Here is a 72,089-nt window from a genome sequence, read left to right on the forward strand (position 1 = left end):
CGGACCAAATGCGGACGTCCTCCGAACGTCCCCCGGCGAACGTTATGAACCGGACCAAATGCGGACGTCCTCGGAATGTCCCCCAGCGAACGTTATGAACCGGACCAAATGCAGACGTCCTCGGAATGTCCCCCAGCGAACGTTATAAACCGGACCAAATGCGGACGTCCTCCGAACGTCCCCCAGCGAACGTTATGAACCGGACCAAATGTGGACATCCTCCGAACGTCCCCCAGCGAACATTATAAACCGGATCAAATGCGGACGTCCTCCGAACGTCCCCCAGCGAACGTTATGAACCGGACCAAATGTGGACGTCCTCCGAACGTCCCCCGGCGAACGTTATAAACCGGACCAAATGCGGACGTCCTCCGAACGTCCCCCAGCGAACGTTATGAACCGGACCAGATCCGGACCTAATTAGACGTCCGCAACGTCCGGAGGACGTCCCCTGTTTGCTGGGAATCTATTGAGTACTCCTGCCCTGAGAGCAGCACGTAGTACACTAACATAACAGCGATTTGAATTTATTGAGTAGGCTACTCCTGCCCCAAGAGCAGCAAGTAATACACTAAAATAACAGTGATTTGAACTCCTGCCCTGAGAACAGCACATAGTACACTAAAATAGCAGAGATTTGAATCTATTGAGCACTCCTGCCGAGAGCAGCGGTGGGTAGTACACTAAAATAACTGCGATTAGTACTCTGCCCTTAGAGCAGCATGTAGTACACTAGTATAACAGCGATTTGAATCTATTGAGTACTCCTGCCCTGAGAGCAGCGCGTAGTACACTAACATAACAGCGATTTTAATTTATTGAGTACTCCTGCCCCAAGAGCAGCAAGTAACCTAGATAGCAAACTGACATTGAATCAACGTGGAAATATGACATTGAAACAATGTTGATCTGACATTGTTTTGCTCATCGAATTAACGTTGAACCAACGTCAGACGCGTCATTCTTTCAAAACTAACGGAAAATCAACTTGAAATCAACGCGTTGTTTTAACGTTATGAAAGCAAACCAATTTTCGATTTTCATTTAGCTTTGAAGAATGCCACGTCTGACGTTGGTTCAACGTTAATTCGATGAGCAAAATCAACGTTGTTTCAATGTCATGAGAGACGTCGTTTCCACGTTGCGAAATAACACCGATTTGTACTCCTGCCCTGAGAGCAGCGAGTAATACACTAAAATAACAGCGATTTGGATCTATTGAGTACTCCTTCCCTGAGAGCAGCGCGTAGTACACTAACATAACAGAGATTTGCATCTATTGAGTACTCCTGCCCTGAGAGCAGCACATACCACACTAAAATAACAGTGATTTGTATTCCTGCCCTGAGAGCTGTACGTTGTACACTAAACAGCGATTTGAATCTATTGAGTACTCCTGCCCTGAGAGTAGCAAGTAAAACACAAAAATAACAGCGATTTGTACTCCTGCCCTGAGAGCAGCAAGTAATAAACTAAAATAACAGTGATTGGTACTCCTGCCCTGAGAACAGTGAGAAATACACTAAAATAACAGCGATTTGGATCTATAGGTTGATCAAGCCTGGGTGTGTGTCCCGCGGTTAGCTGTTCACCTTAGCAGCCCAGGTGGTGTCGCTTCTCTTCAGCCACAGCCAATGGCTCGTCCTCTCTGCAGTGTTGGCCAGTTCTTTGATGGCTTGTCTATAACTCTGCCCCCTGACTCCAATTTCCCTAAGAAGCTTCGCTGTTGTGCTGGCTACAAAGCCCCTACACCCCACCTCCACCGAACGCACCCTTATCTTCCAGACTCTGTCGTCTGCCTAAGCTGCTAAGTTGGAATAGTGCAGCTTAGCACTGTTATTGTCTTGCGCTCATACGCTTCTTCGATGGAATCCTCCCAGGAAACTGTCAATTCTATGATAAAGGCGAGCCGGCAGGACTTAGACCAGGGAACGAGGTCTGGTCGCAGGTTGGTTGTTGCAATCTCCGGAGGGAAAATTAGCTTCTGACTTAGGTCGACTTGCATCTGCCAGTCCCTGGCTACATTCAGTGGGGTGAGATCAGGGTTTGAGCGGCTAGCCCTCACCTTTTCCCTCTCTCGAACGAACAAAGGTGGGTGTTGGCGCACATCCTGGTTGTTAAAGGGTTGGGCATTGATGGATGCCCTCTTACACTCAAGCTTGTCGGCTAGACACCTGAGGACCTGGTTATGTCTCCATGTGTATCTGCCTTGAGTGAGGCTGGTCCTACAGCCAACCAGGATGTGCTTTAGTGTTGCAGCGAGCACAAGTGATACTGTGGCTGCCGGTCAGTTGCGGAGTGGCTATCCGGAGAGTCAGGACTTTTCCCGGTGGGCTGGTAGTGTTTCGAGGCCACAAGGGCCGGTCTGTCTGATAGTTATACATTGCAAGTTCTTAGCAACAACATCCGGCGGCCTGGTGTGCAGAATAGAGAGTATAGAGTCTTCGCAACGGTGATAAATTGAAGCACCATGAAAGCGCCCAAGTGAAGATGGTGCACGAGCCGCAGAAGACACTAAATCCATGCGAACAAGAGCGCTCCGCTTGATTTAAAAAAAACCAACAGATTTTAGATCTCTTATTTAATAGCAAATTAAATGAATAGTTTAGAGACGTAGTTAGTTACCTGGAGATGTTTTATTTATTTTTGTATTTGGTGCACAACTTTAACCCCTACTTTCATAGAGTTTCATCACAATGATTTATTTAAATTAGGTACAGCATTTAAAGAGCACAGACCTATGCAAAGAAGGTGTATGTGAAACGCCTTGTAAAAAATACTTTTCCTTTTCGGGAAAAGTATCATAAAAGTATCGAAATCGCAATTTTTGACTTGGTATTGGTATCGAAACAATAATGGTATTGTAGACAACACTATCACAAACTATGCTCTGTCACTTTAATTCAGCACCTGCAGCACAGCATATATAGACTCGGTGCGTAAACGATCGTTTTTAAAAAAAGTGTGAAAGCTCTAACATGTTAACATGAGTACAGAAAAAAATACGCACAGCATACGAACTGCAGATCGAGTATATGTGAAACGGGCATGAACCTTGTCAGGATCCATAAGCACTACCTCAGACGAGACGATGTATCCTAGAAAAGAAACAGACTGTGCTTGAAAACCGTATTTCTCCGCCTTGACAGAAAGCCCATTCTCTAGCAACCTAATAAGTACTCATCGGACATCCTGCACGTGTTCCTGGATAGAAGATGAAAAAAAATCAGTATGTCGGCCCGGTAGACATATATGAACTGATCTACAATATCTCGCAGCATGTTGTTGACGAGTGCCTGGAAGACCGCTGGGGAGTTGGACAGCCCAAATGGCATGACCAAATATTCAAAATGCCCCATATTCTTCCATTCCTACCCCTTCCTAATGCGAATCAAATGATAGGCATTACGTAAATTTAGTTTTGTGCATACTGATGCTCCCTGCAACCTCTCGAAAGCTGAAGACATCAACAGTAAAGGATAAGTATTCTTTACCGTGATGTTATTCAACCCTTGTAATCAATAAAAGGTTGCAGAGTACCATCCTTCACCAGAGGTGAGTCCATGATGAGAAATTACTGGGTTTCGGTATGATTGGCAGATGTGGTAAGTATTATGGGTCCAGTAGTGAGTGCAATATTGGGGAGCCTTTAGCCAATAAGGGTGTTGACATATGCTATGAGTCAGTGGGGTGATGGGGATGTTAAGTTCATAAGTGAGCTTACGGTCCATAAAATTCCCCTCTGCTCCCGAGTCCAGTAAGGCATGGCAGTCGTGAGTACTGGCTACCGATCTCAGTTTAATCGGGAGGAGTGTGGACGACGATGATGATGATGATGATGATGAGGTCTTCTCGATGGAGATCCCCCCCGATAGTAGATCTCTCTTTGGACACGGTCAGTCAGCCCACACATGTCCCACTGCATCTCCACTTCCATTGCCCAGTGTGCGGAATTCTATGGAATAGTCTGATACAGATCGATCTCCTTGTCACAGGTCAGCGAGAACTCTGTCGCTTCTCACCTCTACCTGCTATCGACTGGTCAAAGACACTCTTCATCTCTGAGGCGAGTGCATGGAACGAGTCACGGCATGGATCCTGGTTCTCCTACACCGCCATTACCCTTAGATCTTTCATTGCTGAAGGTTCGAGGTTGAAGCGAAAAGTGCATGGAACATCTATTCAAGAATGCTCTGCAGAACTTGGGTTCTCCGGAATACGCTTCCGGGACTGGAAGACGAGGCTGTGACTGGGGAGTCGCCTCAGGAAGTCTTGTTTGAATGGGCAGTGTGGGTGTCGCATTGGGACATCTCAGATGTTGGAATTGCTGGGTGAGCTCGGACACCTGCACCACTAAAGCTTGTACTGCCTGCCCCGTGTTGGAGATGCTGATTGTGGAACCACGGAGTACAGTTTATTGGAATAAACAGAGTTGGTCAGGTTCACACAAACACCACACACAGGGCGGGAGAGTGACGCAAGACCTGCAATGGGCAACCGGGTTGTTGTTGGATGACTGATGAGGTCAAATCCGTGAGTCTGAAGTGCTATTCTGGTGACAGGAAAATGAAGACACGACGAGACACATTCAACAGGAATGAGGACCACAGGAAAATGCCGAACAGGAACACAACCGTGAACATACCACAACGATCTGACAAAGGCCACGTTTACACAAAGCCGGGTATTTAGCAAAATTACTATTTGGTAACACTTTATTTGAAGAGGTGTGCATAAGACTGACATGACACTGTCATAAACATGACATAACACCTGTCATGAACATGAAGGAGTCTTTATGAATGTTCATGACTGTTGTCATTAAGTGTCATTCAGTAAATTATGACAGTTTTAATGCAAAGTTGACATTGTTTAAAAATGTCTTTGTTATGACAACTTGACGTTAACAAAGACAAAAATGTCTTGATTATGACAACTTGACATTAACAAAGACAGAAATATCTTTGTTATGACAACTTGACATTAACCAAGAAATCATAACTAGTCCAACGTGTTCCGCTTTACTTGAGATAAAGGGACATATTAATGACACTGTTGTTAAAGCATTTGACAGTGTAATAACCCTTAATGACATTTTTATAACTAGACAATGTGTTCCACTTTATTTGAGGACAAGTAAAATATTCATGTCACAGTTATAATGGTGTCATGACAACCAAAGATAAAACCAACCATAACATATGACAAGGTGATGTAATGTTAACACAAAGCTAAATAACTTCTTTAAGTTTGATAATTAGACCTGTTATGACATATTTGTGACAGGTTGACAGGTTATAATTTCTTGGTTAATTTAATGTCAAGTTGTCATAACAAAGACATTTTTTGTCTTGATTAATGTCAAGTTGTCATAACAAAGACATTTTTGTCTTTGTTAATATCAAGTTATTATAACAAAGAAATTTTAAACAATGTCAACTTTGCATTAAAAGTGTCATAATTTACCAAATGACATTTAATGACAACAGTCATAAACATTCATAAAGACTCCTTCATGTTCATGACAGGTGTTATGTCATGTTTGTGACCCTGTCATGTCAGTCTTATGCACACCCCTTCAAATAAAGTGTTACCGAATATTTTCCCCCTCTCCGTTTTCAAAAATAACATTGTTTACACACCTGCATAAATACGCTGTCGAGCGCCATTATAACTATGCCAAATCTATTGGTGGCAGTGTAGGGAGAAGGATAAAGCCATGCAAGCCAACCAGAATCCTCAGAATCGACAAGATAGAACCTAAAACCCTGTTTCTCCCAGTTCATACGACAACACATGACCGGCGTTTTCAGAAATCTCCACTTTGGCCGGAGTTTTTAGAAATAATCATTTTCTGTGATAAAAACAGGGAAATATCTGCATTTTCCCTTTCGTGTAAACAGGGCCAAAGACAAGATGAAACTGTGAGCATATATAGGCACAGCTGATCAGAAGCAGCTGGCACCGCTGATTAGTGGTATTGATCGGTGACCACGTCCACACACACACACACACACACACACACACACACACAATAACAATGACACGAGACAAGGAAGATACTGCGAATTCAGGAATCGAAAAGCGACTGTGAAGATCGAGAGAGGAACAGGCCTGAACTTATGTTGTGTTTTGTTTTATTATTTGTGACAGCAGTCGTCCATGAGGGGCTTCTGTCTTTTACTTTCATTTTGTATTTGTTTTATTTTATGTTATTAAACTTGTTGATTGTTCGCCGGCTCCCACCTCCTCCGTCCAACTACAACGAACCTCGTTACAGACACCTTTGCCATAAATATGTTTATAAGCAACTAAAAAAGCACAAATGTCAGAACATCTCAAAGACAACAAAACACATGTTGGACCCCTAAGGGTTAGTTATATTAATTTATTGGAATTGATAGTTATATTAATAGGTAATATTTGACAAAAGGCTGTTTGGACCAAAAAGAGGCATCATTTATTAGATAGGTATCACAGTATGATTTCACAGCAATGACTGATTATTTAAATAGTCAGACTAAACCAGGCTCTATCATAAAAATGTTACTCTATTCTGCCTCTGCTTGACATGCACATGTCCTTACCCAATGAGGTCATTGGCTACATTGACAATCAATCATCCATATTAATTATGTGTATAAAAGTGCACATATTGAATTAAGCCAGTTGCATTTGGCCACTGTTGAACTCAGACTTTGGGATGTCTGTCTTTCTTTGCATACTCTTGCTTAACTTTCAACTTCATGCAAAGGCAGAAAAGTCTCTTTGCCAAATGATGGGGGACCCAAAATACCCGTTGCTTTCAAAGGATGGAGACGTAACTATTGGAGCACTTTTTCCAATCCACAGCATAGAGACATTACCTTTATATAAGTTTCAGCAAAAACCTCAGCTTTTATCATGCTCAAGGTTTTTTACTTCAAAATCTATTTTGCTCTTAAAAATCCATGCAAATAATGCAGTTTGTTTAACCTTCTGGTTTTATTTCTGTACAGTGTGAGCCTGAGAGATTTCCGAATGGCTCAAATCATGATCTTTGCCATAGAGGAGATTAACAGAAGTGAAAATCTGCTCCCAAATGTTTCTATTGGCTACCGAATTTATGATACCTGTGGTTCAAGCCTATCTTCTATGGGTGCAAATATGGCATTAATCAATGGTGAACAGTTTGCATCAGGGGACAGATGTAATGGACAATCTCCTATTCATGCAATCATAGGAGAAACCGAGTCATCCAACACAGTTATTCTGTCCAGAACTACAGGACCTTTTAAAATTCCAGTGGTAAGAAGCAAAAACACACTAATGTTTGACATAAATATTGATGACTGTTTCACTGTTTTCTTATGCCTTATTTCAGATAAGTCCCTCAGCCTCATGTGAATGTCTCAGTAATAGAAAAGATTACCCCTATTTCTTCAGAACTATCGCTAGTGATTACCACCAGAGCAGAGCACTAGCATTCCTAATCAAATACTTTGGCTGGTCTTGGGTTGGAGCTGTGAACAGTGACAACGATTATGGAAACTATGGAATGGCAATATTTCTGAATACAGCTGAGAAGGAGGGGATTTGTGTGGAGTACTCTGTAAAATTCCAGAGAACAGAGACTGAAAAACTTAAAAATGTGGTAGACACAATGCAAAAAGGCACTGCAAAAGTCATTGTTGCATTTCTTACCAATTTTGAAATGAACAATCTACTTGATTATTTAATTATTCAGAACATTACAGGCCTCCAAGTAATTGGTGTGGAGGCATGGATAACAGCCGACAGTATGGTCACTCCTAACAGTTTTCATGTGCTGGGAGGATCATTGGGGTTTGCTGTGAAAAAAAACAATATTGAAGGTTTTGCAGATTATGTTATAAAATCATTCTGGGACACAGCTTTTCCATGCTCACAGACTAAGGGGAATTCTTCTCAATATCAATTAATTTGCAACGCATATCAAGATCTCCTTGTGTTGAAAAGCAACAATGAAGATGTATCTGAACAAAGATACGCAAGCAATGTATACAAATCAGTTTATGCAGTGGCTCATTCACTACACAATCTACTAAAGTGCAAAGAAAAAGAGGGTTGTGAAACAGACCTGAAAATACAACCACAGCAGGTAATAACATAAAAAATATAGACAGAGTTATAGACTGAAAGGGAGAGAACAAGAGGATTCACCAATTTGTGCCTCAAAATGATTTTTTCTCAATAGGTGGTTAAGGCTCTGAAAAAGGTAAATTTCACAATGAAGATGGGAGATCACGTGTGGTTTGACAGTACTGGTGCAGTTGTAGCCCAATATGAAGTTGTGAATTGGCAGCAGGACTCTAATGGATCAATCAAGTTTAAACCAGTAGGATACTATGATGCTTCACTGGCCCCTGACCAACGATTTGTGCTCAACACTGACAACATAATCTGGGCTGGAGGACAGCTGGAGGTAAATGGCTGTAACATGTTTATCATACATAGCTTGATATGATATGACATTAGAAAGGTATTTTTAACAAAACCCTCCACCTTTGCTCAAGGCTTTGCACTAGTTCAAATTCAGAACAGAAAATTTGGTTTCCCCGCCACAAAACTGTTTACATAAGTATGCTGTATAATTTTAAGAATTTGTGAAAGTAAAATAATGACAAATGTATTCGAAACAAAACAGCTTGTTGAATTTCACTATTTAAAAAAAATGTACTGCTTGCATTTCAATGCATTGTATTTTTAGGACTTGCATTTTTATGGTCTAAAATTCGATATGGTCTGATATTTAAGCTGTGAATGTTTCAATTCAAAACATTTCACAAATTCACACACATTCTTAAAAAATCAATCCTGGAGAATCCTGGAGTTTGACATATGGAAACCCTAATACTGCAGCACAGTGCCACAATATAAAGTTAAGGAAACTTAACCGAGAGACTCAGATGTAATGTTTGATCTATACATCAGCATCAGGAGAATGTTATAATCTTGTTCATGGTAGAAAAAGCTGCTTACATGTACACGGGGAAAGTAACCACGGAGACTTAAACGTAAATGCATTATGAAAAATTTGAATATTTTGTAAAAGTTCATTTATTTCAGTAAATCTGCTGCAAGTCGTCCTCACCAGCTGGTGGTTCAACCGGGTGTTGATGTAGACCAGAGAGAGTCCATTCAAAAAGTGGAATTACAGAAATGGAGTAAACAGTAAGTACAGGTGAAACAAGATCAAAAGTGAAAATGGTGAAAATCATGCAAAAGTTAATTTCAGTAATTCAACTTAACTCTCAGGTGCTCTTCGTTTCGTAGTCACACTTGTTATCTTCCCGGACACCTGACCGGACACCTAAAAATTAAACTTTCTCCATCCCAGTAAAACCAATGCAATTTATGTTCTGTTTAATTAATTTTTAATTATATTATAATATTTAATTATAATTAATATTATAATATAATATTTAATTATGTTTAATTTTTGTTCTATAATGTTCATTTTTTTAATTTAGTATTTTGAGACAATTTAATTGAATTTATTAATATTTATGCAATATTTATGGTTTATTTTTGCCATGGAAATATATATATTTTTCTATATATATATATATTATTTTTTCAAAAAAATATTAATGCAGTATTTTAGTTTAATATAGAGTCTAGGCCTTCAGAAAAAAAAAAAATGTTGAAGAAAATTAGCACCATCTGGTTACAGTATAGAGAAAAGGCGTAGAATCATGGTGTAACCACTAGATGGCATGTACAGCTCTCTGTGGAGAGGCATGTGAGTTCCCCAGCTGTTTCTGAACACATTTTTTTTTTTTTTTGGTGGATTTGAATATATAGTTGAAACAATCTCAAAAACTATTTCTTATAAAAAAAATTGACAAAAAACAAAAATTCACAATTTTTTTTCCCGTTTTTTTTTTTTTTTTTTTTTTTTACAATTTCCCATTCATTTCCTAGGGGGTCATTTTTGACCAAAGACCACAAGTGTGACTATTTTTTTAAGACCACTTAGCATGCTCAGATCATGACCTCAACTTTTTTGTGTGTTCACATACATAATGCCATAAAAGTCACCAAGTTTCGTAACATTCCGATGAAGCTGTGATTTTTGTGTGTAGGGGTGGGTATGTCTGTTTTGCACTCTTGATGTTTTAGAGTGTCACCCCTTCAATGCTGAGCACTTTTTTTCTGCATTGTGGCCGATTTGTAGATTGTACACAGCAATTCTCTAAGTTTTTGTGTTTTTATCAATTTCCCATTCATTTCCTATGGTCAGTCATTTTTGACCGAAGAGCACAAGTGTGACTATTTTTTTTACGACCACTTAGTCTGCTCGGATCATGACCTCAATTTTTTTTGTGTTCACATACCCAATGCCATAAAAGTCACCAAGTTTCGTAACATTCCGATGAAGCTGTGATTTTTAAAATTTCAAACCCGAAAATGTTTAGGTCAGAAATGACCGAAGAGCACCTGAGGGTTAAAAGGTCAAATTATTATATTATATAGACTCATTACATGCACATTGAGATATTTCAAGCATTTATTTGTTACATTTTTGATGATTATGGCTTACAGCTTATAAAAAACTTTTCACAATATTCTAATTTTGACTTTGGGGTTTTCATAAGGTGTAAGCCATAATCATCAACACAATATTCTAATTTTGACTTTGGGGTTTTCATAAGGTGTAAGCCATAATCATCAACATTGTAACAAATAAAGGCTTGAAATGTCTCACTTTGCATGTAATTGGTCTATATAATATATTATTTTCACCTTTTAAGTTGAATTACTGAAATTAACTTTTGCATGATTTTCACTGTATTTACTTTTGATCGAGTTTCACCTGTACTTACTGCTTACTCCATTTCTACAATTCCGCTTTTTGAATGTACTCTCTCTAGTCTATATCAACACCCGCTTGCACCACCAGCTGGTGAGGACGACTTGCAGCAGATAGAGATTATGCACCAATAGTCTACTGCAATTCCTGCAGTTTCCAATGAAGAATGATTTTAATATTCTGTTGAATTTGAACCACTGAATTTATGTTAACTGGACCCTTGAAGTAGACTTAAAAATTGCCTGTCGAATACTATAGGTTGTATTTTTTAAAGAGCACCTATCATGTATTTTTGAAAATGACTGTTCATGTAGTGTGGATAGCTCTAAGGGAATGAAAACACCCTGCAAAGATTTATATCTGAAAGTCCACCGTATATAAAGTTATTGTCTTTCAAAAGTGAGAGTCGACTCCGAGTCTATGAAATTAATTGTTTTTGAAAAGAGTCATTAGCAGTTTCGTCGTGACGTAGATAGAAAACATTAGCTCATTGGCAGCTCCCAACAACTGCGCGCACAGACAGAAGTGTAAACTTGAAGTCTAGAACACATTCAAATACTTCAGCTGAATAGCATCATTTCAAGAAGATGCTGTGTTCTACATTGCAAAGACAGTTCAGCCACTTGTTTTCATTGTCCAGGGATGAGCATGTGAAGAATCAGTGGTTAGAGTTCATATTTGCAACGATACCACAACAGTATAGCCCGAACCTTGTGTTCTTGTCATCATTCATTTTAATGACGAATCATTCAAAAACATATGAATTCAAATGTGGGTTCGCAAGCCGGTTATTCCTGAAGGAGGGCTCAGTATCCAGTGTATATGGATCAGGTTCGTACTCCTCCGAATCACAATCTGTAAGTATTGTTAATAATATTTGCTGTTATGTTTTCTGTAGCATGCACAATATAGTTATATTGTGGTGTGTGTGTTGTGTACACTCTGCGCAGCTTCTAAGCGGGGTAAAGTTAGTTTTGTTTTTGATATTCACCAGACATTCATTGAAAAATGGCAATTACCTCCTAAACGACTTAGCCAAATATGACTTCGCTCTATATAATAAGCACTGCCCCTCAAAAGTCGCCGCAATGTGAGTTTCGCTGGGAAAGCTTGCTCTTGACGGAGACGTGAGTAAGGGACCGTGTGGAGAGTGCACATTTTCTGACACATTTGTTCAAACACTATACAATTTTCAACACTTGACAAGCTATAATCCTGGTTATAGGCGTTCCGTTTCTGACAATCTCTGCCTACGGTTTACCAATAACAACTGACTGGGTCAACTGACCAATCGCCACAGATTCGCGTCACTCATAGGAAGTGTTTGGGAAAATGAATCGTCGAACGAATCATTTAGGAGTCGTTGAGCAAATCAGTTAAAAATAAATGCATATTATAAGACAAATAAAGTGTTTTTTATCCTTGCATGCACGTTAAACTGTTTTTGGGAACTCCCAAAACAAAAAAAAGGGACATTTCAAATGCTATGATAGGGGCTCTTTGGAAGTGACATGTGACTGGATTATTAAATAAATGAAAATGTGTGTGAAAGGTTTTGAATTGAAATATTCACAGCTTAAAGGTGGGGTAAGCATTAGGGGTATATGACTGCGCAGGAGAGAGAACGAGCAAGAGGGAGATTTTAAGAAAGACTGCAGAAATCGAGATGAGATACAATACAAAAAAGAAAAGGTTGCTTTGATTCTGCTCCACCTGTGAGTAACACTGGGTTTGAGTGTCATTGTTTGTCTGAAGTTGCTGTGCTGCCTGTTGGCAACTAACAATGAACTCTTGTTTGTAATTACTAATTGTGAACTGTAAATTATTTTTTTTGTGCTTGTCATTCGTTAATTATCTGCACTTTATTTGTTGTGAAGCATAATTTTCTTGTGCTTCTGTTGTGATAAACAGTCATCCACTCTTGGATTGTGTGCTTAACGGAGGCCAGCTAGTGAGAGTCGTGCTGACAACAGCTAGAGATTATTGTTATGAGCACGTAAATCACCACTTGAACCCACGACTCACGGCTTTGTAGCGTTCCAGGCCCGTCACGCCAAACTACCTGAGCGCAAGGAATTGTGGTTGCTACTGTAGATGCAAACAAACCATTGTTGCTTTGTATGGTTTCGCGGGCTATATGACGTCAGAGCTCGAAACTGGGAGTACATCGATCTAATTCGAGTTCACGGGTGGGAAGTCATGGATTTAACTGCAGTTCCATTGCACTTTAATGGGTATAAGGTTGTAAAAACAGGTTACAGGTTGCCTGGAACGCGGCATTAGTTCACTCAGGAACGGACGGGGTTTGATAACGACTTGGAGCAAGGCGGTTAGGTTTGGAAGGTGAGTTTTGGAGGCAGAGCAATGAAGAGAGGGGTGTGTTTGTGTTGTTTTCAAATATCAACAATGTATATAACCAACAATGACTATAACCAAGACCGAGGTTATAGTCTTTGGGCCCCCTGACAACTATGATAGCAACAACATTGATCTGGACTATCTTGATCCAAAGTCATCTTGCATTAAGAACCTTGGTGTTCTCTGGGATCAAAACCTCAAATTCGAAAAACAAATTAATACAGTGATTAGTGCTTGCTTTTTCCAGTTACGTCTCCTCTCGAAAATTAAATCTTCCCTTTCTGAGAAAACATTAGAGATTGCTATCCATGCGCTCATTACATCGCGGTTAGACTATTGCAACTCTCTCTACTTTGGCATACCCAAACATTCCATTGCTCGTCTCCAATTGGCACAGAACGCTGCTGCAAAGTTCCTCAAAAGAAAACGCAGATTTGATCATGTTTCACCTATCTTAAAATCTCTGCACTGGCTAAATCGAGTTTAAAATTCTTTTATTTGTTTTTAAATCTGTAAATAACCTTGCACCAAGCTATCTGTCTGAGCTACTCTCCCCACACAACCCCACACGAAACCTGAGGTCTGGTGATCAGAGACTTCTGTCTGTCCCCCGATCACGGCTAAAGAACAGAGGGGACAGAGCCTTTGCTGTGTCCCCTCTCATAACCAGGAAGGCCTGGTGAAGCCTGTAACCCAGCGTCCACAGCATGTGGGAGCTCATAACCAGGAAGGCCTGGTGAGCCCTGTAACCCGGTGACCACAATCAGTGGGAGCTCATAACCAGGAAGGCCTGGTGAGGCCTGTAACCTGGCAACCACAGTATGTGGGAGCTCCCACAGATGTCTTTCCGTGGCCACCATAGCACCGACAGAACAGCAGATTGCTTGGTGGCCCGGAGTCCCGCAGCAGATCGGTCTGGTAGGCCTGAAGACCACAAGGGCATGCAGAACCGCACCTGCCTGACCTGCTGCCGTGTACGCTCTTTCATTCAAGCATGAAGATGACAGGGTCAGAGCTCTTAGTGAAGAGGACCAACCAGAGACGAGATAGTTAGCCAACGTCTCGTCCACTGGCGGCCTCGACACTTATCCGTTCTCCACGGCTCCCTCCACAGCAGCAAAACTAGCCCGCTGATGCAGATAGAGACGTGAGGAGAACGGATTCTTCCATACCCTCTCGATCCCAGCGTGGAGATCGGAAAGGAATGGAAGGCTCATCCGGGCTGGTGGCTTATGGGTGGGGAGGAACCAGCCATCCAAAATACCATGAGCGGGTTCCTCCCAGACGCGCCTCCACTGCAACAGCAATCTGTCTGAAGCGCGCCCCATAATGTCAACCAGCTCAGCGTACACTGGGCAGGAGGGCTGAAATGGTTCGGTCTCAACCAAACTGACATCCTTTTCTATATGAAGAGTTCAGATGCAAAAGCCTCTAAGTGCCATTTGAAATTTTCTTCTTTAATGATCATTTTTATCAAGCTTGCATATTTAAGTTTAGTGATTTCACTTAAATGGCAATGATAATTACCTATTAATTGTTATTTAAGTGAAATTACTGAACTTAAATATACAAGTTTTATAAAAATCATCATTAAAGAAGAAAATTTCAAATGGCATTTAGAGGCTTTTGCATCTGAACTCTTCATATATATATATATATATTAGGGGTGGCACGGTACATGAAAAACACCCGAACTGTTCGGTTCGCTTGTCTCGGTTCGGAGCGTGTGTGCGTCTCACGGTTCGACGCATGCGCCTCGTGCCCGTATGTGACGTGTGTTTTCTTTCGCGCGACATAAGCTTGTTCGACTTGGACCGGCGCTGCACAGAGCGACCGGTGAATAACATCAAACTAGCCCGAGAGCGACGGCTCCGTCACTCACTTTTGCGGTATTTGATGTCATTACCGATCGCTCTGTGCAGAGCCGGTTCAAGTTAATAAACAAGCCAGTAAAAGTGGAGTATGGAGCGCTGCAGGTCACGGCACGCGGAGAAATGGCAAGTGGGAGAGATGAGGGAGTTGGGGGATGCGCCAGCGTCGTATAAGCCTATGGTATAAGTCCGGTGTGTGGGAACATTTTGGATTTCATGTTATGATATTTTAATATAACGCTACAGTGGCACTTTATGTATAGATAAGAGCTTCAGTCATACGTTTCCAAATCCTGCACTTTAATTTTAAGTGGAAAAAAAAGTACCCTCACTCTCTGGGAATAGAAGCATTGTTGATACTGTCTTTTGTGTTGAGGTTGAACTTATGTTTCACTTTATGTTTATGGCCTTTGCTATTGCTATAGCCTAACTAATTATAGGCAATGAGGTTTCATGTATATTGACTTATTCATAAAAGACAGTGTTTTAATAGTTCCTCTTTTTTTCTTTTAAAAGATAGAATTTTTGTAAGAGCTACAAAAGTTGGCAGTTAATAAATGCAAGTTAATTTCTTGTGTAAATAAGATTTGTGTGATAAAAATGCACAAGTTCTTGTAGATATAGTGATACACATTCTCTTTTTTTTTGCCAAATAAACAAAAAGCATGTCAATCTCTCTTGCTGTATCAAAATCTCACCTATAGCTTTCCTCTGAGATAGTCCCTAAAATGTGCTTAAAGTCAAAGAGTCAAATTCAGTTTGTGCATGATTGCATGAATATCATTTTTTTTATACTGTATCCTAAAGTGTGGATAATTAAGCTATAGATCACATCCTGAAGTACATTTCTGGAGTGTTAAAGATTAAAAGAAAAAAATAACAAGAACCGTACAGAACCGAAAACCGTGACCCTAAAACCGTGATACAAACCGAACCGTCGGTTTCGTGAACCGTGCCACCCCTAATATATATATATATATATATATATATTACAGCCAACTCCTGCCCTGCCCGAAGAGAACAGTTACAGATTCACCAAAGAGAGAGAGCGCTCATTTTCTCTCTTCTTAGATGTTCAGAGTTAATCTGTAACTCACCATCGTCAGCTGGTAGATCATCCCCGAGGTTAACGCCCCTCTCCCGATAATCTGCCAGCTCCATCTGAAAGCTCCACGAGCTCAACCGCCACTGAGCCTCAGCCCGAGCGGGAACCGGAACCGCGGGGTTCAGATGCCGCGCCCACTTCCCTCGAGAAGTGGGTCAGACGAGAGCAGAGAGTTCTGAAAGGAAAACTCTCAGTTCGCGCAAAAAACTCCCTCGAGAGCTTCCCGCACATGCTCTTCTTTCAGGCAGAACACGCACAGATCGTGTGAATCCTTCGGTGTCAAATATCTGGACACAAGTCGGCACACTCGCGCAAAGTGTTTCTCCACGTCTCTGCGCGCTTAATCGTTAATACTATCACACAGACAAACAGTCCCTGAAGACGAAAAGATGTTGTCACGGTTTCAAGGCGCCCTTCTTATACATCCAGATTGACGCGCTCATCATTCAAGCTGATGATGCACGGGCTGTCGCCGGTCAACCTGATTACTGAGTTGATATTTGATTTCAGACACCTGTCACGCCTGAGGCGTTCCCCATTGCGTCATTCGACGTATTGTTGAGTTCCCTTCGAAAGGGAAAAATAGGTTTTAAGAGAGGATTTAAAAACAGCTAAAGATTGAGCAGCTCTGATATAAACTGGAAGGCTGTTCCACAGCCTAGGACTAGCAACAGCAAAGCCTCTGTCCCCTCTGTTCTTTAGCCATGATCGGGGGACAGACAGAAGTCTCTGATCACCAGACCTCAGGTTTCGTGTGGGGTTGTGTGGGGAGAGTAGCTCAGACAGATAGCTTGGTGCAAGGTTATTTACAGATTTAAAAACAAATAAAAGAATTTTAAACTCGATTTAGCCAGTGCAGAGATTTTAAGATAGGTGAAACATGATCAAATCTGCGTTTTCTTTTGAGGAACTTTGCAGCAGCGTTCTGTGCCAATTGGAGACGAGCAATGGAATGTTTGGGTATGCCAAAGTAGAGAGAGTTGCAATAGTCTAACCGCGATGTAATGAGCGCATGGATAGCAATCTCTAATGTTTTCTCAGAAAGGGAAGATTTAATTTTCGAGAGGAGATGTTACTGGAAAAAGCAAGCAATCACTGTATTAATTTGTTTTTCGAATTTGAGGTTTTGATCCCAGAGAACACCAAGGTTCTTAATGCAAGATGACTTTGGATCAAGATAGTACAGATCAATGTAACCTCCCACATACTGTGGTCGCCAGGTTACAGGCCTCACCAGGCCTTCCTGGTTATGAGCTCCCACAGATTGTGGTCACCGGGTTACAGGCCTCACCAGGCCTTCCTGGTTATGAGCTCCCACATGCTGTGGTCGCTGGGTTACAGGCTTCACCAGGCCTTCCTGGTTATGAGCTCCCACATACTGTGGTTGCCAGGTTACAGGCCTCACTAGTCCTTCCTGGTTATGAGCTCCCACACATTGTGGTCGCTACGTTACAGGCCTCAAAGGGGCCTTCCTGGTTATAGTTCCCACATACTGTGGTTGCCGGGTTACAGGCCTCACCAGGCCTTCCTGGTTATGAGCTCCAACTTATTGTGGTCGCCAGTTTACAGGCCTCTCCAGGGCTTCCTGGTTATGAGCTCCCACATGCTGTGGTCGCTGGGTTACAGGCTTCACCAGGCCTTCCTGGTTATGAGCTCCCACATACTGTGGTCACCAGGATACGAGCTCTCACATACTGTGGTCGCCAGGTTAAAGGCCTCACCAGGCCTTCCTGGTTATGAGCTCCCACACATTGTGGTCGCCAGGTTACAGGCCTCACCAGGCCTTCCTGGTTATGAGCTCCCACATACTGTGGTCGCCAGGTTACAGGCCTCACCAGGCCTTCCTGGTTATGAGCTCCCACACATTGTGGTCGCTAGGTTAAAGGCCTCAAAGGGGCCTTCCTTGTTATGAGTTCCCACATACTGTGGTGGTCAGGTTATAGGCCTCACCAGGCCTTCCTGGTGATGAGCTCCCACACATTGTGGTTGCTAGGTTACAGGCCTCAAAGGGGCCTTCCTGGTTATGAGTTCCCACATACTGTGGTAGTCAGTTTACAGGCCTCACCCAGCCTTCCTGAATGTGGGCTCCCACATGATGCGGTAGCCAGACTACAGCCTCACCACCTTCCCTGAGCACTTTGCTCCCACTCTGTGGTCACCAGGCTTCAGGCTTCATTGGCCTTCCTGGTTGTGAGTTGTCACATGTCAGGTTGCAGGCTTCACCAGGCCTTCCTGAATGTGAAACCCCCACTTTTCGTGGTCGCTAAGTTGTAGTGGTGAGTCTTCACATGTCAGGCTGCAGGCCTCAGCGGCCTTCCTGAATGTGAGCTCCCCATGCATTGGGACTATCGGGTGTTAGGCCTTGTCAGGCCTTCCTGATTATGGGTTCCCACTTGTTGTGGCTGGTTACAGGCCTCAAGTTCGGCCTTCCTGAATTCAGAGTGAAGTACACTAACCCCTACTTCACCTATTATTGTGGTAAATCACATGACGGGATGTCTTGTGTACTTTCTAAAATCCATTTTGTATGGTAAGGGTCACGCGTGGTATGCTTCGGTCCCTTCTTATGTGGCTCAGACCCCGGTCTTCCCTTGGGTCCCACTTTAAGAGGCGTCCTGTCACTGGCTACAGGGACGCCCTTCTCTGGCTAACTTCTGGAAGAAGTAGCTTCCACTTGGTGGAGTAAGCTCCCACAGGTTGTGGTCACCAGGCTGGGTCTCACTGACCTTCCTGAGTACGAGCTCCCACCCAATGTGGTCGCCAGGTTACAGGCCTTACCAGGCCTTCCTGGTCATGAGCTCCCACACACTGTGGTCGCCAGGTTACAGGCCTCAACAGGCCTTCCTGGTTATGAGCTCCCACATATTGTGGTTGCTGGGTTACAGGCCTCACCAGGCCTTCCTGAATTCAGAGTGAAGTACACAAACCCATACTTCACCTATTATTGTGGTAAGTCACCCGACGAGATGTCTTGTGCACTTTTTTTTAAAATCCATTTCTTATGGTGAGGGTCACGCGCAGTATGCTTCGGTCCCTTCTTATGTGGCTCAGACCCCGGTCTTTCCTCGGGTCCCACTTTAAGAGTTCTTAAGAGCTAACTTCTGGAAGTAGCTCCCACTTGGTGTGGTTTTTCAGGTACACCAGGCTGGGTCTCACTGACCTTCCTGAGTACGAGCTCCCACCGGATGTGGTCGCCAGGTTACAGGCCTCACTAGGCCTTCCTGGTTATGAGCTCCCACATACTGTGATCGCCAGGTTACGAGCTCCCGCATACTGTGGTCGCCAGGTTACAGGCCTTCCTGGCCATGAGCTCCCACACACTGTGGACGCCAGGTTACAGGCCTCAACAGGCCTTCCTGAATTCAGAGTGAAGTACACAAACCCATACTTCACCTATTATTGTGGTAAGTCACCCGACGAGATGTCTTGTGCAGTTTTTAAAATCCATTTCATATTGTGAGGGTCACGCGCGGTATGCTTCTGTCCCTTCTTATGTGGTTCAGACTCCGGTTCTTCACTTTGGGTCCCACTGTAGATGTGTCTTTGTCGCAATACATTACGACAGGCACTTCCCTTGTTCAAGATATCTCCCACAACTGTGGTTTTAGGTCTGATTAGACCTTTTTCGAGGTAGCCCCACATTGTGGGTCTGTCAGGTTTTTAGCCTCTGGCTTTCCTGAAGGATGAGCTTCCACATGCTGTGGTCATTGGGTTTCAGGCCGCACCTGACATGAGCCCTCATGTTTCAGAGCTCCCTACACAGAGGGTCATCAGGTCTTAGGTCTCATTGACCCTCCTGATTTTGATCCCTCTCTTACTTCCTCAGTGCTCAAAAGCGAGTACTGGGTGGAAACTCGTGGATTGAGTGTACGATTCCCGTTGTTTTGAGGTTGAGTCACACTCTCCGGAGGATCCCGTCTCTGTGATCCGAAACTCGATGGTTTCTGCCAGCTTCGCGGGCCTTCAGTTTTTGGATGCCTTTCCTAGGCAATTTCCAGAGGCTCTGTCTTGGACGGACAGGCTATGGCCAGACTGTGTGTCTTAGTACAGATCACCAGGCCAGCCTAGGGGCATTTCAGGAGGAGTGTTCTCCTGAATAGTGACTGGCTGGGGGTCCCTTGGTCCCCTAGCCACACTCCCTAGAAGGGACCCCTTCTATTTTGAAGTTGTGGTCCTAAAGCCTTTGAGCTGGCCCCGATTTACCCACGTTATTACGTTCTGGTTTTTCTTGGTTCATTAGCTTGGGCTATGACCGGTAGGGAGTGCTTTCACTGACAGCCCGATGTAACATAGGGTGAGTGGTTTCAGTGTTCCTTGGAATTACTGGTTCTGAGAGTTGTCACTGCCTTTTCGGCATGCACTCCCCTCAGCATGGCGGAGTGGGTATTTCGTTCCCCATTGCGTCATTCGACGTATTGTTGAGTTCCCTTCGAAAGGGAACGTCTCAGGTTACGACTGTAACCTATGTTCCCTGAGAACAGGGAACGAGACAATACGTCTCGTTGCTATGCCTCGGGGCCTGCCTGCAACAGTCCCTTCAGACGATAGGATGTTGTCACGGTTTCAAGGCGCCCTTCTTATACATCCAGATTGATGCGCTCATCATTCAAGCTGATGATGCACGGGCTGTCGCCGGTCAACCTGATTACTGTGAGTTGATATTTGATTTCAGACACCTGTCACGCCTGAGGCGTTCCCCATTGCGTCATTCGACGTATTGTCTCGTTCCCTGTTCTCAGGGAACATAGGTTACAGTCGTAACCTAAGACGTTTTTCTTTAGCTTTTAACTCATTGTGAGTTTCTGTCATGAATGTGTAGTTTGTCCTTGTCTTTTCTTTTGTTTTTCTCATCATGTGTATTGTTCAGCACTTTGGTCAGCCTTGTTGCTGTTTTTAAATGCTATATAAATAAACACAAACTTGAAACTTGAAACAATTTCCAACAACGTTTTTGAAATTTCGAATATACAATTGCAAGTGAACAAGCTTTTTTGTTTCAAATACATTTGTCATTATTATACTTCAATCACATTGGTTTCAAAGAAGATAATATGATTCACATTACCAAGAATTAACTGAATATTAGAAAATGAAAATTGCATTCATTCTTGGTGTACAAGGAAAATAGTTGTGGTCTAAAATGTATACAGTGTATTAATATTGCTTACTGACACTGGAAATTCAGAGAAAAGGTCAAGTGACAATGAGGTTTGATCATATGTACAAAAGCAACAGCAGAGGGAATTACTGAACAAGTTTTGGACAAAATGGCATCACTACAATTGTGTTGAATTTATGTAATAGAACTTTGAATTGAATTTCATTCCAAAAACATTTTCACTGACCATGAGCATGTCTCCCATTGCATATTGGCATCAATTAACATTGCAGGTATGAACGAAAAAATCACAAATATTTTATTTTTCAAAGTAAAATTAGATAATTGTGTACAGTGTATTTTTCTATGTAGAAGCCAAGGTCTGTGTGCAGTGAGAGTTGTCCTCCTGGCACCAGGAAGGCTGCACAGAAAGGAAGACCTGTCTGCTGTTATGACTGTATTCCATGTGCAGAAGGAGAAATCAGTAATGAGACAGGTAATTTTCAGCACATCTCTTAGTTTCGATCCATATATTTGTTTTCTTGTTTTTGTTTTCGAAATGGAAAAATTAAGAAACTGTTCATTTATCACATATTCAACCCTTCTCATGAACATAAATAACAAATCTCGGATAGTGTTTTCATTACACTTTGTTCTAATCCGCTAACTGGAATATAAATAAAAACAAAATGGATAAACAGCTTGAATTTTCGATCTCTACATGGGTGGGAATAAAACCCATTCCTGTGATTGGTCAGCCAAAGATCAAGCTGTGTCATCATATCTTACTCAGCTCTGCGCAACAGAATAATAGTCATCTGATACAGTTGTTTGGATTATTACAGAGTTTATTGCAACCACATTTAATCTCTTTCTCATCAAACATCCAGACTAATAAATGGCTCGACACAAACCGTCCCGGGGTAGAGCCTAGACAGATCTTTCTTCTGTGTAGGCTACACCTAAATTTGCGGGCCGTGAAATACTGATTTGGTGTATTAAATAATAATTTACATGGCATTTGCTCTCACAACTGCCCCTAGTCTAAGTATTTAGCACACCACTTGTTTTGTTTAGCTGACCAAATCTCAAAATCGGTGTTTGTGTGTTCAGACCTCCGCCGGCAAGAGCATTAAAGTGATCAGAAGTCATTAATTTTCAATTCTAGCTTTGCTGACACAAAAGAACACAGAAGCCATACCACACAAATGGCTTTTAATTATTTTGTTATTAAACATGTAACTGTTAAAGGAGTAGTTCATTTTTCAAAAAACTTTTGCTGATAATTTACTCACCCCCATGTCATCCAAGATGTCTTTCTTTCTTCAGTTGAAAAGAAATTAAAAGGGAACCTTGAAAGGGAACCTCAAGCTGCGTTAGAACGCAGTGGGAACGCTCTGCGTGATTGCGTCGTGAAGCCTCTGTAGAATCAGTCCAATGAGAGAGTAGGACGTCATGTGACGTCATAGACCAGGAAACTATAAAGCACCCTTGAAATCAGACCGCAACAGCTTCTGTTGCCTTCAGCAAGCGATCTCTCTTCTCTGTCCTTGTCTATTTATTGTTGTCTGTTAAGCACACTATATATATATATATATATATATATATATATATATATATATATTAAGGGTGTAACAATTCGTTTTAACAACGATACGATTCGTATCACGATTTGTGGTTGTCGATATGATTCAAGGACGATATTGGTTAAAGGAACACTCCGACTTTTTGGGACTTTAGCCTATTCACCTTATCCCCCAGAGTTAGATAAGTCCACACATACCTTTTTCATCTCCGTGCGTGCGATAAGTCTGTTTGACACACCCACCGCTAGCCTAGCTTAGCACAAAGACTGGATGTGAATGGTTGCAGCTGAGTGAGTCCAAATGAGTGACAAAATAACGCAAACGTTTTCCTATTTACATGTTGTGATTTGTATAGTCACAGACTGTACAAATATCAAGGCCATATGAGACACAGACATCTTTTAACCGTATAAATACTATATTTTCTGAAGGCGAAGCACTGCTACTTGGGCAGAGTGATAACCATCACCTGAGACGCACCGTGACGAGGAGCAGAGAGTTCGCTCAGTGTTGGAGTAAAGAGTCAGCAATTACTAACGTTTGATAGAAAAGCATAGTTTATCATGGGTGTTTGCTTTATTGAATGAGCTGTGACAATAAACAGGGGAGACCAGGTACAGTACCATGTTTCATTGAATTCCAACCAAAAACGCATCCAGATTTATAAATATCACAGAACATGAATAAATAATAATTATTATTATTACAGGTATCAATATATCAATATATTTTAAATGCAATTTATTAGCTGAACCAAATGTATTCAACAGCATATACAGTATAATTGCATTACTATAATATAGAATAAGGGGAAAGTAATAGCACAAATTGTTTTTGCACAATGAACTCACAGCCTATCGTACCCTTTTGCACGCTCAAGTTCGTTATTTCCATGGTTATTTCAAATTTAGGCTACTAGGCGTGCCGCACGCAGGGTGCAAGTTCAACGCGCTCGTTTTTTTCCAAGCGCGTCCGCGCCGCATCAAGATAAACATATTCATACCCTAATCATATAATAGTGTCACTAATGTTACATTAGATCTGGCTAATGGCACTCTTACAGTAGGTCATCTAAAAACATAACGGAACACTTCCCTCAGCCGCAGGTGATCCTCTTGTCCTGTCTGTGCTATCGATGGGATGGCCGTATCCTTCAGCACATTATGGTCCGTGTGGCAAATTCCATTTTTTCAAAATAGTCGTCCTCATTGAAATGTACCGAGCAAACATAATGTCCCTTGATAATCTTAGGTGTGTTTGGATCAATATCCAGAGTAAGTAAGTCAGCCATTTCTATATCCAGTCAGCGAATTCTGTGAAACATGGTATTACCTCCCCTGTTTACAGTCGCAGCTATTTACAAGCGAAAACCCATGACTGTAAACTACGCTTTTACTATTTGTAATTGCTGACTCTGTTACCCAAACTCTGAGCGAACTCTCCTCACCACGGCGTGTCTCCGGTGATGCGGTTCACTCCGCCAAAGTAGCAGTGCTTCGCCTTCAGAGAATAGTTCCCAGGTTTTATATGGTTAAAAGATGTCTGTGTCTCATTTGACTTTGTTATTTGTACATTCTGTGACTATACAAATCACAACATGTAAATAGGAAAACGTTTGCGTTATTTTGTCACTCATTTGGATTAGTATGAAAGCTGCAACCATTCACATCCAGTCTTTGTGCTAAGCTAGGCTAGCGGTGGGTGCGTCAAACAGACTTATAGCATGCACGGAGTAGGGCTGGGTATCGATTCAATGTTCCAATTCGATTCGATTTCGATTCTCAAGCTCTCAAATCGATTCGATTTCGATTCTCGATTCGATTTCTATTCTCGATTCAATTTCGATTCTCGATTCAAATTTTGATTCTCGATTCAACTCAATGAAAATCGATTTAATGCTTATACAATTAATAAAAAAGAACAGTGAATTTAAGTTTATAAGTGGATAATTAATAAAAAGAAATTAAGAGCCACAAACCTGTATATTAAACTTTTTATTTTATTTTGATACAAGATCAAAAAGTCAGAACAGTCCCATTCCTTGATCAAACAGGATCAGGTTATTTAATTTTTAAGATAATATTACAACATTAGCTGTAAAATGGAGGCTGATGAACAATGTAGGACAACTAATACTGGCTTATTGGTCATAGTTCACCCAAAAATAAAATAATTGTGTCATTATTTATCTATGTATTTATCACATGTATATATATATATATATATATATATATATATATATATAAATTCTGTTAAGCAATAAAAATAAAAAGATTTTAACAAAATGGGTAACCAAACTGTTTTTGGTCTCCATTAACTTTTTTTTTTTCAATACTATATGGAAGTCAACTTTTGTGTCAACAGAAGAAAGAAATTCATAGATGAATACATCCATAAATTACACTTTCACATAAAACTAACACTTGGACTCTACCAATAGTAGGCTCAAAGTACAGTAACACTGCCTCATTGGAAAATGTAATTTTTTTTTGCAAGAAAAGGAGTTGGTCAACGTGCTCTGGCAGAAGGCAACTTCTTTGAGCTGTAATAATGTCTCTCTCTGTGGAGAAAATTCTTTCAGCAGGGACACTGGTCCCGGGAACACAAAGGTAGCGTTTTGCCTGGAGGGACAAAAGTGGGTACACTCCTTCATGCTTACACCACCACTTAAGTGGATCATCTGAGAGAGGTATAGGTGTAACTTCTCTGTATTTGCCAACTTCTTCTCGTGCTCTGTCAGCAACTGTAGCACAGACTACTGAAGCTACTGGTGCATATGCTGCCCCAAGCAGATCCAACAGAGCACAGGATTCTTTTGACCTCTTTGGTGGGGCTGGGGAGGGGTCACTATCACCTTCACTAAGGGATTTTTGCTCCTGGACAGGTGCACTGCCTCCATTACCAGCACTATCAGATCCTTGCTGCTGATAGTTAGAAAAAATTAAAATGTCAATTAAAATTACATTTGAATTTAATTTTGCCCATTTTATTATTTTACTTTAATTATATTTATATGCAAATAGAAATACTAAGTTTTTGTTTGTTTTCATTTTTAAAACTTTATACAGCATATACCTTAACTTGCTCAAGAGTGACAATCTCACTGATCAATGTTGTAAATGTGTCCTCACGTTCCTCATCAGAGATGAAAGGAAGAGTCTTGAAACGAGGGACCAGGGCAGATGCAACATACAGCTTCTCTTTAAGATTTGCATATCTTTAAAGATCAGACAATAACATTGAAATTACCTTATGCCATCAACATAATCAATGTTAAAATTAACAATAATGTAATCTGTTGTAACATCCACACAAATGTTTAAATTTTTTAAAGATAGTACTATCTGTTTTTTTAAACATACCTAAACCTCAAGTTGTCATGTATGGCAGATTTGAGTTCCTTAATGACAGTCGAATCACCGGCAGTCGAGCGCATCTCATCAAGGAGCTGTGCGTGCAATGGTGCAATAATAGAGAGGGTAGCGGAGTTCTCCCCAGACATCACCAGAGTTGCACTCTTCATCGGACGAAGAGCTTTCACGATGTCCTCTGCCACAGTTATATCCGCCTCTGTCAGAGTGCAAAGATCCTTTTCGCTCCGACGTACTTCAGGAGAAAGAAGTGCGGCTGAAATTGCCGGTTGCTGCTCCAAAAATCTGTCGAGCATGTCCAGCGCGCTGTTCCACCTGGTCACCACGTCAATTGTCATTTTGCGACAGGGCAAGTTTAGCAGCCTCTGTTTTTCTTTGAAAACTTTGTGGTGTTTGCGCTCCTGTGAAAGAATGTCACTATGCGCCTAACTCGGCCTAGCAAGCGAGAGATGGCCGGAAGTTTCAGCGCAGCTTGCGATGCTAGATTTATTGTATGAGCAAAGCAGCCAATATGGAGCAGCTCCATCATCTCCACGGCACGTATCATATTGGTAGCGTTGTCGGTCACAATGATCGGGTCTTTCTTAGTAAGCCCCCACTCTTCCAACGCATCTGAAAGCAATGCACATATATTTGCTCCTCTGTGACTATCCTGCATAGCTCTGGTCTGCAACACGTTTGAAATGAGAACCCAGTCATCTAAATAGTGGCAGGTAATTGTGACATATGTGTCATGATGTCTTGACGTCCAACCATCGCATGTGAGAGCTACTCTGTCCGCTGTCTTTAGGGACAGAGTAATCTTTTGCTTCACTTCATTGTACAGTTTTGGGATAATCTCTTCGCTCATCCGTTTGCGACTAGGAATGGAATAACGTGGCTCCAGGACAGTCAACATGTATCAGAATCCGTCGTTTTCGACTACGCTATATGGCCTTATATCTTTGCAAATAAAAAATGCAATTGATTCAGTGATCTTTTGTGCACAAGGAGAATTGTGAGGAATTTTGCTTGTGAATGCATTTGAAATCTTCGGTTGTGTGCTCTGCTGTGGCTGTGGGTGTGTGGGTGTTGCAACCTGCACGTCTGGGTGATGTCTCATCAAATGGTTCCGCAGATTTGTAGTATTACTACAGCATTTCACCTCAGCATTACACATCAGGCATATGGCTTTGTTCTTGTCCACCACACTATCCTCACCGTCTTGCTTGCGAAATCTAAAATGCTTCCATACCTCTGACTTTTTATGTGAAGGAATTAACGTCGACAACGCACCTGAAACCGCCATTTTAAGCACCGATTGAATGAATGAATGAATGACTGACAGGCTGGCTCGCCTCTCGCTCCTCTGTAACAACACGCAAGGCAAATAAGAGGGTGACATCTTGTGGAGAAGACTAGTAATTACATTAACGTTAATCTTCAATGTTTGCGGAAATAAATATGAAAAAATCGATTCTTGGCCTTTGAGAATCGATTTTGAATCGACCAGATTTTAAAAAACGATTAATCGAAAAATCGATTTTTTTTTTGCCCAGCCCTAGCACGGAGATGAAAAAGGTATGTATGGACTTTTCTAACTCTGGGGGATAAGGTGAATAGGCCAAAGTCCCCAAAAGTCGGAGTGTTCCTTTAATTTAGAACGACACAATCCGAAACGATTCAGTGACTTGAAATCGATTCAGTAACTTTTTAACTTAAAATTCAACCAGTGTGACTGAAATAAATACCTGAAATTATTTATCTATTATTAGGTTAGTAATATCATTAACCTGATTAATTTAGAATTTCTCTAAAATGTTCAAATCCATATTCCCGGAGAAAACATCTATGAACCTATGAATGTTTAAGTTTGAACATGCAATACAGATACAGGTTTAACTACTGTGACGTGAAAAAATAGCTAGAAAATAAAACCACTTTTCCTAAAGTAGAACACAGTCTTCTTTTCAATTAATGATAGATGCATTCTTTATAAATACTAATACATCATTCTTTTATTCTTTCAAGCAGACAAATTTAGTTGTATGAATTAAATATAATTAATTCTAATTAAAGCTATTAACAAATATTGAATGCTTTTCTCTTTTTCTTTTGTCGCTTGAATATTAAGGACACAGACCGCATTAGGTTTATTGCCACTGCCACTGTCACATCATGTCCAATGACATGCGGATTGCACTGATGCACATCCGATACACTCACAACTCTTTAATTTAGACATAACCGACATAGTTTACGTGCAAATTCTCCAAAACAGACATTTAGACATAATGTTGTGTGTATTTGTCCATTCAGACACGAAATAACTCAATTCTTTCCTCGCGAGCTGTATAGGTGTCTATGTGCATGGTTGGACGTTTGGGTCAGTCGGGTGTGAGCACACAGCAATCCTTTTTTGCATTGTCACTCTTATTCAGATCTTTATGCATACTCTACTACTCATTCTCCCAGACGTTGACAAGACATATTTTAACGTTTTATGAGACCGCGGGGTAGATCAGCACGTTACAGTACAAATGTCCGCATCTAAGTTACCACAAACGCAGGACATCAGTTCTGACTGATGACAGTTCTCCCAGATCGACACTATCTAACATTTTACATCTAGTGTTATTCATTGACGAAATTGTCAATAGATGTTGGTCATAGTTTTTGTAATTCAAAACTAGGTTTTATTTAGTTATCGTCTCGTTTTCATCTGTGAAAAAATGACGTTGGCGAATAATTTTCATCATCATCTTCGTCAACGAAATTAACACTGCAGTGCAAGTGAAGTTTCCTTTTCGATGGCGGAGAATGGGGGTTTCGCCTAGAAAGCCAATCCTCTTCGAGTATTAAAAAACGAGCCAATGGCAAAGAAATGCCATGGGTCTGCGGAATTTGCATAGCGTATCTCCGCATCACCCCGTGAGTATAGAAGGAGGAAGCGGACGCAAGCGCAGTATGTTTTCGCTTCGGAGCCAAGAGAACTTCTTCACTCCACAAGCTACACAATCTGAGTTTACTACGGTGACTCACCTCTTCGAGACGAGCGAACTCTCTGGTGTTGGTGTAACGGCGGTACCCAGCGAGTTTCATATTGCCTGCGATCTGAGCAGTGGTCTGCCAGTGTGTGTGTCTCTCCCTGGTCACTTCAACATCCACGGAGTTTTCTCCTCTCACTGAAAGAGTGTGCACGCGGCACGTCTTTTTAAAGACGCGTCTTTTTAAAGACGATCTGCCTGTGTATTCCTGAGTGCTGTATTCTGATAGTCAGCTGATGGGCGCGAGTGCTGTTTGACATGTTTGGGCTTTGATGATCATGCTCAGACAGCGCTCGTGGGTGTGTCGCGTTCTCTCAGTGGGGACGTGATCATCGCAATGTATAACGGTTGAGACTCAGTGAGCTCAATAGAGTGAGAGTCCCCTCACCCACAACCCGAACTATTTTCTCCATGTGAGATAATATTTCGGCTGGTGGCCAGAGTGACCAAAAGACGTCAGGTCTGGAACTAAACTGACGAAAATTCCTCGGTCCACACCCCGTCTTTCACGTTGCAACCCAAGTGGTCCAGAGTGAGTGGGCGGGGCCCGCCCGTGGGCCCGCGTTCTCATTCGGTCCCCCAGCTGATGAAATCATGTTTATCGCCGCATCACAAGGTGAGCTGGAGTCCTCCGGAGATGGCTCGTCTGTGCTGCTGTCCTCGGATGTGCTAGCATAGTGAGTTTGATTAAGGATTCACAGCTATGCTTTCCCGGGCTGCCATGAGTGTCGGGTTTGTTTGGAAAATTCTGCCATGTCCCGAGCACTTAAAGGAACACTCCGACTTTTTGGGACTTTAGCCTATTCACCTTACCCCCCAGAGTTAGATAAGTCCATACATACCTTTTTCATCTCCGTGCGTGCTATAAGTCAGTTTGACGCACCCACCGCTAGCCTAGCTTAGCACAAAGACTCGATGTGACTGGTTGCAGCTTTCATACTGATCCAAATGAGTGGCAAAATAACGCAAACGTTTTCCTATTTACATGTTGTGATTTGTATAGTCACATAATGTACAAATAACAAAGTCAAATGAGACACAGACATCTTTTAACCGTATAAAACCTGGGAACTATTCTCTTAAGGCGAAGCACTGCTACTTTGACGGCGTAATAACCACATCACCGGAGACACGCCGTGGTGAGGAGCGGAGAGTTCGCTCGGTGTTTGGGTAATAGAGTCAGCAATTTATAAATAGTAAAAGCGTAGTTTACAGTCATGGCCATGGGTTTTCGCTCTATTGTAAATAGCTGCGACTGTAAACAGGGGAGGTAACCATGTTTCACAGAATTCCAACTAAAAACGCTGACTGGATGAAGAAATGGCTAACTTACTCTGGATATTTATCCAAACACACCTAAGATTATCAAGGGACATTATGTTTGCTCGGTACATTTCAATGAGGACGACTATTTTGAAAAAATGGAATTTGCCACACGGACCATAATGTGCTGAAGGATACGGCCATCCCATCGATAGCACAGACAGGACAAGATCACCTGCGGCTGAGGTAAGTGTTCCGTTATGTTTTTAGATGACCTACTGTAACAGTGCCTTTAGCCAGATCTAATGTAACGTTAGTGACACTATTATATGATTAGGGTATGAATATGTTTTTATCTTGATGCGGTGCGGACGCGCTTGGGAAAAAAAAAACGAGCGCGTTCACCGCGTTGAACTTGCACCCTGTGCGCGGCGCGCCTGTAGCCTAAATTTGAAATAACCATGGAAATAACGAACTTGAGCGTGCAAAAGGGTACGATAGGCTGTGAGTTCATTGTGCAAAAACAATTTGTGCTATTACTTTCCCCTTATTCTATCCTATAGTAATGCAATACTGTATATTATATAGGCTACTGTTGAATACATTTGGTTCAGCTAATAAATTGCATTTAAAATATATTGATTCCTGTAATAATTATTATTTATTCATGTGATATTTATAAATCTGGGTGCGTTTTTGGTTGGAAATCAATGAAACATGGTACTGTATTACCTGGTCTCCCCTGTTTATTGTCACAGCTCATACAATAAAGCAAACACCCATGATAAACTATGCTTTTCTATCTAACGTTAGTAATTGCTGACTCTTTATTCCAACGCTGAGCGATGCGAACTCTCTGCTCCTCGTCACGGTGCGTCTCAGGTGATTGTTATCACTCTGCCCAAGTAGCAGTGCTTCCCCTTCAGAAAATATAGTATTTATACGGTCAAAAGATGTCTGTGTCTCATATGGCCTTGATATTTGCACACTCTGTGACTATACAAACCACAACATGTAAATAGGAAAACGTTTGCGTTATTTTGTCACTCATTTGGATTAGTATGAAAGCTGCAACCATTCACATCCAGTCTTTGTGCTAAGCTAGGCTAGCGGTGGGTGCGTCAAACAGACTTATAGCACGCACGGAGATGAAAAAGGTATGTATGGACTTATCTAACTCTGGGGGGTAAGGTGAATAGGCTAAAGTCCCAAAAAGTCGGAGTGTTCCTTTAAGGCTGATGATTGGTTTTTGGGGGTGGCAAACCCAAATCCTTTCTTCCCGGATGTGCATTAAGAGGCCGTGAGATCGTGGAAGTCTCCTTCCGCCTTCCCTGCCCTCGTAGAGGCCGCAGTCTAGGGTACACTGGGGTTCCCCCCTGTGGATAGTTCTGTTGCAACACTTATGTGTCCCCACAGCGCCTCCACCTGGCGTGGCAACCCTAAGCACCCCTCCAATGCCTGTAGGTTAGGTTATGCCGGTAGGAACTCTGCCCGACAGTTCTCGTCCGCCCAGATGTGGACTGTGGCTTTTGTCTGACCCTGCGGCTTTCTGCTGTCAACCAGCCGCGGCTCAGACGCCTCAGTCCGCTTGCCGCCGAATGCGCCCTCCTGCGAGTTCCGCCCCCTCCCGCCCGGCCCCAGCAGCACCGGGCCGTGCCGTGGAGGTGGTCGCAGGGAGGCGCCCCTGCCCGTACCAGCCCTGCAGCCCCGCTGTACACCAGGCTATGCGGCGCTCCCGTTACGGGCAGCTCAGATATGGCTTGCAGTTCTTCAGGGAGTGGTTGCAGGCCCACTCCTTCCCCCGGTGGAGGGCTGGGGAGAATCTTTTCTCCAAAGAGCTTCAATCCATCCCTGAGCACACAGTGTGCGACTCCCCCGTGCCTCGCCACTCTCATCCTCCTCTGCCTCTGAGGGCGCGGATGACAGTGCGTGCCGTCTCCGGACCACACCGCTCTCATCCCCCTCTATCGCCAGACCCCTGGCAGAGCAGACCCCCGTGGAACGCTGGTCCTTCCCTGGTCTCCTCTGTCAGGGTGCGGAGCTTGACGCACACGCGCGGGGTCGCTACGCCACCCTCGCCTGTGCCGATCTCTCTGCCCCACTGCCCCTCCGGGGGGGCGCCTGTGGCTCGGATGATTCAACTGGGAGAAGAGCAAACTTTGGCCCGTGCAGAGGATCTCTTTTCTCGGTATGGAGATAGACTCGGTCGCCATGTCCGCGCAGCTTACGAGCTAGCGTGCACACTCACTGCTGACTTGTCTTCGATAATTCGAGGGCAAGATTACGGTCCCACTGAAACTTTTTGAGAGGCTCCTGGGGCATATGGCATCCACAGCCGCGGCAACGCCACTTGGATTGCTTCACTCATGTTTTAGTAACAGTTTCTTGTTGAATCCGGTGTTGAATTTGTGGAGATTCTGGAAGATGTCTCTCGTAAATGTGCAGCACAGAGAGCTGAATTACGATCGTCATTTTGAGGAACATAATCACCCAGACAGCAAACTGACATTGAATCAACGTGGAAACGACGTCTCTCATGACATTGAAACAACGTTGATTTTGCTCATCGAATTAACGTTGAACCAACGTCAGACGCGGCATTCTTCAAAGGTAAATGAAAATCGAAAATTGGTTTGCTTTCATAACGTTGAAACAACGCGTTGATTTCAAGTTGATTTTCCGTTAGTTTTGAAAGAATGGCGCGTCTGACGTTGGTTCAACGTTAATTCGATGAGCAAAACAATGTCAGATCACCGTTGTTTCGATGTCATATTTCCACGTTGATTCAATGTCAGTTTGCTATCTGGGCAAACATAAATTGTATCCATTGTTGACGAAGTACAGCGTCCGTGGGAAGCCTGAATACAGAAGACCTGACAGCTGGGTGAACACAACACGCTCGACCAGCCGCAGAAATATGCGCATGCCCTTTTTTGCATTTTCCGGAGGGAGGGGTTGAGGCAAATGTGTGGGTTAGTGACGTCTAAAACCCAGCTGTAGTACCAATCTAGTCATTTTTGTAGGCAAAGTACTTCCTGATTTTTAAAAGACGATATCTCTGCTTACACTGAACTTTCAGCGCTGCAACTTTGCAGATACTGTTCATGCACCAACAGCAACATTACACAATATTTAAAATGAAAAAAGTGAAATCGCAATCAACCCTCCCCCCCACCCCCCTTAAAATGTTCACCTCCACTCCATTTATTTTCCTAAATTAGATGCATCTGTTTGAGGTCGTTAGCTACATAAATACAACTGTACACCCCATACAATCAGTAAGAATCCAATTACTAACATGGCCAAGACCAAAGAGCAGTCCAAAGACACTAGAGACAAAATTGTACATCTCCTCAAGGCTAGAAAGGGCTACGGGGGAATTGCCAAGCAGCTTGGTGAAAAAAGGTCCGCTGTTGGAGCAATCATTAGATCACTGCTACATAGGCTCCTAAGGGATTGAAACTTGATTGAAACAGCCCAGAAAGTCATTGAAGAAAATGTTTAAATATTCCATGTGACTACAGTGGCTCAACTACAAGTTTATCAAGCGATGAGAATAATTTTTGTGCGAAAATAAACAAAAATAATCACTTTATTTGACTATTCATTTTCTTCCTTCTTGGCCTGAGACGAGAGTTCAAGAGATTTCCACAACACATGTGTGAGAATTGCGCAAGAAGTAGTAGAATAAGTATGATAAACTTATAGTTGAGCCACTGTAGTCACATGAAATATTTAAACATTTTCTTCAATGACTTTCTGGGCTGTCAAGTTTCAAACCCTTAGAAACCAATGTAGCAGTGATCCACCTCTCAAATTTAATCAAAAATATCTTCATTTGTGTCCCGAAGTTGAACAAAAGTCTTACGGGGTTGGTACAGCATGGGGGTGAGTAATTAATGACTTAATATTCATTTTTGGGTGAACTATCCCTTTAAGGAGAGGATGACCGGCGCCATGTATCACAAGATTTTGGGGAACAACCTCCTTCCCTCAGTTAGAGCATTGAAGATGGGTCAAGGCTGGGTCTTCCAACTTGACAATGATGCGAAGCATAGCCAGGATAACCAAGGAGTGGCTCTGTAAGAAGCATATCAAGGTTCTGTCATGGCATAGCCAGTCTCCTTTTAAGGGAGCTCATACTCCGTGTTTCTCAGTGACAGCCCAGAAACCTGACTGATCTAGAGAAGATCTGTGTGGAGGATTGGGTCAAAATCCCTCCTGCAGTGTGTGCCTGGAGGAAAACCTGGAGGAAAAACTACAGGAAACGTTTGACCTCTGTAATTGCAAACAAAGGCTACTGTACCAAATATTAACATTGATTTTTCTCAGGTGTTCAAATACTTATTTGCAGCTTTATCATACAAATAAATAGTTAGTAAAAAATCATACATTGTGATTTCTGGACTCTGACAGTGGACATGCACCTATAATGACAATTTCAGACCTCTCCGTGATTTCTAAGAACTTGCAAAATAGCAGGGTGTTCAAATACTTATTTTCCTCATACAGGTACAGGTACATACATACACATATACATACACACATGTATATATACCTGTGTGTGTGTGTGTGTCTATATATAATAAATGTCTCAAAGTATTTTTTTTAAAGTAGGCCAATACATGTTGTGTAGAGATGACAACACAGAACTGATGACAACACAGCTTGATCGTTGGTTGACCAATCTGTAGTGTTTTTTTCCATTTGGCGGATTAGAACTAAGTGTGATGAAAATTAAACTATTTTTTTTAAATGACGCAAGATTTTTAAATTTATTTTAATGAGAAGGGTCATATACGTAATAAATAATAAACAGTTTCTTTGTTTTGCGTTTAGAATACGAAAACGAGAAAACAAATTATTTGAAGATACACAGTTATTTAAAAAAAGTTATTTCCTTTGTCTTGCAGTTTTGGCATGCAAAGTCTTGGCATAGAGTTCATAAATAAAATTATTTTCCTTTTGTTTGTAACATCACATTTTTCTTTCCAGATTCAAATAACTGCAAGCAGTGTCCAGGGGAATATTGGTCTAACGATGAGAAAAATAAATGTGTGTTAAAGGCTGTAGAATTTCTGTCATTCACAGAAGTTATGGGTATAGTGCTAGTCTTTTTCTCACTGTTTGGAGTTGGATTGACTGTACTGGTGGCCATCCTGTTTTACAGCAAGAAGGACACCCCCATCGTGAAGGCCAACAACTCAGAGCTGAGCTTCCTGCTGCTCTTCTCATTAATTCTGTGTTTTCTCTGTTCACTTACTTTCATTGGTCGGCCCACTGAGTGGTCTTGTATGTTCCGACACACTGCGTTTGGGATCACTTTTGTCCTCTGTATCTCCTGTGTTCTGGGGAAAACAATGGTGGTGTTAATGGCCTTCAAGGCTACACTTCCAGGAAGTAATGTCATGAAATGGTTTGGGCCTTCACAACAACGACTCAGTGTTCTCGCCTTTACACTTATACAGGTTCTTATCTCTGTGTTATGGCTAACAGTATCTCCTCCATTTCCCTACAAAAATATGAAATATTACAAAGAAAAGGTCATTCTTGAGTGTAGTCTGGGTTCCACAATAGGTTTCTCAGCTGCTCTGGGTTATATTGGTCTACTGGCTGTCTTGTGCTTCATGATGGCTTTTTTGGCTCGGACGCTGCCTGATAAATTCAATGAAGCCAAATTCATCACATTCAGTATGCTCATATTCTGTGCTGTATGGATCACATTTATCCCATCTTATGTCAGTTCTCCTGGAAAATTGACTGTAGCCGTGGAGATATTTGCCATTTTAGCTTCAAGCTTTGGTTTACTATTCTGCATTTTTGCACCAAAATGTTATATAATCATGTGTAAGCCTGAACAAAATACAAAGCAGCATATGTTGGGAAAGTTTGACAAATAAACTGATTTAATTAAATGTGGACAAAGTCATAACAATTTGTTCATGTACAAAGTAGCTCTGTAGGATGTGGTTCACGTGTTTGATTCAGTCACCATGTTCTGTATGTTGTAGTTTTTCATGTTGCTAATTACACTAAATCATAGATTAGGCATTATATTCATAATGATTTTATGGTGGTATCTGAATTGGTGTAATATGTGTAAAACAGGGCTGTTACTTGCATGAATGAAATGTTCATCTGTCAGTTTTAGTGTTAATTGGTTATTTTCATTGGAAGAGATTGCAGCAGATGGTAGAAAAACTATATTTATTCCTTGTGTGTACCTCTTTTATCCATCTAAAAGTGCATTTTTTGGATTTGTAGTGAAAAGTTTTATTCAGTGAACTTGCAGTAAAGTTATTGTCACGATCATTTCATTTCATTTCACAAAATATCATTTCATTTGACAAAAGTCCGATATCATTCCATTTGATAAAAGTCTAATACACACACATATAGGAAAGCTAAACGAGATTACTGGAATCAATTTTGCAATAAATTAGGGAGAGAAACGCATATTAGTCAAGTGTGGGGCATGATAAGAAAGATGGGAGGAATTAGGAGGGAGTATACATTGCCAGCTATTAAATATAATAACAAAATATTGATAACAAATAAGGATAAAGCGGAGGCTCTGGTGGAAACATTTGTTAAAGTTCATAACTCTACAAATCTGACACCTGATGCAAGAGAAGGTAGAGAAGAAATAATGAGAGGACACTAACATCTTGGAGGAAAAGGAGGACTTTAATGGAACATTAAATATTTAGTTTTCTTTATTTGAACTGAAAAGAGCATTGGTAGGAATTAAAGCAACGTCCCCTGGTAAAGATGAAATATGTTATAAAATGGTTGAAAACTTAAACCATCAAGCACAGTTGGTGATCCTGAAGTTATATAATAAGGTATGGGAGTTAGGGGTACTGCCATCAGCATGGAAACATTCTGTTGTTATCCCAATTGGGAAACCAGGGAAAGATAAAAGTGTAACAACTAGTTATAGACCTATCGCCTTAACATCTAATTTATGTAAAATAATGGAACGTATGGTCACAGATAGGTTAACTTACATATTAGAGAGTAGGAGTTTGCTAATACCGCATCAGAGTGGTTTCCGTAGAGGGAGGACAACTATGGATCCAGTGATATGTTTGGAGGATGAAATTAGATAAAGCCCATTGAAGATGTTCCTGAGAAATTCCTTACTCTTAAAACCATCTTCCTGCTAGCTATATCTTCATTAAAAAGAATAGGGGATATTCAAGCTTTATCTGTCTCTCCGTTGTGCCTGGAATTTGCACCCAGCATGGTGAAGGCTTTCCTCCTCCCTAGACCGGGGTACGTTCTTAAGGTCCCAACCAATGTGGTCAGGCCTATTGTACTGCAGGCTTTATGTCCTCCTCTATTTCTGATGTCGGACCAAGAGAAACTAAATCTGCTCTTTCCTGTTAGGGCCCTTGATGCATATGTCCACAGAGCTGCCCTGTGGAGAAAGACTGAACAGCTGTTCGTTTGTTTTGGACCCCCTAGGAAGGGCTGTCCTGCATCTAAGCAGAGGTTGAGCACTTGGTGGTCGAGGCCATCTCACTTGCCTACGAGTCTACCGGTCAGCCTTCTCTTTGGCTGTCCGGGCTCATTCAACCAGGAGTATGGCTGCCTCCAAAGCTATTCTATCAGGAGTATCTATCCAAGACGGTTGTGCTGCGGCAGGATGGTCATCACCGCACATATTCGTGAAGTTTTATCTTCTTGACTTCAGCTCCACTCCAGGGGCACAGGTGCTTTCGTCTGAATGTGCGCTTTGACTTCACACGATGACACTTGCTCGTATGGCGACGTTGGTATTAGCGTTCCCACAGTGTTTACACGAAGCTCGAAGTTCCCTGATAGGGAACGAGACGCTGCGTGTCTATGCCATACTCCCAGCATGCCCGTGAGCACTTGCTTCAGTCTTATCAGACGCGCTTGTGTTTTTGGGGTGCTTTATAGTTTCCTGGTCGATACGTCACCCCGCCTATGATGTTCCGTCTCACCATTGGACTGATTTCATACGTGTTTCATGACGCACTCACGCAGGAGCGTTTCCACAGCATTCACACGCAGTGTCTCGTTCCCATCGGGAACTAAGGTTACATACGTAACCAGAGACGTTCACTATTCAAAGCACTGGCTGTAGAACTATCTTCCTCTTCTGTCTAGTGGGGCCTCCTCTGTACCACAGCGTACCATGTTCTCTAAGGCTGGGGAAGTACTGTCTAAGAGAAGATATAGACTCCAACACTGTGAAACAGCTTTTATTTCTTTATAAAAATAATTAAAAACTTGATCACCTTTCTGTCATTCTTACAGTTACATAAGCACTTCCAATGCCAAGTGTCATAAGCACATTTAATAACAGATGATCCTATCACACAATATACTTATTTACTCTCTCTCTCTCTCTCTCTCTCTCTCTCTGTGTGTGTGTGTGTGTGTGGAGAGAGAGAGAGAGAGAGAGAGATGCTTTTTATTTGTTCACATAACATTGAAACTATGGAGTGTGCTGTGGTTGCTTCATCTGAGCTTCTTACACAGGCTTCTGGCTGCTTTATTTTAAATAAGCACCAGATGGTGCTGTTCTTGACACTCACAAAGCTTTGAATCTTTTCTGGGAACAGTCAGGGGAATGCCTCATTGCTTCATGAGGCTTCATTTCCCCATCCCTACTAGCTACCATCTTTTGAAGGTGTAGATGTGCTGCATCCACAACACACGATCAAGCAAAGGAAGTGAAAGAGCAAACAAACCTCACTACTTCCTTATATAGCGCTGGGGGTGATGGGATCAGCTTTTCAAGTTTTTTTTTTGTATTTAATGCCAGGTGTCTTTTAAGATGTCAAGAGACACCTGTAATCTGTTTCTCTTCCACAGGTGTTCAACTCTCTTGCACTCTCATCTGACAGCACGAGTAGTATCATTCAACCATGGTTCACTTTTTGGCTTAGAACTCATTACTTTAAAAGGTCCAACAATGTCTAACACACTTTGGCAGGTAGAATCAAACAGTGATGATAAAATCCAAATCCAGGGACATAAAATCCATTCTTTGGAAAACAGTTTCATCCACACTTTGAAAAACAGTAGAAAACTGAGTAGCAGTGGAAGAATTAAACATGAAAAATTGCCAAACATTTTTTCAAATGTGAAAATAAAATAAAAAAAACGCTTCACAAGCTTCTAGATTACAAATTTGTGAATCAACAACACGTAAAACAAGATCTAATGTACTGTATGTCCATGCCAGTGGTGACTGGTGAAAAATATCTTAGGTGGGACTGTATCATATTTAGCATTTTCAATAGTCCAGTAACCATGGGACTCAGGTCTTTTAGCATTGTGGCATGCTCTTCCTCAAGACATATGTCAAGCATCCACCCTTCTCTCCATCAAAAACCTCTTAAAACACTTAAAAAAAAATCTGAATATTACCCTTCGACTCACAATCTTTAAAGGTTCCATGACATGCTTATTTTTGTACGCTTTGATGTAGGCCTCTGCCTTGTTATGGATATTGTAAGAGATTATTGTAAGTAACCTCTGAATCTTACTTTCTGCCATCTTTTTTTTTTATTTAACAATCAGACATACATACAAACAGGCCTACAAACATAGTGCAGTAGTGAGTAATCTTGTAAATCCATAATTCCAGTAGTGACAAGAGTGATTTGAGTGTTTGATCTAAGTGTGTATGTGAGTGGGTGTGAGTGTGGGTATGTGTATGTGTATGTGTAAACAAAGTAACCATTTATTATTTATTTTTATTACCATCGTCATTACCATCACCATCACCATCCCACTCCCCACTACCACCATGATCATTATGTTTGTAGCATGATCCAGGGGATTAAAACGTCCAAAATATATTTCAGGCCTAGTGGAGTTGGTAACTAATAATAGTAGTAAAAGTGTAAAGTTGCATACAATGGAAATACTCACTAATGCAAGAAAAAACTACCTCAAAAAACGTCTCGGTTACGTATGTAACCCTCGTTCCCTGAGTAGGGAACGGAGACGTTACGTCAGAAGTGACGGAGATTGGGGGATTTCGCATAGAAAGCCAATCCTCTTCGAGTATTTAAACACGAGCCAATGGCATGCAATGCCTTGGGGCTGCGGAAATTTGCATAGCGTACTCCGCCCTACTCCGTGAGTATAAAAGGAGGAAGTGAACGCAACCGCAGTATGTCTTCGCTGAGGAGCCAAGACTGAACTCGGCATCTACCCAGCGATACAGCAGAAGTGGCAGGGAGACGTAACGTCTCCGTTCCCTACTCAGGGAACGAGGGTTACATACGTAACCGAGACGTTCCCTTTCGTAGTCACTTCGAGTTACGTCAGAAGTGACGGAGATTGGGGGTCTGTGCCATCACGCCACTTCAAGCTGTCTTCCAGTGCCCTGCGAAAGACTGAACCCCCGAGCCTTACCTCTTTTTTTTTTTTTTTTTGGGGATCCGACTTTGACACAGGATTACCAAGGTACACTGGGAAACATATCCCGAAGGGGACATGCTACCAGCTGCCTACCGAAGGGAGGACTTACGAATACACATATGGCCACATAGGATCACATTCGGAATCACTGGAGCACCAACCGCAGGTGGCTACTAATTTCAGCTCCAGGGGTGGCAGATGGCTTGCCAAGGGAAGACACATGCTCCAAGAGGCTTACAGTGGATAATACACATGAGACGGTTACCATGGGGGAACCGTACGCATGGAGGCACCTAGCCAGCATCCAGAGCCACAGCAGTGGTGCCCGCATCGTCGGTGCTGGAGGACTCAAGACTTCAATGGAAGAACTGAGGAAATATCGCACTTATCCAGTCCGGGGAGTGGAGTGGCGAGCAAGCGAAGACACCTGAGCGGATCCAGAACTGGCCGAAACGAGAATGTGAGAGGATACCGGCTCAATTCGCAGATTATAGAATCTGGCGAAGGTGTTGGGTGTCGCCCAGCCTGCAGCTCTGCAAATGTCTGTTAGCGAGGCGCCGTGCGCTAAAGCCCAAGAGGAGGCCACACTCCGAGTGGAATGGGCCGTCACACCAAGGGGGCACGGAAGGCCTTGCTGCTGGTAAGACAAAGCAATGGCATCCACAATCCAGTGGGACAGCCGTTGCTTTGAGAGAGCCCTTCCCTTCTGGCTCCCTCCATGACAGACAAAGAGCTGGTCTGAGGTCCTGAAACACTGCGTTCTGTCGACATAGGTGCGGAGAGCACGTACCGGACAGAGCAGTGCCAAGGCTGGGTCTGCCTCCTCCGGGGGCAGCGCTTGCAGGTTCACCACCTGGTCCCGGAAGGGAGTGGTGGGAACCTTGGGCACATATCCAGGCCGGGGTCTCAGGATCACGTGAGAGTAAGCCGGCCCGAACTCCAGGCACGCTTCGTCAACGGAGAATGCGTGCAGGTCCCCCACCCTCTTGATGGAGGCCAATGCAACCAGGAGTGCTGTCTTCATGGACAGAAACTTTAACTCTACCGATTGCAAAGGCTCAAAGGGATGCCTCTGCAGAGCACTTAAAACTACCGAGAGGTCCCAAGAGGGTACGAGGGGAGGACGAGGCGGATGCAGCCTCCTCGCTCCCCTCAGGAACCTGATGACCAGGTCGTGCTTCCCTAAGGACTTACCTTCCACTGCTTCATGAGAAGCGGCAATGGCCGCGACGTAAACCTTAAGGGTGGAGGGCGACAGCCTGCGCTCCAACCCTTCTTGCAGGAAGGAAAGCACGACACTGATCGAACATCTCCGGGGGTCTTCTCCGCGAGAAGAACACCAATTGACGAAGAGGTTCCACTTCAACGCATAAAGGTGTCTAGTGGACGACGCTCTTGCGGAAGTGCAAACCTGCCTCATCCCGTCCAGGAGCCACACGTGCAGCCTCCAAAGATCGGGACGAGGGTGCCACAGAGTGCCCCGTCTCTGAGAGAGTAGGTCCGGTCTCAGAGGAATAGGCCAAGGAGGTGCTGTCGCGAGGAGCATGAGTTCGGAGAACCACGTCTTGGTGGGCCAATAGGGGGCTACCAGCAAGACCTGCTCCTCGTCCTCCTTGATCTTGCACAACACCCGTGCAAGGAGGCTCACTGGGGGAAACGCATACTTGCATAGGCCCCGTGGCCAGCTGTGCGCCAGCGCATCCGAGCCGAGAGTGCCGCGGGTCAGAGAATAAAACTGGGCGCAGTGGGACGAGTCCCGAGAGGCGAACAGGTCTACCTGTGCCTCCCCGAACTGGTCCCAAATCAGCTGGACCGACTGGGGATGGAGTCGCCACTCGCCGGAGATGGGACGGGCCCGGGACAGCTCGTCGGCTGCCCAGTTCCGGTCTCCAGGAATGTAAACTGCACGAAGGGACCTCAGGTGCTTCTGACTCCATATCAAGAGGTGGCGGGCGAGCTGCGACAACTGGCGCGAGCGTAGACCCCCCTGGTGGTTGATGTACGCTACTGCCGTAGTGTTGTCTGAGCGGACAAGCACATGCTGGCCCTTGAGCAACGCTCGGAAGCGGTGCAGGGCGAGCCGTACTGCCAACAGCTCGAGGCAATTGATGTGCATGAGGCGCTGGGCTCCCGTCCAGGAACCGGTGCCGGAGCACCAGGTCTCTGTGTTCGCAAACCTGAGCTCGAGAGTGTGCTAGTATCAGCCAGTCGTCGAGATAATTCAGGATGCGAACCCCGTGTTCGCGAAGGGGAACAAGGGCTGCCTCGACGATCTTCGTGAAGACGCGAGGGGACAGAGCTAACCCGAATGGGAGAACGGCGTACTGGTATGCCTGGCCCTCGAAGGCAAACCGAAGAAACGGTCTGTGTCGAGGGAGAATGGAGACATGGAAGTACGCGTCCTTCAGGTCGATCGCTGCAAACCAATCCTGATACCGAAAAAACATTCGAAAATGCGTTTGGCCGTGAGCATTTTGAACGGTAGTCGATGGAGAGAACGGTTCAAAATGCGCAGGTCCAGGATCGGTCGTAACCCACCGGTCTTTTTGGGGACAATGAAGTAGGGGCTGTAAACCCCGGACCTCACCTCGGCTGGAGGGACCGTCTCGATTGCACCCTTCGCCAGCAGGGTCGCAATCTCCGCTCTCAAGACTGGGGCATTGCCACCGACCATCGTGGAGCGAACTCCCGTGAAGCGGGGAGGAGACCGTGCGAACTGAATCGCGTAGCCGAATCTGATCGTTCTGATGACCCAGCGGGATACCCCGGGAAGCGCTAGCCAGGCTTCCAGGAAATGAGCCAATGGGGTCATGCGAACCACAGACGTCCCCCCGGAGGGGCAACGATGCGGGTCGACTGGCACGCGTGCAGGAGTTACCCCGCTCGGATGCGTCGAAGCCCGCTCCCCGACAGAAGGGACCAGGGAAAGCGGAGCGTTCCACGGGGGTCTGTTCTGCCGGGGGTCTGGCGACAGAGGGGGAAGGGATTGGTGTAGCCCGGGGACGACACACGCACCCTTCCGCGCCCTCAGAGACAGAGGAGTGTGTGGGCTGACGCACGGGGGCATCGAGCGCACCCACTCCAGTCTGTGAGCTCAGTGAGGATGTCAAGTCTGTCTTTAACCAGTTCAGGGTGCTGCCCACCCGTGGGTGAGCAGCAGGGAGCTGAGAACAAAAGATTCTCCCCCGGCCCTCCACCGGGGGAAGGAGGGGGCCTGCTACCGCCTCCTGAGAAAGACTCGAGATCGTCACTGAGCGGCCCGTGTCAGGATCTTCGCTTGGCCTGGCGTTTAGCGGGGCGAGCGGCCTGAGGGGGCTGTGACGCCGGCCTGCGGCCTCCTCGACGCCGGGGCCCGGTTGAAGGCTGCTGCTGGGGCCGGGCGGGAGGGAGGGGAGCCGCAGGGGGGCGTCCTCGGCGGCGAGCAGAGGGAGGCACCTGCGCCGATGACTGGGTGGAGGCAGCAGCTGGTCGCCGGGGCAGGATGTGTTTAATGGCCTCCGTCTGCTTCTGGGCGGTGGAGAACTGCTGGGCGAAGTCCTCGACCGCACCGCCGAAAAGGCCAACCTGGGAGAGCGGAGCGTCGAGCAGACGGGTCCGCTCAGCGCTCCGCATATCTGCCAGGTTGAGCCAGAGATGGCGCTCCTGAACCACCGAAGTGGCCATCACCTGACCGACGGCGCGAGCGGCCACTTTCGTTGCCCGGAGAGCAAGGTCAGTGGCGGACCGCAAATCTTTAAATGCCGTCGAGTCAGTCCCGCCCTCGTGCATGTCTCTGGGCATCTTCGCTTGGAAGACCTGCAAAGTGCTCATCGCATGCAAAGCGGAGGCCGCCTGTCCCGCCGCTCTATAGGATCGCGCCGCCATAGCAGACGAGAACCCACAGGCTTTGGATGGGTGCTTATGAGGACCACGGGTGGAGGCGCTCTGTGGACACAGCTGCATCGCAACAGAGCGCTTCACCGGGGGCATCCCAGTGTACCCACGGGCGGCCCCACCGTCGAGGGGGGGAAAGGCGGGGGAGAGATCGCGCTCTCGAGTGGACAAAGGAGCCCCCCAAGAGCGCGATAACTCCGCATGCAGCTCGGGGAAAAAAGGTATTGGAGTTGGCCGTGGCCTTGCGGCGGCAGCTTTGTCCAGATACCAATTATCCATCCGCGAGAGATCCGGGCAGGATGGAGGTTTCCATTCTAGCCCGATACTCCCAGCGGCTCGAGACAGCATGGCCGTCAGCTCGGGATCTGACACGGGCAACGCTGGCACTCCCGAAGGAGGCAACGCAGCCGGATCTTCCTCTCCCGAGGACTCAAGCCCGCCTAGTGATGCTGTGATAGACATCGCATCATCATCTGGAGCGCTGCTCGAAGCAGCCGGTGCCGCCGAAGAGACAACCGACCGAGTCGAGCTAGCGCTCGCTGGCTCACGCACTGAGGCGGGAGGTGTGGCCCGAGGAATCGTCGGGGCTTTATCCCACACCGTCACCGTTAGATCGCCGGGTCCCCGGGTCAACGGGCCCCCTTTCGTGAAGGAAGCCGATCGAGTAGGGGGGACCGGGGCTCTCACTCTAGTGAGATCATTGAGCCTCGACCTCAGTGTGGAGATGGTCATGCTCCCACAGAAGGAACATGAGTCATCCATGAACGCTGCTGCTGCATGCTGAATGCCCAGGCATACAAAGCAGCGTTCGTGACCATCAGATGATGACAGAAATCTACCACATCCAGAAGGGCACGGGCGAACCATCTTTAAAAAGACGTGCCGCGTGCAGCTCTTTCACTTTCACTTTTATGAGAAAGGAGAAATTCACTCTTTCAGCGCTGAGGCTACCAGGGAGAAGTGCAAAGTCTGGCAGACCACTGCTCAGATCGCAGGCAATGCAGAATCTCGCTGGGTACCGCCGTCACACCAACACTGAAGAGGACGCTCGTTCTCGAAGAGTCTTGAATCAGCTTTTAGGAGTGAAGAGGTTCTCTTGGCTCCGAAGCGAAAACATACTGCGGTTGCGTTCACTTCCTCCTTTTATACTCACGGAGTAGGGCGGAGTACGCTATGCAAATTTCCGCAGCCCCAAGGCATTGCATGCCATTGGCTCGTGTTTAAATACTCGAAGAGGATTGGCTTTCTATCCGAAATCCCCCAATCTCCGTCACTTCTGACGTAACTCGAAGTGACTACGAAAGGGAACTGTTATCTGTGCTGTTGTCCAATAACTCCAGTTGGAATTTTCACCCCGATATGGCTGCCGCGCTACCGACGCGCCATCTAGTGGCTGTTACCAAAAAAGCATCAGATTTTCGCCTCTTGTTCTTCTATACTCTTTGGTACAGTGCGAGAGTGTCTTAAAGGAACACTCCGACTTTTTGGGACTTTAGCCTATTCACCATATCCCCCAGAGTTAGATAAGTCCATACATACCTTTTTCATCTCCGTGCGTGCTATAAGTCTGTTTGACGCACCCACCGCTAGCCTAGCTTAGCACAAAGACTGGATGTGAATGGTTGCACTTTCATACTAATCCAAATGAGTGACAAAATAACGCAATTGTTTTCCTATTTACATGTTGTGATTTGTATAGTCACAGAGTGTACAAATATCAAGGCCATATGAGACACAGACATCTTTTAACCGTATAAAACCTGGAAACTATTCTCTGAAGGCGAAGCACTGCTACTTTGGCGGAGTGATAACCGCATCACCTGAGACACGCCGTGGTGAGGAGCGGAGAGTTCGCTTAGAGTTTGGGTAACAGAGTCAGCAATTTATAAATAGTAAAAGCGTAGTTTACAGTCATGGGTTTTCGCTCTATTGTAAATAGCTGCGACAGTAAACAGGGGAGGTAATACCATGTTTCACAGAATTCCAACTAAAAACGCTGACTGGATGAAGAAATGGCTAATTTACTTACTCGGGATATTTATCCAAACACACCTAAATAGATTATCAAGGGACATTATGTTTGCTCGTTACATTTCAATGAGGACGATTATTTTGAAAAAAATGGAATTTTTGAAAATGTGCTGAAGGATACGGCCATCCCATCGATAGCACAGACAGGACAAGTGGATCACCTGCGGCTGAGGTAAGTGTTATGTTTTTAGAGGACCTACTGTAACAGTGCCATTAGCCAGATCTAATGTAACGTTAGTGACACTTATTATATGATTAGGGTATGAATATGTTTTTTATCTTGATGCGGCGCGGACGCGCTTGGAAAAAAACGAGCGCGTTGAAATTGCACCCTGCGCGCGGCGCGCCTAGCCTAAATTTGAAATAACCATGGAAATAACAAACTTGAGCGTGCAAAAGGGTACGATAGGCTGTGAGTTCATTGTGCAAAAACAATTTGTGCTATTACTTTCCCCTTATTCTAACATATAGTAATGCAATTATACTGTATATGCTGCTGAATACATTTGGTTCAGCTAATAATTACATTTAAAATATAGTGATTCCTGTAATAATAATTGTTTATTCATGTTCTGTGATATTTATAAATCTGGATGCATTTTTGGTTGGAATTCAATGAAACATGGTACCTGGTCTCCCCTGTTTATTGTCACAGCTCATACAATAAAGCAAACACCCATGATAAACTATGCTTTTCTAACGTTAGTAATTGCTGACTCTTTATTCCAACACTGAGCGAACTCTCTGCTCCTCGTCACGGTGCGTCTCAGGTGATGGTTATCACTCTGCCCATGTATCAGTGCTTTGCCTTCAGAAAATATAGTATTTATACGATTAAAAGATGTCTGTGTCTCATATGGCCTTGATATTTGTACAGTCTGTGACTATACAAACCACAACATGTAAATAAGAAAACATTTGCGTTATTTTGTCACTCATTTGGATTAGTATGAAAGCTGCAACCATTCACATCCAGTCTTTGTGCTAAGCTAGGCTAGCAGTGGGTGCGTCAAACAGACTTATAGCACGCACAGAGATGAAAAAGGTATGTATGGACTTATCTAACTCTGGGGGATATGGTGAATAGGCTAAAGTCCCAAAAAGTCAGAGTGTTCCTTTAAATTGGTCCAGGGATGCTGTCCCGTTGAAACCACTTCTCGCCTGTCTTGCCTGCCTTGGTGTTTGTGGGGTTTTTCCATATATACTTATTTCTTTCTTTCTTTCTTTTTTTTTCCCCCCCTATTCTATGTTGTGGTGCATTAAAAACCCATGAAGAGATAAGGGGGAAGTTATTGCAATAGTGATGATAATGACACTTAATTCTAGTTCTGCATTCTAATTCTACAGCATTGACAATGGCAATATTGATGATAATAATAATAATAATAATAATAAATGACAATGATGATGGCAGTGGTGATCACAACGGTGAAAGCAAAAGACCACGACAACAGCAATTACAACAATGAAACAACAACAAAAAATAAATAAATAAAAGTGAAAATAGTAATCATAGCAGTGACAGTAAAGATAGTAATAACAATGATGACAGAAACAAGTTCAAACAACTAAAATGAATATTCGTGGGTTGATTAAGAAGGTGGGGGGAGTCGGAGTTAAGAACAGAGAAAGGATTCATAACTGTAAGAGGTCAGAAAGTGTTGGACGGTAGAGGTCAGTTTCAGATGTAATTATGAAGGGGAGATGCGAATTCCATTGCAATGAAGTCTGTTATAAGATTTTTCCAAATGTTAATGTGTAATTTATTTCTGGTTTTCCAGTTCATGAGGATAGTTTTCTTGGCGATGGTTAGAGCTATGAGTATTTTAGAGTTTATAGTTTTATCAGTGATTATTGTGAGGTCCCCCAGCAAGCAAAGGGAAGGCGACAGTGGGATGTGGCAGCCAGCTATAGTGGATAGTGATTGTGTGACCTCTTCCCAAAAGTGTTTGATTGGAGTGCAGTGCCAGGTTGCATGGATGTATGTATCTATAGAATTTTGATTGCAATGTGTGCAAACTTCTGATGTGAAACCCATTTTAGCTAATCTGTTGCCCATGTAATGTGTTCTGTGAAGTATTTTGTATTGTATTAACTGAAGATTCGCATTTTTGGACATGAGATAGATATTTTTACAGATTTGGGTCCAGAAATTGGCATCAGGGGCTATTGAAAGATCGCTTTCCCATTTTATTGTTGGTAAGTATATGGTCTGAAGTTGGTTTGAGATCATTTTGCATATTTTAGAGAGAAGTTTCTTTGGAGAGGAAATGTTGACCAAGTCTGATATTACCGGTGGAAGTTATAAATTTATATCTCTGATGTTTATTTTTGTCAGGACAGAAGATTTGATTTGTAGGTATTTTAAAAATTCGTTGTTCCCGATGCCATACTCCTGGGCCAGTTGTGGAAATGGTTTAAATGTGTTGGATTTGAAAATATGCTTAATGTGGGTGATACTGTGAAAATTCAATGTTTTTTTATTGCTTATAAAGTCACGGTTGTTCCATAGTGGGGTGAGGTTAGATGGAGCTAGTGTAGAATTTGTGATTTGGTGAAATTTCCACCAGGCTGTCAGAGTGGTGGCTATAGTTACCGCATTAAAACATGTGTGTTGTTTGATTGATTTGGTGAGGAACGGTATGTCAGCTATATTTAATTCTTTGCATAGTGATTGTTCTATATCTAGCCATATAATATCAGATTGGGTGGGGTGAATCCATTTGTATATGTATTGCAGTTGGTTAGCCATTGAGTAATATTGGAAATTTGGTGCTTCTAGTCCTCCTTGAACCTTACTTTTTTGTAGTGTAGTGAGTTTTATCCTTGCCGTTTTATTTTTCCAGTAGAATCGAGTTATAATGGAGTCTAGTGATTTAAACCAGGTGAGTGTGGGGTGGGTTGGAATCATTGAGAATAGGTAATTCATTTTCGGTAAAATCGTCATTTTTATTGCTGCTATCCTGCCGATTATGGAGATTGGGAGGTTGAGCCACCTGAGCAAATCGTCTTCTATTTTTTTTAGCAGTGGTGTGAAGTTGAGTGTTACCAACTCTGACAGTCTGGAGGAAATCTTAATGCCTAAGTAAGTGATGTGATCTTGACAAATAGGTATTGGTGATTGATGGGGTGCCACATCCCATTTGGTTTTATGTAAAGGGAGGATGGAAGATTTATTTCAGTTTATTGCATAATCGGATATTTTTGAGAAGTACTGGATTGTTTTAATTATTTCTTGAGTAGATGCTAGGGGTTCTTGTATAGTAGGATATCATCAGCATAAAGTGAGATTTTATGTGTTTGTTGTGGTGTTACAATACCTTTGATTGCTGGGTTTTGACGGATAGCTGCTGCTAAAGGTTCAATAAAAATCGTGAATAGGGATGGAGAGAGTGGACATCCCTGCCTCGTCCCCCTGTGCAGTGGGAAGCTTTGTGATGTTAGTCCGTTTGTTGCGACTGTGGCCGATGGTGATGTGTATAAAATCTTGATCCAGTTAATAAATGACTCTCCAAAGCCGAATTTTTGTAACGTGGTGATTAAAAATTTCCAGTTGACCCTATCAAAAGCTTTTTCGGCGTCTAATGTGGCAATGAGAGTATCTTTCTGTTGTATTGATGAGTAGTGCATTAAATTGTATAATCTGCGGGTATTATTAGATGCATGTCTACCTTTTATGAAGCCAGTCTGATCAGGATGGATTATATATGGTATAATTTGTTCAATTCTATGAGCTAATGCTTTGCTAATAATTTTATGTCGACATTTATAAGTGAGATAGGACGATAGTTGGATGTGAAGGTGTGGTCTTTGTTAGGTTTAGGAATGAGTGTTATAAGTGCTGTATTCATGTGGGAGGGGAACTTTGCATTGTGTTTTATTTCTGTTATTGTTCTGCTAAATAGTGGGTATAAGGTTGACCAAAAATGTTTGTAGAACTCAGCAGGGAAGCCATCCGGACCTGGTGCTTTATTATTTTGCATGCTTTTCAATGCAGAGTTAAGTTCTTTTTCTGTGATTGGTAATTCTAGTGTGTTTATTTGTTTCATGTTGAGTTTTGGTAGAATGGTGTTATTGAGGAATTGGGTTATGTCTTCTTGGTTTGGGTCAAGATCGGATGAGTATAATTTAGTATAGTAATCTTGAAATATCTTGTTTATCTTAACTGGTGAATTGGTTAGCTTCCCTGCCGAGTTTCTGATAGAGGTTATAGCTGTTCTTTCTTTATTTCTTTTAATTTGACTGGTTAAATATTTTCCGGATTTATTGCTATAGTGAAAAGTTTCTTGACGGAGCCTGTGAATCAGAAATTGGTTTCTTTTGTTTATATTTCATTAAGCAAAAATTAGTTTTCTCTAATTTCTTTATAGATGCTTTCTGATTGATTATTTGCATGTAAAATTTCTCATTATTTTATTCTTTCTTCCAATTGGGCTTCTTTTTCTCTGTCCTTTTTCTTTTTATATACTGAATATGATATAATTTTCCCCCGTAAAACTACTTTCCATGTTTCCCAGAGCAGTGATGCTGATGACTTTGGAGAGTCATTTATTTCAAGGAAGGATGTCCACTCTCTTTTGAAGTAGCTGTCAAATTCTGGATCTTTCAAGAGTGATGTATTAAAACGCCATCTGGTGGGGTGCTTTGGTATTGCAGATGGGTTCCACGTGAGGGTTACCGGAGAGTGGTCACTGATAATGATCAGATGTATTTTGGTTTCTAAAATATTTGGTATGATTGAATTACTGGTTAGAAAGAAATCAATGCGGGAGTAGGTTTGGTGAACATTAGAATAAAAGGTGTATTCTCTGGCGAGTGGGTGTTGTAGCCTCCAACCATCGCAAAGACCAAAATCACTCATGAACTGTTTTGTTGTTTTGGAGGACTGCCAAGATTTTCCTGTATGTTTTGACCTGTCGAGTGATTGATTACAGTATTATAGTCTCCCCCTATAATTATTGGACCGTTGGAAATGTTTGAAAGAGAAGAGAAGAAATTTGCAAAGAAGGAGGAATCATCAGAGTTTGGTCCATAGATGTTGCCAATTGTAATCGGATTATTATTGATTGAAATGTTAATAATGATAAAACGGCCTTCAGGATCTGAAATGGTTGTATGGTGGTTAAACTGTATTTTTTTGTTTCTTAAGTTGCATACTCCTCTTTGTTTTGAATTATAGTTGGAGGAAAAACAGTGTTTGAAATGTGTAGTTTTTAAGCTATTTTGTGTATATTGTGAGAGGTGTGTTTCCTGTATTAGACATATATCTGCTGTATTATTTAGGTAATTTAAAACTTTTTTTTTTTGTTAGTGAACCAACTCCACGAATATTCCAAGTTATGAATTTCAATTGCATGGACCTATAATGTACATTTCATCGTTACCTTGTGTGAGTATAAATCTGTGTGTGTGTGGATGTGAATGTGGTTGAGTGTGTGTGTGCGTGTGTGTGTGTAAATTTATAACAACACATGACAAATAAAACAGGGAAAACATAGATACCTATAACCAACAACAGAACATATAAACAGTGAGCAAGGTTATTTAAGTGCATTTAGAATACAATGTGTGTGCGTGGTTCAAGTGGTATAATGAAAGAATATAAGGATTATGAATTGAGTATAAATTGAGTATAAACGGATTGGAAATGTTACATTGCTATTTTCAATAATTAGTAAAGCCAGGGAGTAGTGTCTTTGTCTCTAAACAATTTTCCATCAATATATAATTTGTCCACTGTGATGATTGCTTTTTTACCTTGGTTGATCATTGTCTTGCGAATGGGGAAAAGTAGCTTACGTCTGCGGATGATCTCTTGTGGATATTGGTCGTTGAGTCCATAGTGAGTCCCTTTGAGCTGTCGTCCTTGTCGCTGAACCAGTACTTTTTGCTTGAAATGTTCAAATTTGGCGATGATGGGGCGGGAACGGGTGGAGTTGACGAGTTTCTGTCCTAAACGGTGAACGCGGTGGAAGGTGATGTGCTCTACAGTCTCCAGTGTAAGTTTGAGCTGATTAACCAGGAAGTCTTTAACGGATTTTTCGGGGTCTACGGTGGATGATTCGGGAATGCCGGAGAAGATTAGATTGTCTCTCATACTGCATGACTGTATATCCAGGATGGTTTCTTGCATGGCTTTGTTCTCGTCGATGACGGAGGTGAGTTGAGTGTTTACAGTTGAAAGTTTTGCAGTGAGTGTGTCCACAGAGCTTTTCAGTGATTTATTTTCTTCTGTGAGTGAATCGACTTGCTGTTGACTGTATTCCAGGCTATGGCGGAGGTTTTGGAATTCTTTGTGCAGTATTTCGATTAGTGAAAGTCTCGAGTCCAGGTTAGATAAGCGCTCGTCTTGGGATCCATGAGCTCAATTTCAAATTCTTTAATAGAATATATCTTACGCCGATGCGTATTAAGAAGATGTTTACCAACGCTACAGGCTTGTGTTTCAAGTGCAATAAGGATAAAGGTACATTCATGCATTGTTTTTGGCACTGTGACATAATTTTGTCATACTGGAAGAAAGTACATAGTGTAATGGAAGACCTTCTTGGACTACATTTCGATATGACCCCAGCTTTGTATCTATTAAATCTCAATGTGAATATTCTGTTTAAAAAAGTTGCAGTAACACTATTTGTGATACTGGTATACTTTGCTAAAAAATGCATTTTGTTACTTTGGTCTGCATCGCAGGCTCCATCCTTCAAAATGTGGATATTACAAATCGCTGCATGGTTACCACTTGAAAAGCTCACTTACGATAAACATAAAAAATCTGACAGATTTTGGTCCATATGGTCCTCCCTTTGGGATTATATAAAGGAACTCCCTTAACTTCCAATCTAAAGGATGCTAAGTCAATGTGACCTTGTGTCACGGATCCATCGGCGTCAGCACCAGATACCCTCACTCCACCTACTCGTTCCGGTTCCCCTGACTACTAATCATCACCACCTGCCGTCGCCACCTGCCATCACTTATCCGGACTATCATCCACTCCATATATACTCACCTCATTCAGTCACTCACTGTCTGGTCTCGTCTTTACCTCGACTACAGACTCCCTATCGCTATTCAACGGTCCTGCTACTACTTACCTGCATTGATTCTCCAGCCCGTTAGCCTGCCGTCAGTTCCCGTCCTTGGTCCCCGTCTGTTTCCAGTCCGATCCTGTCTCCAGCTCCGATCCTCTCTCCGTTGCTCCCGTCAGCTCTCCGACCTCCCGCTCCTATTCAGATAAGAGAACCATCATCAGACTGTTTACATCCATCTCCAACTTCACTACCACGCTACTTACCATTGTTATCCTAACTCAATAAACTCTGTTCAAACTCACCTGTCTGTTCCCTTCTGTTCTGTGACACCTTGTTTATGTGTGGTAGTTATTTGAATTTTTTTTCAATTTTTACTGTCTTTTATGTTGTGTACACCTTGTAATACAAATAGAACTTTGTTGTGATTCTGTAAATGTAAATTATTTTCTATTGTGGGCAAACAATAAAAAAAAAAAAAAAAAAAAAGATAATCGTTCGTTGATTGATAAGAGTGTCGGAACAGCAGTTTGTTTTGATCGGAGTGGATGATGGTGATGATGGTGACGGCGGTGAATCGGTTGATAAGGGGGAGTCCGAAATGCCTTTTTTTGGCTTTGCGTGATCGGCCCATTGTAACGTTGCAGAGTCTGTTGAAGTGATGATCGATGTAATCCTCCAGTTGGTCCAGGTCCGAGTTGCAATCCAGGTTTTAAGTTAGGGTTAAAGCGGGTGATGTTGTAGCGGAAAAAAACGAGAGATGGGGAAAAAAAATACAAAGTTTGTTGTCTTTTTCTAGCAGCGGCTCGCTGCCATGTTGAATTAGCACCCAACGCGCACACACACACTACGTCAATACGTCATCACGCCCACACACCACCTCATCACGCCCACACACCACTTTCTGCCATCTTTGATGTTGAGGTTTTTTAGGGGCCAAGCACCAAAGGTGCTGAGGCACCTATTTTATCTGTTGGTTTTCTTCTTATTATTATTACGTAAATGGAAGTCTATGCCAGCCCTATGAACCGTAAGTAGGAAAATGATGAAATTTGGCACTAGGACCAACTCTATAGCGCCACCACCAGTTCAAAAATTCAACATTGAAATGGTTATAACTTTTGAACCCTTTGCTCTAGAGACATGAAACTAAGTACACCTGATTCCTCTCATCATGCTGATCACAACCAATACTGTACATTAAGACCCCGCCCATTACAGTAGTGGCCATTTTGAAATGTACAGTTCTCAGTTTTTTCGCTAATCCTTCAAATTTTGTCCAATTTATAATTACAACATGCACTAAAATGATCTTCAGACTGAGCCACATAAAAGTATGGTGTCGCAAACTTAACGAGGTCCACCTAAAATTGGCTAAGAGGCTGTATCTCGGCCAAAGTTTGATCAATTGAAACAAAAATTGGTACAGAATCATGTTTTGAGGTTCCATGCCAAACAGCGCCACCTAAGGGTCATGAGACATGTAAAATGACTATTTTTGCTCATAACTTCTGAACAGTTTATCCAAAAATCACAAACATGGTCTTGTTCATGGCGTCATGCCGAGTCGACCGATATCCAATTTTCCCAGACCGGCCATTTTGGCTGTTGGCCATTTTGAATTATGTGCTAAAATGCTGTATTTTTTGAACGCATGAACGAATTGTTACGAAACTCGGTATGGGTCATCAGTACAATGCTCTGAAAGAGCCTGAGAAGTTTCAAAACAGTGCCACCTAGAGGTAAAATAAAATTTTCAAATGCTTATAACTGTGGCTGTGGTTGACTAATTTTCACGGGAGTCATCTCCTTGAGTTCGGCCATTTTGAATTATGTGCTAAAATGCTGTATATTTTTGAACGCATGAACTCGGTATGGGTCATCAGTACAATGCTCTGAAGGAGCCTGAGAAGTTTCGAAACAGCTCCACCTAGTGGTAAAATAAAATTTTTTAAATGCTTATAACTCTGGCTGTGGTTGACTTATTTTCACGGGAGTCATCTCCTTGAGTTCCTGAATCCTTGCCGAGTCCAACGATACCACATATGCTGGATTTTGTCTTACGCTTTGTATAGCATTGCGATTTAGCGCGAAAAAAAACATTTGGCGATTTCTTCGAAACAGCTTTTCCGATCGAGACGAAATCACCGTCAGAAAATTGGAAACATAGGTCGCTGGCTAATCACTAATGCCCAATGCAAAAATATTGAAGGGGTAGTATAGTAAAATAAGTAAGTAAAAAAAAATAAGTCAAAAAAATATTGAAGGGTAGTATAGTATAGTAAGGGGTAGTAAAACTCAATCAAAGTCACGTGTAAGTCATTTTTTATGTGTTTTTTCACATAAATGTCTATAACTCCAGAACGAATTGAGATATTTCCAGATGAATGGGCTCACTCTGAGGACACGTAAAAAAAAATTGTGTGACTGAGCCTCTTGGTGGCGCTATAACAGAACATAACTTGCTATACTTTACAAATGCATTGGTGTAACATTACGGAACTTCAGTTTGTGCCATCAGCACCATCCCCTGAAGGTACAAAAAAGATTTCAAGACAGTGCCACCTTTTGGTCAAAGTTATAACAACATTTCTAATAATGCTTATAACTTTTGAATAAGTCTGCGTATTTTAATGCGACTGGTCTGAAGGTTTTTTCATCGTCACCAAACTCTGACCACATCACATCGATTTTGTAACTACGCCACCTATTGGTCTAAAGTGATAATCCATTTAATCACATTTTTAGTTAATTGTATGTGATTTTTCAGCCATTTTGCCTAAATTCATCTTTAAATGTCTTCAATTGCTCCTTGCTGCAGTTGGTCTGACACATGTTGGCATGTCTTGTCGTCTGATTGTGCTTGGCCCCGGTAATTGCTGCTTGCAGCTATATTTTTTTATTTTATTTCTTAACCTATATTGTAAAGCGACCTAGGGTGTTGGAAAGGCTTCATAATTAACAATTCTTATTGTAATAAATAACCACCCAAATACAATTTAAGCATTCCAGTGCTCTGTGAATAAGTAATTATTTAATGCCAATATTAAAAGGTTGGGGCATTCTTGCACAAAACAAACGTATTGCATAAACTTTCCATTTGAAATTGAACTCAAGCATAAACTTTCCATTTGAAATTGAACTCAAACATTATACTTATTGATTACTTAATTAGCTATTGTAAAGACACAAGGCGGGTCTGATCAAGGGGGAATTTGCATATCGTAATTAATAATTGATAATTAATAATTATTCATACAGATTTAGATCAGACCGGTCTTACATGTTAATAAATATCCCATTTAGGGATGCTTATTTAAATTTTACTTGTATGCATACATGTACGTCTCTGCAATTAACCACAAATTAATTGTAATCAATTACACAGACCACGTTTTACAAGACAAGCAAAATTAATTAGCTCAATTAATTTATAGAGTAGTGAAAACAAATTCTGTGGCCACAAGAATTTAGTTTTCCCGCTCCATAAACAAATACCCTTCTAGGTATGTTTAGTTAAAGCACGCAGCTTCTTGGACACATTTTATTGACCCATATTATGAGCAAAACAATCAGTTTCGGCGGCCCTTCCCGGCACGTGCATGGACGGTTGCTTCAAGCAACTTGCTTGCGCGTGCATGGCTCCTTTGTTCCGTGGGGAGTCACGTGGCGTTCGTTGGCATTCAGCGCGAGTGTTTGAAAGGCTAAGTCTTTGAGGTGACGTTACCCGAGGAAATAGTTCGGCAAAGTCCACTTCCTTTCCTGGGAGACGAACTTGGTAGTCCATTTGAGGAAAAGACGAAACTTTTAGACGAACAAAAGAAAAAATCCATGGTCAGATCAGATCTCCGTGAGGAGATCTCGAGAGTATTACATGTTTCTCTGAGGAGGTCAGAAGAAGAAGCCAAAGGCGGAGCCGGCGCGCTCCTTTTATTTCCTTGGCGAAATTCATCCCCTTCCTGTTGGCTTGAGCCAATCGGGGAAATGGACGTTGCTCGCGGGAACTCTTGGTTTTTTGTCCTTTGTTCCTCAGTGCGCGCTTCTCGTGGAAGGGGGTGTGTTCAATGAGGGTTTTATAGTAAAACAATTTTGATCTTCATTGGCAGTAAAACAAATAAAAAATACCCTTTACTTTACATCTCAATGCATATTCGAGTGTTTCATTCAATAAGCATTCTAGAGATATCAAGGAACATTATGTTATATCAAAGGAATATACACTTATGTTTAAAATGCAATTAGAAGGTATTTCTAATTTCTATTTACACTGTGACCAAACAAAGTTATTTCACTGTGACATGGGGAAGACACATATACATAAAAACCATTGAAAACATTTTGTTGACTGTCTTTAAACACCAAAAGTCCTTCTCTTTGTTCAGAGACATTCCACACATCCCGATGTGTGGGGGAAGGGAAGGGCTTGTGTGTGTGTGTCCATTTCGGAGGACTGTACATGGCAAATTGGCAAAGTCCCTACACTGTTTAAATAAAAGTATTGGGTCAATATATAATTGTGGGAGATTTTGAGTTTGAATAATTCTGGGAAAAAATATATTTATTTACAAAATATTATTATCTTCCCTGATAAACCATCCCTGAAATATTTTGTTTTTAGTCATTGCCAAGCTCAGGCATAATTGATTTCAGATATTTAGTTTTAAAAACAAGAAGTTTACTCATTTTTTTCGTCAACTATGTTACGGACAAAACCTGTAAGTTTTAACTTTAAGTAAATGGCAGACATTTGAAAAAATCATTACTCTTGGAAGAATATGTGTCTATTTACCTACATTTTCAATTAAAATACCCAGTTAATTAAGAAAATACACATTTTGTTCAATTGAAACCCCAAATTTCGAGTACTGAAGTAACCGGTCTGTATATTTTGTTTCCAAACTGCTTGATTCATGATAATTTTCTTGATGAAATTATGCTGAGGTATATATTTGACAGCTACTCAGTTTCTAAATATTTACTAGGAGATTAGGGAACCATTGAAATACATATATTTTTTAAAAAACATAATGGTAACTTAATTGACAGCCCAGTATCATAGTTGACAAAAGTAACATAGTTGACTGGACATGACAAAGTAGGATGATGTATTTAACAAAAACATTCCTAAACTATATAAATTATTATAGTGTAGCTAATCTTTTATTGCATTTAATCAAGACCTGTTGAATATTTCATGACATAAAGGAGAAATACAGACGCACATCAGTTTACAAGGATCAATCACAACTTTATTAACAAGCACATCCTATAGATCCTATAGAAAACAACAACAAAAGTATCAAAAACTTCACTTACACAAAAATTCCACCATGTAAAATGTGCAAAATAATACAAATAAAATAATAGTAACAGTAACCAAATATTGTTTTATTCAGTTGGTTAACAGAATAAGTGTGCTGCATTGGATCAAAATTTTAATAGTGCAAACAAAATGTATCTCAAAAACATTCATATTGTCACGGATCCATCGGCGTCAGCACCAGATACCGTCACCCCGCCTACTCGTTCCGGTTCCCCCGACTACTAATCATCATCACCTGCCCTCATCACCTGCCATCACTTATCCAGACTATCAGTCACTCCATATATACTCACCTCATTCAGTCACTCACTGTCTGGTCTCGTCTTTACCACGACTACAGACTCCCTATCGCTACGCCTCGTTCCTGTTGCTACTCACCTGCTTTGATACTCCAGCCCGTCAGCTCTCCGCCTGCTCCAGTCCCTGGTCTCCGTCTGTCTCCAGCCCGCTCCTGTCTCCAGCTCCAGTCCCGTCTCCACTGCTCCCGTCTGTCCACCTGCATCCCGCTCCTAATCAGATAAGAGAACCATCATCAGACTGTTTATATCCATCTCCAACTTCCACGCTACTTACCATTATTCTCCTAATTCAATAAACTCTGTTCATACTTACCAGCCTGTGTCCTTCTGTTCTGTGACACATATATCAGAACCCAAGTTAAATATTGGCATAGGCTACCCTACAACTTCCAGGCACCCATGAAACCAGTGGAGACAGAACACACTCAACTATTAACCCAAGAACATGGCCAATTATGGGTTTTTTTTTTCAATGACCTTGAGTGTGTGTGTGTGTGTGTTTGTGTGTGTGTGTGTGTGTGTCTTTATCTGTGCGTGTGTGTGTATCAGAGGTGTATAGTCCAGGTACCAGAAAGTAAAAATCCTGTCCAGCAGCTGTTCCAAACATCACTAAACCAGCTCCTCTACCAGGTAGATGAGCTTGTTAGTGAAAACACCTGTTCTAGATGTAGAGGCAGATCCAAAAACATGGCAGGATTTTTACTTACTGGCACCTGGACTATACACGTCTGGTGTTTATATGTGTGTGTGCTTGACCGTGTGCTTTTGCCACGTGTTTGTTAGCGTGTGTGTGTCCTTAGCCATGAAGATATGATTTGGCAATATCTTCCCACACATCTCTTTTTATTTCAACATGACGTGCTGTCACGTGCTGTGGGGCAGGAATCAACCTGAGCACATCCTCAAATGGATACCAGAGTGCATCCTCTCGCATTGGCCAGTAGTAACGATTGTGTCCCATTCTGTGCATGCACTTAACATGAACATGTGTCTCACTCACTTCAACAATGGTTCCAGGGTAAACCTCATCGTCATATATGATGACACACCACTGACCAACAATGTCATCTCTATCCCACTGTACTTCAAGTTCTGGTTGTTCTTGGTGCAGGAACAGCAGAGTTGACTTTGAAGTCGAAGGCCTGAGCTTGGTAACACTGACAATGCAGGATCTGCTTTGTTGAACACAGGCAGCTCACATCACGGTATGTCAGTTTCCCTGGTGCTTGTGTGATGACCTGGTGAATCCGCATAGTGCATGGTACAGCGGGGAGTCGTTGTGGCATCTTCTGTATGGCCTTTTCCACTGTAGCCTCTTTAATGTAGAAGATCTTGACAGCTGTATTGGTGTTAACCAATGCATTGAAAAGATGTTTAGCAGTGGAAATGTCTTCACCTTGGCTCACCAATCTGTCAGCTGTTCTCTTCAGAAGGCCTCCTACCCCATCGGGGGCACCCTTCCCTTGAATCTCTTTGTGATACTTGCAAGAGTAGTTTTCAGAGAAATCAATGTGTATGAGGCATTCATTACTCTTCATGTTCTTTTTCAATTCCCTGTAGTAGTTAAACTGGGTCTTGATGTTGAACAAGTGCCTTTTGAACTTTTTGAGCTTGGTCTGGAAAGTCTCAATCAGGTCCTCCAAAGAACTCTCCATTTCCCTCTTCACGGTGATGTTCACAGGCAACTTTTCTTTGCTGTCACCACTTTTCTTCTCTCTGAGGACAGTTTCAGTTGCCCACTGCACATAAGAAACTTGGGTTTGACCATCATAGCCAGACTGAATCTTGAGGTCTTGTAGTTTGCAGTTCCGCATACATGCATGGCTTAAATGTTGGATTACAACAAGTTTCCTCAGCAAGAGATTCCAACTCTTTTCTCTCCAGAATTTTAAGTCCATGAAGTTTCTCCACGATAAATTCCAAGTTTTCATGCACCTTACATAGACATGTATCTCTGTCTGCAATGCTTGGACGGACTACCCAGTATGGGCGCATTCGGCAGAAGAGTGTATAGGAAATTTTGCTAGAGACGTTTTCCAGCAGGAATTTCCTATGGAGGTTTTTCATGGAGTCAGTCATAAACCGCTTCTGCTTTTTTACTTTTCCCCTTGTTACGGTCTGCTTTTTACCTCCTGTTGAACGACTTACGTCATCCCTGGTGTAAAAGGCAACAACCTGGTCTTGCAGTTTTGAGTGTGTGGATATGTATTTCTTCCTGGCAAAACAGGCTATTCCGTCCCCATTTGTGTTCACATTCTTGCAGAATTGTTTGGCTGAGACACCCAGTGTGTCATGAATGATTTTCTGGAACCTGTATTTTTTCAAGATTTTTCCAGATACGATTCTGGCGATTAGGTTCCTGGTCTTTTCTTTTGTTGCACATTTAAATTTTTGTTTGAGGCTTTTCACAAGTGCATGATGATAGACCAGAGTTCTCCGCACATCATTACTGACTGGACTTGTTCCGAACATCCTTTTTGTTCTTTTCCTAGGAGAGTCAATACTGCACAGTAGCCGTTCATAGCGCTTACGGTATTTGTCTGATGTTTTTGTTTGAGCTTTAAGCTTTTCCTTGAGTTTGAGATTCTCAATGTATATTTTCTGGTACCGTCTTCTTCTAGTCCTTTTTCCTTGTATTCTCTGTCTGAAATTACATGAAGATATTTTTAAATTATTTTTTTAACATTGCAAGTGTCACTTAAAGCATTTGAAACGAATTGTCACTATGCCACCATGTAATTTTGCATTTTAATCTAACATTATAATCTAACAAGTACTTTTTCATGAGACATTGTTCTGTTTAAGGTACTTTCTACATAGCCTGCCTACATAGTTCTGTTTGAGGTTCTTTCTACATAACCTTCTAACCTTCCTGGTCGTGGAACTGGTTGTTCCTCGCTGTCAGGACTCTGTGGTGGGGTAACAATAGCAGAAGCCTGTTTCTTTCTGCATCTGCTCTGTTCCTGGGCTCTTCTCCAGGCCTTTCTCTTTGCACGTTTTTCCCTCTCACTCTGTTCAGATATGGGCTTATAGTATGCACCTTGCTCCCTCTTTTCTCTCCATTTCTGCCGGCCTTTTGCCAAGTATGCCTCCCTTTTTGCAGGATCAGCATCTCGCCGTGCACGGTAACGGCGCTGCTTTTCTGCTGCAGATAATCGTGGCATTTGCCTGAAAACAAGTTTACTTTTATAATATTTATTGCAAAGTATATTGTAGTTACTGTACAATTAGAATATTAAATGAACTCCTGAAAACTATAAGAACATGTCATGGATGTCAACTATGTTACTCTTGGTCAACTAAGTTACCTTTGCAGAGTAACATAGGTGACTGGTAACCTAGTTGACATTTTCGCTGTTTTTAGGGATAAAATCAAAATGGTGACCTAGCACCAGACACCAAATGGCATTTTACGGAGAGGTTCTTCTGAATATTATATGTACAACAGTACAAATTGAAAAATTCAGTAAAATTGAAATTCAAAGTTATTTATGAATTCATTGTAGTAACATTGTTGACATATGATAAGTACACATTTGCCCCATGCACTACTTTAGGTGAAATAACTGAAAATGTGGAGGGAGAACATACTTTGTAGTCTTGCTAGTTTTCTCTTCAGGAGGAAATGACATCATGTGGAGCAGGTCATGTGATTTGGAAAACACACTCTTCCTTGAGGGGTGTATTTGCTATGGGTAACTTGCATGACAGCGACTTCTCGGACACATATTCCATTTGTCAATTTCTATTGAAAATGTGGCATATTGCCCAAAAAGACACATTGTTCGCACTTAGCTCAACTTAATGTAAATAATGCAATTAAAACTGTTTTTGAATAAGTTTTTAAAATGTTTTTTTAGGTAATGAGATTGTGGTTGTAATTCATTTCGGACGGTTATTTAGTTGACATTTTAGGGATATCTAGTCAATTTTTTATAATAAATAATTATTTCCATTATAATTTACTATGCAATTTGTAAAGACAAGATCATGAAGAACACTGAAGACTTTTAAAATGTTATTTTAATGAAAACTCCCTCAATTATATATTGACCCTATTAGTAATATAATTATTACCAAAGTCCTTTCAGGCAAGTCAAGCCACTCGCCACCATCTTGGCAACGCCTCCGGGCAGCTATTTTGGACTTAACAAGACCAGGCTCCTATCTAAATGAATGGGCAGAGAGTCAGAACTGCACTTTCACTGGTCACCGTGACATAAAAACTGCATGTATAGAAACAGCAGTAAAATATGATAAAAATCGCTGAAAAAGTTTGATGACTTTGCCCCAAAATAAGGTTTAAAACGCCGTTTTCCCACAGGTTGCACTTTTACTGCAAATGCGCAAGGGTTCTTTTGTTCTGTCGCACGCGCGCTGAACAGTTTGAAGCACAGTATGTGCGCGCGCTCTTGCTCGGTTGCTCTAGATTCCGAGAGATTTTAACTAATTTGCGGGCATCAACGAGCCTCTATCAATCTGCGGGAGACACCGGGAACTTCTGGGAGACTTGGGATGTCTGATATTTACACAACGCATTTACACTGCATATCAAATCTGCCGCCTTTTCAAACAGTAACGTATTTAAATGTTTATCAGCTTGACCGTTAAAAGCAGATGATTGGCCGTCCAGCGGGAAGGGCGGGGCATTTGCATACAACCGCCATCTTTGGTGTTATGGGTTTTCCCTATGCATTTGTATTAAGGATTGAGGAAGTGACATGTCTTTCAAGCATGATTTTTCAAGCAAATATTCCACATGTACAGTAAATAAGACTTAACCTGACTTTGGCAGTGGTGCGCATGGGCGCGGGAGCGGCCCCTGGTCCATGCTCATGTGTAGGATCTGTCACAAATTGCACCAAATTAAAAGTCAATAAGATTTCGAAAAGCTTTGACCAGGGGCTTCATATGACAACAAACATGATATTAAAGTCACCAACTATTAAAATCCTGTCATATAGTTTGGCATATTTCATAAGTCATAAAAGTCATTGATGAAATTCTTATTATATTTAGTTGGTCGGTATATCACAGCACACTACATCAGCTGGAATCGTGTCAGTTCGAAAATATTTAGTTCAAAGCTGGAGTAAATGTCTGATGTCAGTTGATGACATTAAAATCTTTCTTTAAAAAATTTTGCTACACCTCCTTCTCATCCAGAAGACCTTGAAGAGTTAAAATATGTGCAATAAATCGGTAAAACTTTCTCTTAGTTCAGTTTCAATAGGTAAAAATTCTCTTAGTTCAGTTTCACTTATAAGTATTAGCCATGTTTCAGTCACACATAAACAATCCAGTGCACGGGAGGTGGAAAAGTCATTAAAATAATGGCTTTGTTAGCCCCTCTTCTCCTTGTTAGACTGAAAGGACAAGATCCTGGAAACAGACGGCCAAAATTAGCTTTCTCCACAGAGGTGGCTGGGCGATCCCTAAGAGAAGCTCGGTCACTCGGGAGGAGTTCAGGGTAGAGTTCTGGATGCCTCCTGGACCTCTTCCCAGGATGGAGTTCCGGGCATGTCCCACCTGGAGGAGACCCTGGGGAAGACCAAGGACACGTTGGAGGGACTATGTCTCCAGCCTGGCCTGGAAAACCTCGGTGTCCTGGAGGGAAGTCTGGGCATTTCTGCCCCCATGACCCGGCCCCGGATAAGCGGAAGAAGATGGATGGATGGATTTTTTAGTTAGTGATCTAGCGTTTACCAGTGCTATTCTGGTTGGAGTCAGACCTTATGCCATCAGGGGTGACTGATCCAGCAGCTGAAGGCTTTGGAGATTTGGGGTGTTGATGGACTTGATCTACTCTATCTGTGTTTTGCTCATTGTTCTGAATCCGTTTTTTTCCCCCTCAAAATATTGTTTTTTTATTAAGTGTTGTTCTTTCCTTTGTCCTTTGATGTGTTGCATGCTCAGATGTTCATAAAACAAATATTCTGGGGGCCATGATTTGTTTTGTGAAAATGATCAAAAACATTTTTAATATAAACACTGGTGGGGAAAGAGTTAAAATGTATTTCTGGGTTAAAGTGACTCTAAAGTGAAAATAATGGAGCATGTCATAATCACAAAATGTATTAAACTAATGTGTTGCTTAATTAGCATACTTTAATTTTAATGTAATAGCTGTCACAGATACAGAAGGAGACAACACAGATAAGTAGACTATCGCTGGTATTTATTTACAGGAACTGGGAGAGATAGCAGGGTAAGTATAAGTATAGCCAATGGTAAGTATACTATGGTCATATAGGTAGAATCACACTTAGCTGGATGATAACAGGTTTCTATTTTGAGAAAATGTCCTTTGTACTTGAGACATTGAGACCTCCTTTATTCTTCTGTTTAAATTGTGATTAAAACGTGTTTCAAGGTCATTCTACTGAATGTGTCAAACATTTATGATGTCTCTGTCTATTTTTATTAGATCTAATGACTTTTATTTAAATCTGTTTGTTGAATAATCAAATTATAATGGTAATATAGACAGGTTATTTTCTCTCAGTATGATTTGGACGAAACCTTTCCCATCATATGCTGTTTTGTATTTTGTTCAGGCTTAAGCAAGATTACATAACATTTAGGGGCAAATATACAGGATAGCAAACCAAAGCTTGAGGCTAAAATGGCAAATATCTCCACAGCTACAGTAAATTTTCCAGGAGAACTAACATAAGAAGGGATAAACGTGATCCATACAGCACAGAATATTATCATGCTGAATGTGATGAATTTAGCCTCATTGAAGTTATCAGGTAATGTGCGAGCAAGAAAAGCTAAAATGAAGCATAAGACTGCCAGTAGGCCAATATAACCCAGGACAGCTGAGAAACCTATTATAGATCCCAGACTGCACTCAAGAATGATCCTTTCTTTATAATATTTCATATTTTTGTAGGGAAATGGAGGAGATATTGTCAGCCATAGCACAGAAATTAGTACCTGTATAAGAGTAAAAGCAAGAACACTGAGACGTTGTTGTGAAGGCCCAAACCATTTCATGACATTACTTCCAGGAAGTGAAGCCTTGAAGGCCATTAGCACCACTATTGTTTTCCCCAGAACACAGGAGATACAGAGGACAAAAGTGATTCCAAACGCTGTGTGACGCAACATACAAGACCACTCAGTGGGCCGACCAATGAAAGTAAGTGAACAGAAGAAACACAGAGCCAATGAGAAGAGCAGCAGGAAGCTCAGCTCTGAATTGTTGGCTTTTACTATGGGGGTGTCCTTCTTGCTGTAAAACAGGATGATCACCAGGACAGTTAATCCAACTCCTAACAGTGAGAAAAAGACTAGAACTATACCCATAACTTCCGTAAATGACAGAAACTCTACAGCCTTTAACACACATTTATTTCTCTCAATATTAGACCAGTATTCCCCTGGACACTGCTTGCAGTTATTTGAATCTGAAAAGGAAGTTGTGATCACTGAAGTTAGAAACGAAAAGAAGGGTATTTATGAAATCCTTTGCTAGAAGTTTGCATGCAGGGAAAAAAACAAAACAACTAAATTTCCTTTGAAACAATGAGAAGGGCTGAAGATTACCTGTCTCATTACTGATTTCTCCTTCTGCACATGGAATACAGTCATAACAGCAGACAGGTCTTCCTTTCTGTGCAGCCTTCCTAGTACCTGGAGGACAACTCTCACTGCACACAGACCTTGGCTTCTACATAGAAAGATAAAAACAACAAAAGTAATTTGAAAGTATTGTTAAAGACATTCAGCCCCAGCACTAGCATGGTACTCTCCCTTTGCTCAAATTATTCTCAGTAATGCTGTCTGCTGTTACTTTTGTCTGCTTGATCAATATTTTTGGACACTGCCTTTTTGCTGAAAAATGTGCTCAAACAGACACGATCAAAGAGAATGTTTAATCAGGTCCATGTAATATTTGTTTTACAATAATGTTCAGTTGATTCTTCGTTATTTAATATTAATTTATTTTACATTTATTGGTAATCATAGAATGTACATACTGAATGTGAAATGTGTTTTGTGTAAGACAAAAGGAGTTTCCCTGAAGAGTGTAGCTCCATCCTTAGACCCAACCTAAGTCTTTAAACAGTTTGAACAGCTTAATTCGAACAGTTTGCACTGTTTATGTCACTGTATGCACTTTGTGTCTAGGACTTTTTCCCTCAGTCTCAACAAACCCTGTAGTATAAACATGTTATTGCAATTTACCTCCAGCTGTCCCCCAGCCCAGATTATGTTTTCAGTGTTAAGCACAAAGCGCTGGTGAGGTGGTAATAAGGCATCATAGTACCCCACTGTTATAAACTGGACTGATCCATCTGAGTCCTGCTGCCAGTTTATGACTTCATATTGAGCTACTGCAGCACCAGTGCTGTCAAACCACACACGATCTCCCATCTTTACAGTGAAATTAACCCTTTTTAGAGCCTCAACAACCTATTGAGAAAAGGACATTTTAAACATCTCTTTGGCCTATAACTCTCTTTTTAAAAATTGTATTACCTGTTCAGGTTGTACTTTAACGTTTTTTTCACAACCTTCCTTTTCTTTACACTTGAGTAGGCTGTGAAGTGAATGAGCCACAGCATAGATTGCTTTGTAGACATTGCTTGCATATCTTTGTTCAGGCACATCTTCAATGCCACTTTTCAACAAAAGCAGATCATGATACATGTTGCAACTTAATGCATATTGAGAAGAATTTCTCTCAACCTGTGAGCATGGAAAATCTATGTCCCAGAATGATTTTATAACATAATCTGAAAAACCTTCAATATCAATTTTTCTCACTGCAAACCCCAGTGACCCTCCCAAAACATGAAAGCTATATGGACTTATCAAACTCTTTGCAGTTATCCATGCCTCTACACCAATCATTTGAAGGTCTGTAATGTTGTTAGTACTTAGCTGCTCAAGCAAATTTTCCATTTCAAAACTAGTAAGAAACGCAACAATGACTTTTGCAGTGCTATTTTTAATTGTGCCCAGCACTTGGCGAAGTTTTTCAGGCTCTGTTCGGTAGAATTTCACAGAGTACTCTACACAAATCCCCTCTTCCTGAGCTGTATTTAGAAATATGGCCATTCCATTGTTTCCATAGTCATTATCACTGTTCACAGCTCCCACCCAAGACCAGCCAAAGTGCTTGATTATGTATGCAAGTGCTCTGCTCTGGTGGTAATCACTAGCAATAGTCCTGAAGAAAGAAGGATAATTTTCCCTGTTGCTGAGACATTCACATGTGGCTGAGTGACTTATCTGAAAAAGAAAGGACAAGAAACAGTGATACCATCATCAGTTTTCAGACCTTCCTTGGAATTGCTGTGTAGGCAGACACTTACCACTGGAATTTTAAAAGGTCCTGTAGTTCTGGAAAGAATCACTGTGGCAGAAGACTCTGTTTCTCCTATGATAGCATGTATAGGCGACTGTCCATTGCATGTGTCCTCATATGCAAATCCTTCACCATTCATCAATGATAAAGTTGCACTCATAGAAGACAGTCTTGAACCACAGGTATCATAAATTCTATAACCAATTGAAACATTTGGAAGCAAACTTGGACTTTTGTTAATCTCGTGAATGGCAAAAGTCATGGTCTGAGCCATCCGAAAATCTCTTAGATTTACGCTGTGAAAACATTTAACAAGTAGGCAAAATACCCAAAAAAAGCACAAAAAAATAAATAAATAATAAACAAATACAAGAGAGTAAAAGTGTAAAGTACATATATATCCTTTTTACATTTGTTTCATACATTAAACTTAACAATCCAGATGTCATGGTAAGTTGATGCTATACATTTATACATTTATAAACATTCATTGCAGCAAAAGTAAATGATCATATTAAACGCATTGTCTTCTGTATTGTTTTTCAAAAAGTTAAATGTAGCAAACCTGGAGCATGATAGAAGCTGAGGTTTTAGTGTAAACTCAAATGAAGGTAGTGTTTCAATGCTTCGGATTGGAAAAAGTGCTCCAATAGTTACATCTCCATCCTTCGAAAACAGTGGGTACTTCGGGTCTCCCATCATTCTGCAAATAGGCTTTTCTGCTTTTACCTTAATTAAAAGCAAAAGTGTGTAAAAAAATAAAAGCATCCTAAGTATTGAGCTCAACTGCGGATGTCAAATGCAATTGACCTAAAATAGTTTTTTATTTTATAGATAAAATTAATTTGGATGATTGATTTTGAAGCCAATGACCTCACAGGATAAGACATGAGGCGGGTCAAATTGGGGTGGAACAGAGTCTAAGTAATATGATGTATGTGTAAGGCAGTATATTGTGTTGTTCACAAGATGTCCCCATAACGCTATTGTATTAAAACAGATTCAAGTGCCTTTAGTGCTGTTTGGGCCTCTTGATGTACCATAGCGTTGATACGCGAGAAGTGTGTCATCTTTTCCTTAGTTCATGTTGTCAATGTTATAGATGCTGTGCTGTGGAATCAAGCCACGATCGCAAACCCCTTTGTGTCTAAGTACCCGCTCTCTACCACCACCCACGAACATATAACAACTAGGGGTGTAACGATTCGTCTACTACATCGATGTATTTATATTCAAATGATCCAACTACATCGATCTGTGCTCTGCCAGTCTGCATATATCGATCTAAAATCATTTTAAAAGTTAATTATTCGATTGTATCGATACTAGGAAATAATTGAAATTGAATTTAAGCACGTCAGACTTTATATGGCTGTTTTTTTCTTTGAACTTTAGTTTTAATGACACACGCGTTAAACGTTACTCGATTCAGTCTGCCTACCTGTGACGTTATCGCAACGCACCAGCAGCAGCGCAAAGAAAATAGGCTATACATAGCATGGCGAATGACAAGGAGAAGCCGACGAGCGAGAAATGATCAGTGTGTGAAAACAAATTGGCTTTTGTTAAGACGGAGATGTTCTAAAGGACATGTAAATGTCAATAACAGGAATCTAGGAAACTTCACCTGCACTCCAGTGTTTATTTCGTTGATGAAGATGATGAAAATTATTCGCTAACGACATTATTTCACAGATGAAAATGAGACTATAACTAAATAAAACCTAGTTTTGAATTACAAAAACTATGACGAAAATCTATTGACATTTTCGTCAACGAATAAACACTAGATGAAAATGTTAGATGTCGATCTGAGAAGCGATCCAGTCAGAACTGTCCTGCGAGTGTGGTAACTTAGATGCGCACTTACTGTAACGTGCTGATCTACCCAGCGGTCTCATAAAACGTTAAAATATGTCACTGTCCGGGAGAATGAGTAGTAGAGTATGCATATAGATCTGAATAAGAATGATGATGCAAAAAAGGATTTCTGTGGATTTCGACCCAAACGTCCAATCATGCACATAGACATCTATACATCTCGCGAGTAACGAATTGAGTTCTCTTTCGTGTCTGAATAGACAAATACACACAACATTATGTCTAAATGTCCGTTTTGGAGAGTATTCATGTAAACTATGTCGGTTATGTCTTAATTAAACAATTGTGAGTGTATCGGATGTGCATCAGTGCAATTGTATCCGCATGTCATTGGACATGATGTGACAGTGGCAATAAACCTAATGCGGTCTGTGTCCTGCACTGATAAAAATAATCTGCTTGATTTACTTAAAAAATATAATGATTTTTTTTGCATTAGAAATTTATTGCGTAGATCCAACAAGACAAGTCTTTGTAGAAACTACTTAATTTTTCTGTTTGTTGAAATAACATTTTCACGTAAAGTTAACTTAATTTTCATTGCTCTAGTAATGTGTATGTGTGTGATGTACATAACTTTAAGAGTTCTAAATGTGTAATTTTGATTGAATCCAACCTATTTTTTTTAATTTCCGTATTACAAATTTACCTTCATTACCTAAATCTAACTTCACCTGCTGAAAATATAGTTCCCAGTATGTATACGGTTAGAAGATGGCAGTGTCTCATATGACTTTGTTATTTGCACACTCTGGGACTATAGAAAATCACAACATGTAGATAGGAAATGTTGGCGTTATTTTGTCACTTATTAGGATTAGTATGCTAGCTGGATCTGTTTACCTCCAGTCTTTGTGCTAAGCTAGGCTAACAGTGGGTGCGTCCGACTGTTACGGAATGCACAGAGATGAGAAGGGTATGTGTGTACTTATCTAACTCTAGTGATATGGTGAATAAGCCAAAGTACCAAAAAGTCCCAACAGAGTTAAACAACGATAACGTCTGTCTCACTTTTAGGCCAATAAGCTGGATTTTGGAGGGGATGTTTTTGTTAACATCCTCCAAAGGTGTATTTTAGTTTATTTGGATCGCTTAGTTCCAAGGCATAAATAATGCCCATAAGGTATAGGTGCAAGCATGTGCTACACTGGGAATTCCAAAAATGACCTCTTCTCCCTCGATGGCTATTCCAGCTTGCTTCTCGAGACCCCCATCCCTGGCTTTGGTGACCAGTGGCGTATCCAGGACATTTTTTGGGGGGTGGCTAAGAAGGGACACAAAGCTAGAGTGGGGTGGCCATAGCATAGCGAAGTTAAATGCGTATACATACGTACGCAGCTGACCATGGTTCAAATCCCGGTCCTTTGCTGCATGTTACATCCTCTCTCTCTCCCATGATTTCCTGTC

The 72,089-nt window shown here is 41.9% G+C and overlaps 3 protein-coding genes across 7 annotated transcripts; 1 reads left to right on the top strand and 2 right to left on the bottom strand.

The window, feature by feature from the left end:
* Window positions 1–6,691: 6,691 nt before the first annotated feature.
* LOC120485918 (extracellular calcium-sensing receptor-like) lies at window positions 6,692–36,412 on the top strand. Of its 4 annotated transcripts, XM_089135419.1 has the most exons (7): window positions 6,692–6,912; window positions 6,999–7,287; window positions 7,364–7,451; window positions 7,737–8,119; window positions 8,216–8,443; window positions 21,639–21,762; window positions 35,508–36,412. In XM_089135419.1, exons 1-7 carry the CDS (start codon window positions 6,704–6,706, stop codon window positions 36,410–36,412), a joined length of 2,226 nt encoding a protein of 741 aa, XP_088991545.1. In that variant the 5' UTR covers window positions 6,692–6,703. The 4 variants fall into 4 exon arrangements, with proteins under 4 accessions (XP_088991545.1, XP_088991542.1, XP_088991543.1 ...); XM_089135416.1 differs by having other exon boundaries at window positions 6,704–6,912; window positions 7,364–8,119; XM_089135417.1 differs by having other exon boundaries at window positions 6,704–6,912; window positions 7,364–8,119; window positions 21,642–21,762.
* A 17,532-nt stretch (window positions 36,413–53,944) lies between these two features.
* Window positions 53,945–62,643, bottom strand: LOC148977351 (uncharacterized). Its single transcript, XM_089116600.1, has 7 exons — window positions 62,348–62,643; window positions 61,934–62,123; window positions 60,595–61,218; window positions 60,338–60,557; window positions 59,793–59,811; window positions 59,559–59,689; window positions 53,945–54,054 (listed from the first exon to the last, which is right to left on the bottom strand). Exons 1-7 carry the CDS (start codon window positions 62,641–62,643, stop codon window positions 53,945–53,947), a joined length of 1,590 nt encoding a protein of 529 aa, XP_088972726.1.
* Window positions 62,644–65,980: 3,337 nt separating this feature from the next.
* On the bottom strand, window positions 65,981–69,584 carry LOC120486007 (extracellular calcium-sensing receptor-like). 2 transcript variants are annotated; one of them, XM_089135420.1, is made up of 7 exons: window positions 69,367–69,584; window positions 68,809–69,097; window positions 68,638–68,725; window positions 67,970–68,352; window positions 67,676–67,903; window positions 67,034–67,157; window positions 65,981–66,894 (listed from the first exon to the last, which is right to left on the bottom strand). In XM_089135420.1, the coding sequence occupies exons 1-7, from the start codon at window positions 69,567–69,569 to the stop codon at window positions 65,981–65,983; spliced, it is 2,229 nt and encodes a 742-aa protein (XP_088991546.1). In that variant the 5' UTR covers window positions 69,570–69,584. The 2 variants fall into 2 exon arrangements, with proteins under 2 accessions (XP_088991546.1, XP_039537777.2); XM_039681843.2 differs by having other exon boundaries at window positions 67,970–68,725; window positions 69,367–69,569.
* Between the last annotated feature and the right edge of the window lie 2,505 nt (window positions 69,585–72,089).

Source organism: Pimephales promelas, chromosome 10 (genome assembly GCF_988280905.1).
Source record: "Pimephales promelas chromosome 10, fPimPro1.hap1.1, whole genome shotgun sequence".
Lineage (NCBI taxonomy): Eukaryota > Metazoa > Chordata > Actinopteri > Cypriniformes > Leuciscidae > Pimephales > Pimephales promelas.

Bases quoted from the DNA above. Each gene is read 5' to 3' on its own strand.
- LOC120485918 (XM_089135416.1), top strand. From the start codon at position 6,704: ATGTCTGTCTTTCTTTGCATACTCTTGCTTAACTTTCAACTTCATGCA. The intron at 6,913-6,998 runs GTTTTTTACTTC...ATTTCTGTACAG, and splicing joins CAGCTTTTATCATGCTCAAG to TGTGAGCCTGAGAGATTTCC. The intron at 21,763-35,507 runs GTAATTTTCAGC...TTTTCTTTCCAG, and splicing joins AGAAATCAGTAATGAGACAG to ATTCAAATAACTGCAAGCAG.
- LOC148977351 (XM_089116600.1), bottom strand. From the start codon at position 62,643: ATGCCACGATTATCTGCAGCAGAAAAGCAGCGCCGTTACCGTGCACGG. The intron at 61,219-61,933 runs GTCAGTAATGAT...TCTTATGTGCAG, and splicing joins GGATGTTCGGAACAAGTCCA to TGGGCAACTGAAACTGTCCT. The intron at 60,558-60,594 runs GTTCCTGCACCA...CTTGAAGTACAG, and splicing joins ACTTCAAAGTCAACTCTGCT to TGGGATAGAGATGACATTGT.
- LOC120486007 (XM_039681843.2), bottom strand. From the start codon at position 69,569: ATGCTTTTATTTTTTTACACACTTTTGCTTTTAATTAAGGTAAAAGCA. The intron at 69,098-69,366 runs GTTTGCTACATT...ATGTTTTCACAG, and splicing joins CAGCTTCTATCATGCTCCAG to CGTAAATCTAAGAGATTTTC. The intron at 66,895-67,033 runs GTAATCTTCAGC...CTTCCTTTTCAG, and splicing joins AGAAATCAGTAATGAGACAG to ATTCAAATAACTGCAAGCAG.